General features: G+C 41.6%; 1 protein-coding gene across 3 annotated transcripts; it reads right to left on the reverse strand.

Moving 5' to 3' along the window:
* Positions 1-8,698: 8,698 nt before the first annotated feature.
* Positions 8,699-50,027, reverse strand: LOC133242470 (cancer/testis antigen family 47 member B1-like). Of its 3 annotated transcripts, none has more exons than XM_061408640.1 (3): positions 49,107-50,006; positions 10,309-10,450; positions 8,699-9,298 (listed from the first exon to the last, which is right to left on the reverse strand). In XM_061408640.1, the coding sequence occupies exons 1-3, from the start codon at positions 49,774-49,776 to the stop codon at positions 9,286-9,288; spliced, it is 825 nt and encodes a 274-aa protein (XP_061264624.1). In that variant the 5' UTR covers positions 49,777-50,006; the 3' UTR covers positions 8,699-9,285. The 3 variants fall into 3 exon arrangements, 2 of the variants coding, with proteins under 2 accessions (XP_061264624.1, XP_061264625.1); XM_061408641.1 differs by lacking the exons at positions 8,699-9,298; positions 10,309-10,450 and adding exons at positions 46,450-47,080; positions 48,102-48,243 and having other exon boundaries at positions 49,107-50,027; XR_009734867.1 differs by lacking the exons at positions 8,699-9,298; positions 49,107-50,006 and adding an exon at positions 11,297-11,384 and having other exon boundaries at positions 10,361-10,450.
* Between the last annotated feature and the right edge of the window lie 22,062 nt (positions 50,028-72,089).

The raw sequence follows: 72,089 nt of genomic DNA on the forward strand, positions 1-72,089 counted from the left end.
GGGGGACCCTAATGCCTGTGAATTGGGTAATAGTATACTTCTGGTACTAATTGTAAGTGATAGAACACTTATATGGAACACTCTTTACACATGCCCCATGTCAATCTGTTCCAGGCCTGGCAACAGTAAGCACCTCCCTATGAGACAGAACATTTCTTGGGGATTACTGTACTCCTCTGGTTAGTCCATTAGTGTTTGGGGTCTTGCCCCAATTTCACTGTGACCCTGTCTTTGATTGCCCAGAAATGTATTGCACGTCCTACATATCGTATTGTTGAAGGTCTTAAGACCTTGCTGAAATTAAAAATTCTACAGATGCCAAAAGCCATACTTCCAATCAGGCAGACAACAAGCTTACCACAGTGAAGAAAGTCTGGGGCCAGTGGAGAGCTGTCTTCCCCTCTCATTCCAGCATTGAGGTGGAGAACGCCATGTACCCAAAGTTTTAGTGCCTTCCACTCAGGAGCTTCTGCTTCAAAGGTTTTAGCCCAAAGCAAGGCTATATGCCCTCACCCCCACCCTGTGGCATAGTGGTAAAGACTGCCTTCCAGTGCAGGATTTGCAAGAGATGCAGGTTCAATTCCTGGGTCCAGAATGTCCTCTGGAGCAGGAAATGGCAACCCACTCCAGTATTCTTGCCTGGGAATTCCCCTGGACAGAGGAGGCTGGCGGGCTACAGCCCATGGGCTTGCAAAGAGTCTGACATGACTGAGCACACACACACACACACACACACACACACACACACACACACTTTCTTAACCCCATTCATCAAAAGTTACTAGGCTGGACAGCCCCCACATCCCTTGTGAACCAGTCACCCTCAACCACAGAGAAGAGAGAAGTTCAAAATGGGGAGTGGAAAAGGAGAGGAGTCAGGATGAGAGGGATGGTTAGCTATGAGGGATGGGGACAAGTAGCGCAGCAAGTTTTGACTCCTTCCTTCCTATCTTGCCTCACAGTCTACAACTTGTAGCATTTCCTGCATTAAGAACTTCAGGCAAAGGAATAAAGATGTAGAATCATTTGCCCTAAGAGTCAGTTGGTTAATAGGCTGGTTCTCCAAGGCACCTACCACCCTATTTTCACTTAGGTTTACTGGAAGTTGGTTAAAATTTCCTCTCTAAGTCCTTCCCCTTTATTCCATCCCAGAAACACATCAAATACTGTGAGCTCCCTTTGGATTCCTGTGCAGTGCCTACCTCATTTTCTTGGGAAGCCCAGAAGAGTGTTAGTATATCTTTCACTGTTTCTGCCTCTGATACCTTGGGGCTACTTTGCTTAAACAGAAATGCAGGACTAGTTGTAACTGTGCTTTTTCACTTCTGAGTGTAATGGTTGAGGAAAACCAATGGGTCCTTGGTTTTCCAGATGATGGTATAACATGGTACTGAATGGTTGTTGCTGAACGAAAAGACACCAGGATTCTTGACCTCTGGAGAAGAAGAATTCTATCCAGGGCCAGAAACGAGGCTTGATCGCTCAGAGCTTTTGTGTAACAAAGTTTTATTAAGTATAAAGGAAATAGAGAAAGCTTCTGACATAGACATCAAAAGGGGGCCGAAAGAGTACCCCTGCTAGTCTTCAGCTGGATGTTATATAGTCACTGCTGTTAAGTCACTTCAGTTGTGTCTGACTCTGTGCAATCCCATGGACTGCAGCCTACCAGGCTCCTCCATCCATGGGATTTTCCAGGCAAGAACACTGGAGTGGGTGGCCATTAGCAGTCTGTTAATCAAAGAAAGGAATGTCTTAAAACTCAGAATGGCACCAGGCCCCTCATTTATAAGATGCATTTTGGGATAATCTTGGCACCAGATGATTCATCCCGGGCCATGAAATGATTGACTTGAATCTTGCAGAAGGGCAGATTACCCTACAAATAGTTTTGTTTACATACATTAGGTGAACAACATCTGAGTGTAACATACTCATTTGTCAAGTAGGTTCTGAGCCATTAGGCGGAACCGACTTGAAGACAGAGTTTGGGGTAAATGCATAGTACATTAACATAGCTTAAGACAAACATTTCCATAAGAAAAATGCATTGGTTAACTCAAGGTTTGAGAATAGTTAACTTCAGGTGAAACCAGGTGTCATTATGGCAACACAGTATTTTTAGAGAAAACTCCTTTTAAATTTTTATAGGGAAGGAAAAAAATATCTCTAGTTTGTTTCCTCCTACTGTTTGAGAGAGAGAAATATGTCTGACAATTACAGCCTGTTTCCTCTGTTTGGAGACCTCTGGTCTTCCTGCCTGTTACCCTGTCAATACCACACAATCACGTGCTGGATTTTTGTACTTTCTCTATAAAACATCTGTATCTTTACCTTTTTGATAATGCTAGGTTCTTGACTAACTGAATTTTAGTTCCTTCGTATTTTCTTCATGAAATTTCATTTAGGTGGATGCCCTTTACCCAGGTAATTCTGGTAGATTAGCTGTTATACCTTCTCTCTTCTCAGTGTGAACTTCTATTAGGTCATTCTTATTCTGAGAACTCACCATTATTAATTTTTCTCACAGTGAACACCTCTGTTTTTAAACACAGTTTATTTTTTCATGCCCAGAGACACATTCTTCAAAGCATTCCGCTTGTTTGTAACTTGTTTGATCTTTGCATACGAAAACACATACAACAGAACCTGTTCTGTAGTCTGTCATGAGGAGGGCAATCAAATAGGATATTGACAATTCAGACCTGAAGGTTTTCAGAGAAATGAAATGTTCTTAAGAGGTGGTGCATGGCATAAAGGGCCTCCACTTAGGTGTGCCTGAGCAAGCTGATGGCTTCCAGGTGGGTATTTGCATGGGGAAGAGGTGGTATTGAAGTTTTGTATACAAACACCTAGGAAGCAAAGAGAGTGAGCAGTGGAGGGTAGTGCAGTAGAGGGGCAAGATGGTTCGTATTTCTACTCCAGTCTGGACTAGGGACTAGATCCAAGTACTATAGCAAGATGGGCTATTAGATTGAGACATTTTTGGAATTACAGGCCAGTATCACTGATGAACATAGATGCAAAAATTCTCAACAAAATTCTACCAAACAGAATTCAATAACACATTAACCAGGTCATACGCCATGATCAAGTTGAGTTTATTCCAGGGATGCAAGAATTCTTCAATATATGCAAACCAATGTGATACAGCCTATTAACAAATTGAAAGATAAAAACCATGTAATAGATGCAGAAAAAGCGTTTGATAAAATTCAGGTCCCATTTGTGATTAACACTCGAAAAAATGGGAATAGAAGGAAGCTACCTCAACATAGAAAAGTCCATATATGACAAGCCCACAGTAAACATTCTCAATGGGGAAAAACTGAAAGCATTCCCTCTAAGATCAGGAACAGGACAAGGGTGCTCACTCTCCTATCATGCAACATAGTTTTGGAGTCCTAGTTATGGCAATCAGAGAAGAAAATGAAATAAAAGTAATCTGGATGGGAAAAGAAGAATTAAAGCCTCACTGATTGCAGATGACATGATACTCTACACAGAGAACCCTAAAGATAGTATCAGAAAATTACTAGAGCTAATCAGTGAATTTAGCAAAGTAACGGGATACAAAATCAATACACAGAAATCACTTACATTCCTATATACTAACAATGAGAAATCAGAAAGAGAAATTAAGGAAACAATCCCATTCACCATCGCATGAAAAAGCATAAAATATCTAGGAATAAACCTACATAAGGAGACAAAAGAACTGTATAACTGTATAAACAGAAAGATACTGATGAAAGAAAGCAAAGATGATGTGAACAGATGGAGAGATATTCCATGTTCCTGGGTTGGAGGAATCAATATTGTGAAAATGACAATGTTACCAAATGCAATCTACAGATTGAATGCAATCCCTATGAAAATACCAATGGCTTTTCCCCACAGAACTAGAATTTTTTTCACAATTCATATGAAGAAACAAAAGACCCCAAATAACCAAAGGAGTCTTGAGAAAGAAGCATGGAGCTGGAGGAATCAGCCTTCCTGACTTCAGATTATACAACAAAGCTACAGTCATCAAAACAGTATGGTACTGGCGCAAACACATAGATACAGACAAATGGAGCAAAATAGAGAGCCCAGAAATAACCCCCACATTTATTGGGACCTTGTTTTTGACAAAGGAGGCAAGAATATACAATGGAGCAAAGATAGCCTCTTCAATAAGTGGTGCTGGGAAAACTGGATAGTTACATGTAAAAGAATGAAATTAGAGCATTTCCTAACACCATACACAAAGGTAAACTCAAAATATATTAAAGACCTAAATGTAAGACCTGCAAATATTAAATTCTTAGAGGAAAACATAGAACACTTGATGACAGAAATCAAAGCAAGATCGTACAGTAATGGAAATAAAAACAAAGGTAACAACTGGAACCTAGTTAAAGTTAAAAGTCTTTGCAGAGCAAAGGAAACTATAACTAAGGTGAAAAGTCAACCCTCAGAATGGGAGACAATAATAGCAAATGAAACAACTGACAAAGGATTAATTTCCAAATATACAAATAGCTCATACAATACCAGAAAAACAAATAATCCAATTAAAAAGTGGGAAAAAGACCTAAACAGGTATTTCTCCAAAGAAGACATATAGATGGCTAACAAACACATGAAAAGATGCTCAACATCATTATTTGGCTCACTCACTGAGTCGTGTTCGATTCTTTGTGACTCCATGGACTGCAGCATGCCAGGCTTCCCTGTCCAGCACCAATTCCAGGACTTGCTCAAACTCACGCTCATCAAGTTGTTGATGCCATCCAACCATCTCATCCTCTGTTGTCCCCTTCTCCTCAGCATCTTTTCTAAGGAGTCAGTTCTTTGCATCAGGTAGCCAAAGTATTGGAGCTTCAGCTTCAGCCTCAGCCCTTCCGATGAGTATTCAGGACTTGCTTCCTTTGGGATTGATTGGTTGGATCTCCTTGCAGTGCAAGGGCTCTCAATGAGAGTTCTCCAGCACCACAGTTCACAAGCATCAATTCCTCAGTGCTCAGCTTCTTTACGGGCCAACTCTCACATCCATATATGACTACTCGAAAAACCATGGCTTGGACTATAGGGACCTTTGTCAGCAAAGTAATGTCTCTGCTTTTTAATATGCTGTTTAGGTTTGTCATAGCTTTTCTTCCAAGGAGCAAGCGTCTTTTAATGTCATGTCTGCAGTCACCATCTGCAGTGATTTTGGAGCCCCCCAAAATAAAGTCTCTCACTGTTTCCATTCTTTCCCTATCTATTTGCCGTGAAGTGATGGGACTTGATGCCATGATCTTAGTTTTTTAAATGTTGAGTTATAGGCCAGCTTTTTTACTCTCTTTTTCATTTTCATCAAGAGGCTCTTTATTAGACAAATGAAAATCAAAAGTATAATGAGAACTTGCCTCACACCAGTCAGAATGCCCATCATTAAAAGTCTACAAACAATAAATGCTGGAGAGGGTGTGGAGAAAAGGAAACCCTCTTGCACTGTTGGTGGGACTGTAAATTGATACAGCCACTATGGAAGATGGTATGGAGATTCCTTAAAAAACCTAGCAATAAAACCACCATACAACCCAGCAATGCCACTCCTAGGCATATACCCTGAGGAAATAAAAGTTGAAAAAGACACACATACCCCAGTGTTCATTGTAGTACTGTTTACAATAGCTAGAACATGGAAGCAACATAGATGTCCATCAAAAGATGAAGAAATAAAGGAGCTGTGGTACATATGTAAAATGGAATACTACTCAGCCATAAAAGGGAATGCATTTAAGTCAGTTCTAAAGAGGTAGATGAACCTAGAGCCTATTATACACAGTGTAGTAAGTCAGAAGGAGACAGATAAATATTGTATAGTAAAATATATATATATATACATGGAAACTAGAAAGATGGTACCAATGAATTTATTTGCAGGGCAGCAATGGAGAGACAGACATAGAGAAGAGACTTATGGACATGGGAGGGTGGGAGGAGAGGGTGCGATGTATGGAGAGAGTAACATGGAAACTTAATTACCATAAGTAAAATAGATAGCCACTGGCAATTTGCTATATAACTTTGGGAACTCAAACAGGGGCTCTGTATCAACCTAGACGGGTGGGATGGGGAGGCAGATGGGAGGGAGTTTCAAGACGGAGAGGACAAATATATACCTATGGCTGGTTCATGTTGATGTCTGACAGAAAACAACAAAATTCTGTAAAGCATTTATACTTCAACTAAAAAATAAGTACCTGTTAAAAAACATTTTCAGAAGCATGATGCCCAGTATGCTCAGGAATAGGTGTAACATGGAGTAAAAAGGGAAAGGGGTGATAGAGCAGATATTTAATCTGGCCTGCCTGAAACATTTGTCCTATTTGCAAGGTTCAGAAAAAGAGTTCAGTTGGGGATCCACATGTCTAAAAATATTTGAAATGTTCAAATCAAATGATAAACCATTAAATAAGTTGTATCTCCTTCAATGACAAATGTACTTTCCTAATGAGCTGAAAGGCCAGGTTGGGATTTAGTATTCTCAGACTCCTCTAAGTTCTGCCCTGATGGTGTGGGAAGAGCTGCCCTCCTTCCCTTCCCCCACCCATGCCCTGGCTCCTAGGCCAGGCCGCATTCCCTTCTTGGCCTACAACCCCTCCTTGGGCCTGGGAGCACCCACCCCAGCAGTGAGTGCAGTCAGCCCTCCCCAGGACAGGTCTAAGAGGAGCACACGGGCCCTGGAAACAGGCTAGGGACTGTTCAGGACTGCCAGGTACCTGGAGCATGGGCTAGCAGGGACACAGCCCTTGTTCCCATGGGCTGGGCTCCTGGCCCTGGCGGGAGGGGTGTGGCTGGAAGAGGACCAAAGTGGCCCTCTAAAGCTTAGAGCTCAAGACAGAGATATCTCTGCCTGGGCCTGGAAGCAATACTGTTTTAACAACTAGCACCACAGAAATACTAACAAATCAGAACCAGGTTGAAGGGCCTCAAATTGTACTAGTTGACCTGCTGTTTTAGTTGAAATAATGGAGACAGGGAGTGCTTTGCCTTCTGTCACACCATGTGGTTCTAGCCATAAGAAATAATATAATACATTTTAAAATGTCAACACTCGTGACCAAAAAAAAAAAAGTTGTGTGGATCCTAAGTTTACTTCACTTTAATTGACATTAAATACCTACGAAGAGGAAAATTCATTGCCTAGGGCTTTGGGAAAGAAAGAAAGATAGAAAGATAAAACCCTTAAGGTCCCAGCCATTTAAAGGTTCAGTGCAGGGGTTGGTTTTGATGGAATAGGTGGATGTAGTGTGTGTATTTGCATGTGCACACAGTTAGAATAGAAGCCATGCCACCACAGAACATGACTGTATGTTATCAGTTATCTACAAGAAGGTCAGGAGCCGAGCCCGTGGGAACAAAGTTTGTTCCAGCTAGACCATGTTTCAGATACCTAAGAAGCCTGAAGTAAATGCAGAAATGAGCCTGTCTAGTCTCAAACCCCCAGGCCCTTCCCCTTCTCTGATCCTCCACTCTGGTCATCTACAACTTTATCTTTTTATTACCTTAAACAGAGTTCAAAGATTAAGGCCACTTTCTCCCTTTTCTCATTTTTACTTATTGTGACATATTTCCGATCTGCACAAAATTATGAAGAATACTAGTATAAACACTATTTCAGTTTAAGAAATGTAAATTAGAGATACAGTTGAAGCCCACTATGTATCCCTCCCCAATAGGATTGCTGTCTTTCTCTTTCCCCAAGAGGTAACCACCATCCTAAATGTGGTTTATCTTTCCATTGCATGCCTTTCTGTATGCTTGCATATACATACATCCTCACAGGCAACTTTGTATGTATCTACTATCCATTCCTGCTGAGTGAAGCTTCTCTTAGACTTCATATACCCGGTATCATGTCTGTGACTTTCTGGAACCAGTTCTGTCCCTGGATATTTTTCTGGTGCCATCCCCTATCCACAGCCTCTGTCTGTCTCAGCCCCTGTGAATCCTAATTTCCTCGCCAGTCCAGCCCCTACCGTCCTGTTCAATTTACCTCCAGCAGCCCCAAGGCAGTGAACGAAGACTGGTCACCATAGGTGGGTCTCAACTTCTCCCCCTGTGGCTGTCAACCAGCGCTTCTCAAACCTTGGCTGCATCAGAATCCCCTGGAGGGCTTCTTAAAACAGACTACTGAGCCCCACTCCCAGTTTCTGATTCACAGGTCTTGAGTGGAGCCTAAGAGTTCGTGGGTGATGCTAATAATGCTATTTTAAGGACCAAACTTTGAGAACCAGTGCTCCAAATCAGCATCTGGGCTCAGGCTCAGCAGCACCATCTGGCCTCCAGGCAAGCTGGGCCATCCCTCAGGTTTCCTTGAAAAGCACCCAGCAGTACTATGAAATACACATATAACACAAGTCCTGTGTACTTTTAAATGTTCTAGTAGCCACATCTAAAAAGTAAAAAGAGGGCATCCCTGGTGGTCTAGTGGTTAAGAATCCACCTTGCAGTGCAGGGGACACAGGTTCAATCCCTGGTACAGGAAGATCCCACATGCTGAGGGGCAACTAAGCCCATGTGCCCAGCTCTGAAGCCCGTTTGCCCTAGAGCTCATGCTCCACAAGAGAAGCCACCTCAGTGAGAACCTGTGCACCGTAAGAGGAGAAAGCCCACGTGTAGCAATAAATAAATTTTTGAAAAAGTAAAAAGGAACTGGAGAAAATAATTTTAATGCTATATTTAATAGTAGATTATCATTTCAATGGGTAGTTATTAATGAGACTTTACACCATCTTTTACATTTGTAGCACATTTCAACTAAGATTAGCCACATTTTCAATGCTCAGCAGCCACACATGGCTAGTGACTAGTACAGTAAACAAGTGCAGATCTAAAGCCTTGACCTCTATTTCTGTCTTACAGAACTGTTTTAAATACAAATTTTTGGGGGGGCTGCAATAAAAGAATTTACAACAGGCTTATCAAATGGTGGAATGTGATGATGCCTTCCAATGATGTAAAACGGCTTCTCATTTTTAAAGAGATTTAAATCAGGATTATTTATATACATAAATCTATCTACATTTCAGTTTACTACTTTAAAACTTAGTTTTAACTAGAACAAATGCTGTCAAATATATCTGTGGAAGATAAAACCCAATTAGATATTGGATTTTTTACTAGATATTATTAGACAGTTGCTTTTTGGGGGATGGATTTTGGAAGGAAATCAATGTAAATAATATTCCCATGGGCTTCTGAAAAATCTAAAAATAGCAAACAATGGATCCTTTCTTCTTTGTCTTCTTTCTAGTCTTCCAAACTGCAGGAAGAAATGAGAGAAAATGAACGATTATACAGCATCAGTCAGCACCAGAAACTTTCTAGATCTAAGAAAACAGTCTGCTGCATCTGAGGGTTGTATCTCAACAAGGAGAGAAGAAAAACCCATTTTACTCTTGTAACGTTCACCCTGGATATTGGGTGCATATACAACCCGATGGCTTCAATCATGTGATCCTACCAATCTTGTCTCCCTCTTGCCCAACACCATAAATGCTTTTTTTTGCCCCCTTCTTTTGAGAGGCTAGTCTGGGACTAAAATCACCCTTTCTACCTTAAAAGCCTGTGCTCACTCCACAGATGATACTCCCTTACCCTCCCAGACCCTCGGTTTCCATGTCTACCATATGAGAAAGAGGCTGTTATTATGAAACACATCACTGTGCAAACGAGGGAGAAAGTGTTAATCATTAAAAGACAATACATATACCTTCACTACCAACTCAGTGATAAACATCAGTCATCCTATGACTGTTTCTTTTGACTGTCATATAAAATACCCAAATCTACAACTGAACAAATATTTCACTATTAATCACTAAATGTGGTCCTACTTGAAATTCTGAACTGTTTGCTATTCGTAAGTAGTTACGCTCTAAAAGGGGTCTTCTCTTAATGCAGGCGACTGCACTTCTGTGGTCAAGAAATGAAGGCCAAACTAGTGCACAGCCCAGTTGCTGCTGCTTTTAGTCATTGTTTTCTAAAGAAATACTGGTCTTAGGTACTGACACATTTACAACTTGTTGGTAGTCTTACAGATAGAGGACAAAAGACCTCATAAGAACAAATGAGAAGCCATGAAGTGTATTTCACTTCAAGCTCTTTATATTAGTGGGAACAGGAATGTTCTATAAACATTAGGTAAATTTGAGTTGTTGAACTAATTTCAAACCAACGTTTTCTTAATTTACTCCGAGAATTAAAAAGCAAAAACAAAATTGGTAAATGCCTGGGAACAGCTGGGTTATTTTCAAAGCTATACACAGATACCTGGGCTTTCTGGGCCTGTCCTTTGCTGGGTCCAGATCCTTTTCTGGTTCTTCTTGTTTTCTGTTATACTTCTTTTCTTTCCCCTCACTTTTGGTGCCCTGCGCCTCTTCTTTGGAGTTCTCATCCTGGCATTCAGCTGTTTCTTTAGAGAGGAATAATAGACTTTGGGACCAGACATTCACAGAAAAAACATCCCAACACCTAAGGAATGGCAAGATATCCAGTACTCTACCCTTAGGAGAAGCAGGAGGACAGAAGCAACTAAGCAAAGAGTAACTGGGGGCCTTCCTTCTGGCGGATGCAACACTTCCATGGCCCTCATTTGCTGCTGCTTGATCATTTTCACAATGACATTATTTCTTTTTTTCTGGTACATCTGTCACCCTGTGCTACTGATTACTTGTGCTCAAGGATCAGAATCCTTTGGGTCTGATGCATTCTGGATGTTTTGGCCAGAACTTTTTCGCCAAAATATGCTTCACCTCAATAACAAATTCTATGGGGAAGCTCCTGAGTTCCTCAATCCCCTAAATATTTCATTTTGACCAAGTGCTCCTGTATAAGTTCATAATGTTTTGGGATCAACTTTCCAAGAATCTTGACATTTTTAAAAGCTATGAACCAAATATGAGGTCTGCCATTTGCTTGTTCTCTTCCATGTCCTCTCAAGCTCCCTCTCGAACACCTGCCTCCACTGACCTTCACCTGTGGGCTCATAACTGGCACTGTTCATCTTAGACCTTTACCAGGGTTGGTAGAGGGCAGCTTATTTTCCCCCCAAACCAAAGAAGTCGTTATGAGGTTGGGCTTCTACTGGGCCCCTCTGGCCTTCGATTAAAGGAGGCCCTGACTCCCGGCCTCCCCTCCTGAGGCACGCCGCCCCGTCTGAGCCTGCCCCCTCCTCGGGATCCCTGGTCCCCAGATCCGGCCTGCAGATGCCAGTGTCTCCATCCCTCCCAACTCCCCCCCCCGCCCCTCGAATGCTCACTCTCAGGGGCGACAGGCTCCTGTGGCATATCCCGCAAGCTGGGCTCCTCAGACTCCTTGGTGGCCGTCTCCCATAAAGAGGCCTCCTCAGGTGCCTTAGCCTCCTGGGCTTCCTCCGCCTGCTGCGCCTCCTGGGCTTCCTCAGCCTGCTCCACCTCCTGATCCGGGGCTTCCTCAGCCGGCCCCTCCCCCGATTCCTCCAATGGTACCTGGACCTCGGATAACCCGGCCACGGCGGCTGAGCTGTGGTCAGACAAGCGCGGCCTGGTCTGGTACCAGACCAACACGCGGTCGTCATTTGGCGGAAGTATGACGTGGTTGTCGGACAAACGGTTCATCATCGAGTGCATCAGATTTAGGACCGTTAGGCTGAAGCCGCTCATGGGGAAGTGGCGCGAGACCACCATGCGGTTCACGCCCTGCGCCTGCTCCTCCACCTCCCTCTCCTCAGCCGGCCTGATGTCGGAGTCTCCCTCAGCGTTCCCGCCCTCCAGGGCCGCCTCCCTCGGGCCTCCTGAAGCCCCCACAGCTGCACCTGCCTCAGCCTCAGGCATGGAGTCACCCCTGCGAGGCTCAGAGTTGCGGTCCACACCGTCACGGGCTCCGGCCTGGGCCCCCACTGCACCTGTTGGGCCTTCCTGCCCGCCATGGGTCAGATCTCCATCCCCCGTGGTAGACATGGTAGCCGGCAGTTGCCTCAGCCGGGCGGGTGACGATGGCAATGGCGCAGGTGGTGGCACCCGAAGTGGCTGCCCTGAGAGGAGGCTGAGGGAAGTGAGATGGACCGAGGCAGTCACGGAAGGGACCACAGAGGAGGCCCCACGACCGGGAGGGTAGGCGGCCAATGGCGGAAGCGTCCGACGGAAGTCGGGCCTCAGGCAGTGGAGCCAGGCCACAGTCGAGGGGCGGGGCCGGAACAGTTAACGGTGGCATGTGACCCCTCGTCACGAGCTTTGGGCTCATTTGCTGACAAACAAGGATTGACGTGCTCTGTGTCCAATGAACGGCCAAGGCCCTTGGTTGTCAAATGGCTCACAATTGCCTACTTGTTCTTTGACGCGTTAGGGTTCTGACATGTCTGGAGGTCTTCTAGGGTCGTGTCCCTTATGTAATTGTGCAGGAAAGTATTTATGAAGGCATCCTGGGCCATGTGAACTGAGAGAAATTTCCCACCTGGGAATTTCCACCTGGTAATGGCTCATGTGAATAGAGACAGGGTCATAAAACTGTTGTATATCTCAGATGTTAGCAGTACTAAAAACCTCCGAAGAAGAGAAAGAGAATTTGGACAATTTAACTTAGTGAAAAACAGTTGGAAAAGAGTAGACAAATTGAAATTAATGCAGTCAGAACTGAATGTTGAGAAGTGTTGGAGAAGTTAGGAGCTAGAAGGTGTATAATGAACCCAGACAAATTCACTTAACGCTTTGAAAACTGAATAATAAAAGAGAGTTTTCTTTACAGGATCAGGTCATCTCCTAAGTGCTAAGCATGACAGATGTTAAAAGGGCCACCTTCCTAGGATGTTTCAGAGGCAACAGTCCCAGACTTTTTATTGATCTCAAGATCCACTTAGTCCAGACCCCAAGTGTAATTTTGCAAATTATACAGAAATTAACTGCTTTTACAGTCATTCTGTAAAAAAAGTTTTGTAGCACTAAAAATGTTTTTTGAAAAAGACATAGCCAATTACATCTGGATGTTACATTTAGGAAAAATACTAATAAGTCTCATAATTATAAAGAGGGATTTTTTTCCCTTTCATTCAGTTCAGTTCCAACCGAATTTCAGTGTTTGCATTTTTCTTCTTTCTCACCTCGGGAATGGAGCATGGTGTTGCTATAAATCATTGGTTTAAATTTGGAAGGCAATGTCAGTAATCTCTAATCCAAAATTCTCAGTATAAAGACAGCAAAAAAGAGGCAGAATCCCAATCTGAGGTCTGAGTTGGTTTAACATTTGCTGCCCTAAGTGATCTTGAAACAGTTACTTATCATTTCTAGGCCTCAGTTTTATCATCTGTATAGGTGGCATTCAATGAAAATATGAGTGAGGTAGATGGAAGAAAATGGAATTATATTTAGGATACTGAGCATTTGTTGAAAATGTGTTTTTAGTTTGATTTTGCCTTGTAAGTTGGTGAATGTTTCTAAGTATGTAGTTTTTTTTTTATGTTGTAAAATCTAATAATATTTTCTTTTTTCTTGGTTTAAACATCATAAATTTGTACATCTTTTCTCATCCAGAAATGAATTTTATACTTTCTTCTTTTTGGCTATCTTCTGAGTGTTTACATTTAACTCCTTAATTTGGGATCAATAATGACTCACAGTGTTAAATTAAAATCTCAGTTGATTTTTAAACAGCTCACCTATAATACCATTTGTTATACATGAATTCCCCTCTGTAAGGTTTTGTGGGCTTCCGGGGTGGCCCTAGTGGTAAAGAACCTGCCTGCCAATGCAGGAGATGTAAAAGACCCGGATTTGATGCCTGGGCTGGGAAGATTCTGTGGAGGAGGGCATGGCAATCCATTCCAGTATTCTTTCCTGGAGAATTCTAACGACAGAGGAACCTGGGGGGGCTATAGTCCATAGGGTCACACAGAGTCGGACACAACTGAAGCAACTTAGCATGCACACACATAAGGATGTGTGGCCAAGTCCCCTTTAGCATTTCCTATAAAGACAGAAGAGATGCAAGAGAAACACACATTCTCTTAGCGTTTCAGGGCTGGAAAGGCCTTTAGATACGGAATCTAAGACCATTCTTTTTTTAAGTAATTAACCTCCAATTGAAATAAATAAATTTAATAAAGAAATCTACACACAACAAAAAAAATAATTTTAAAAAAATAAAAAAAATAATAAATACGGAAACTAAAATTTAGAGCTGCTAACTGGCATCCCCAAAGTCATGCCAGTTAGTAGAAGAGCCAGGACTAGGACCAATCTCCTGATCTTTAATCTGGAATTGAAACATACCTCACACATGAGCTTTGGCCATCTTCTTTCCTACTGGACTTGTCTTAGACCAGTGTGATAGAACATGAACATCAGACATGGTCACTCTGAGACCATATTGAAAGGAGACAAGACAGGACCAAAAAGAAGATCATACATGACTAAACATCCCCCTCTCTTGGCTAAAATGAATGTCTACAACTTCTTGACCAATTAGGTCTTTATTCTGGGTCTAGTCTCCTCTCCCTAAAGGGAAGATTTACTCAAATACCAAGCTGAGAATTGCCTCAGCTACCTAAAGACATCTAATCTGGACAAAAACCCTGTTTTCTTGAAGGAAAAACTTCCCCAAATAACTCATCCAAACCCCAGGCTCTGTAACAGGTTCTTTCTGATACTTGGGAAGGCATCACATGGTTCCCCCATGATGTGTGTTCTCCCTTACTGCAATGAATAGTAAACTGAACTCACTCAACTACAGGCATGGTTTTGTGATCTTTGGCTGGAGGACACTGACGGTGTAAAACATTTCCATCTTTACACTGTAATACATGAACTCAAACAAGTGAGTCAAAAGGCATTGAAAGTTTTTTCTCAGAAAAGGCTTCTCAGAGGAGGGAGGTTTTGGACCCAAAAGATGGGCAACAGGCCCAAACTAAGGACAATAAAGACAGGATGATGTCTCTGTGTGGCCCTTGTTAAAATAGGCTTGTAAACGCCAGTGAGTCCCTGGCTGTAAAAAAGCCTGTGGCCTTCCCTGTGGCTCAGACAGTAAAGTGTCTGTCTGCAGTGTGGGAGACCCAGATTCGATTCCTGGGTTGGTAAGATTCCCTGGAGAAGGGAATGGCAACCCACTCCAGTACTCTAGCCTAGAAAATCCCATGGACAGAGGAGCCTAGTAGGCTACAGCCCATGGGTTTGCAAAGAGTTGGACATGACTTCACTTTCACTTTCATTTTCACTTTAGGAATAGGAAGGTCCGTCTAGTCAAAGCTATGGTTTTCCAGTAGTTATGTATAGATGTGAGTGTTGGGCCATAAGGAAAGCTGAGCACCAAAGAATTGATGCTTTTGATCCTTGGGATTGGAGAAGACTCTTGAGAGTCCCTTGAACTGCAAGGAGATCAAACCTGTCAATCCTAAAGGAAATCAGTCCTGAATATTCATTGGAAGGACTGATGTTGAAGCTGAAACTCCAATACTTTTGCCACTTGATGTGAAGAATTGACTTATTTGAAAAGACTGGGGAAGATGCTGGGAAAGGTTGAAGGCAGGAGAAGATGGGGATGACAGAGGATGAGATGGTTGGATGGCATCACTGACTCAATAGACATGAGTTTGAGTAAACTCCAGGAGTTGGTGATGGACAGGGAAGCTTGGTGTGCTGCAGTCCATGGGGACACAAAAAATCGGATATAAGTGAAAAACTGAACTGAACTGAGGGGTAGGAAGAGGAGGCAGATGTTGTTTCTGGCCAGAGGGCAGACCTGGGTGATGCGATGGAGGTCCTTGGGTGAGGAAGGTGCTTAATTAGGGCACTCCCATTTCCTATCCCATGCTGTGACAGGACTGCCTCCATTCTTCTTTAACAGAGAAACACATACTCCCAGGTAGACGGGGTTTTTTTTCCCCTATAAGAAGTTGCAAACCCATTGACTGTAGCCCACCAGGCTCCTCTGTCGATGGGATTTTCGAGGCAAGACTGCTGGAGTGGGTTGCCATTCTCTTCTGCAGGGGATCTTCCCGACCCAGGGATCGAACCCAGGTCTCCAATTTTTTTACCATCTGAGCCACCAGGGAAGTTGCCCCACCCATGAAACCAGAGTATTAATGCTTTCTTTGTTTCCTCCTATCTCTGTACATTCTTTCTTCAGAAGTTTGAACAAGACCATGACTATTCACTTTAGAGGAGATAGCATGTTACCAAAGAAAGCAAACAAAACAAGAGAAATCATACAAGTGTCTTTCCAGGTCAGGAACAACTAGTCTGTCCACTTGAAGCTATAGGACAAACACTCCAGCCCCTAGTCATTTAAGCATTCACTGAGCACATGTAAGCACCTACTATATACCTGGAATTATATTCGGACATGGGGACTCAGTTATCTGAGACCCATGGCTTGTTCTGGTTTATGATCTACAGGGTTAGACAGACATTGGGCAATGACGACTCACTCTGTCAAGTGCTGTAATAAGGATGAGCACAAGTGTTAAGGAAGCATGGGAGAGTGGATGATTAGCTATGGCCAGTAGATGAAGGGGGTGGGCTGGTGCCTGGGACAGTGTGGAAGAGGGGGCATTTCAGGGGATCCTGAAGCTAGGAGTTCAAGTGGCAGTAAAAAGGCAGGGGCAAGGAGGTTCCTGTAGGTAAAGGAAGCAGCATGAAGAGTGGCAGAGATGTGGTGGTGTGTACCTAGCCGGGGAGCAAAATGGCAGGAGTGTAGAGCAGAGTGGCAGATGGGCCTTTAAAGTAGATGGGGCCGTGAAAGCTCTAGTAAAGACTTTGCCCTTTGCTCTGAAAAGGAGGTTGGCCTTCAAAGCAAAAAACCGATGAGATGATGGTAGAGTTAACAGAAGAGTTGGTGCATTTAGGAATGAGTTGAGTCAAGAAAAGTTCTGCTAAGGCCCTCCAAGGTCTTTCTGGCAAGTTTTAGGATCCCACGCTTTTCTTCTTTATAAAAATAATACATATTCTTTTTACAACAGATTAATAAAACACATAAGATTAAAGAGGGTATCAAAACTTCACACATATCTTGCCCATACAAATGAAGAAGATAATAATAGAAATATAAGCAAAAGACATGGGTAGATAAATCATAGATAAATACGAATGATTTTTAAACATATGGACAAATGGCTTTTGAACATATGGACTTATGCTCAAACAATTCAAATTAAAATTATATTGAGGTAATGATGATGATTAGCATTTATTAAACACTTATAGGTTGGGCACTATTTTAAACACGTACATTATGTTATTTACTCCTTGGAACAGCCTTATGATGTGAGTACTGTTGTTATCCATCTTTTGCAAATAAGGAAACCAAACACAGAGATCTTTAGCAACATTCTCAAGGGTACACAGACAATAAGGAACAGAGCCTGGATTAAGAAGTTAAAAATTGCCCTTAATCTCACTATCTAGAAAGGATCACTCTGCTATTTAGCAAATAGTTCAGTTTCATTTTTCTGAGTTGGCAAAAGACTCTGATTGTTAATTCTTCTCTTTGATTAGAGAATCCCAGTCTCCAACCCTTAAATAATAGGAAGTTGGCTGTTGATTGCAGACAGATATTCTTGATCATGTTACGTTTTCTGTCCCTTTGTTGTTAAAAGCTGTGTGGCTTAGGGTAAACTTTCCCATGGTCCTTAGTTTCATCTTAACAAAGAGAATAATTACCACCCCACAGGGTTTTTGTGAATATTTAACATGATAATATACAATGAGCATTATCAGAATTAAGGGTTCTTAGTGAGGTTTGTCTGGGTTTTTTCAACTTCTAAGCATGCCCTTTTTATTCAGAGGAAGCAGAATTTTAATTTGGTCCTCTTGTCCACACTCAATCAGTAAATGCTTGCCTTCAGTACAGAAGAAATGCCCCCTCCCCCACTTTTATGTTCTTATTAATTTTCATGGGAATCTTCTGCCCAAATTGTCCTATGGCTGCCTCTTCCTTGGAATTCAGATTAGTTTTTTTTTTTTTTTTTGATTTTCTAAAAGTTATTTATTTTACTTGGAGGCTAATTACTTTACAATATTGTATTATTTTTGCCATACATTGACATGAATCTACCATGGGTGTGGAATTCAGGTTTTAGTCAAAGAACACTTACAGGGGATCATCGCTGACTACAACTTGTCACACAGTGGCACCCTAAAACACTCTTATATTCCCACTGTTTCTCTTTCCTTCATAGCTTTGAACTTTTCCCATTTAATACATTTTATCTTTGTTTTTATTACTCCTGCCTTAACTCCCCAGCCTCCCCGAGCACCACCAAGAGTTAAGTGCCACAAAAGCAGAGCTTATTGTCTGTTTTCTTCACTATGTCCCCCAAACACCTAGAATGATATCTGGAACAGAGTAAATACTGAGACATTTATTTATTTATTTTAAAGATTTATTTATGAATGCCTGCACTGGGTCTTCATTGCTGCACAGGTATTTCTACAGTTGCAGCAAGCAGGGTCTAGTCTCTAGTTGCAGGGTGCAGGCTTCTCACTGTGGAGGCTTCTCTTGTTGTGGAGCATGGCTCTAGGCATGTGGGCTCAGCAGTGACTCAGTAGACGGACTCTAGAACACAGGTTTCCTGGACCAGTAATTGAACCCACATCCCCTGCATTGGCAAGCGGATTCTTTACCCCTGAGCCACCAAGGAGGCCCCTTAAACATTTGTTAAATGACTATAAACAACTTGCTTCCTCTGTATTGGTTAATTGTACAAGTTACCGAGTCAAATGCTACTATGTGTAGGATCACATTTATGAATTTGGAGAGCCCCCATTGGGGGAGATTAAAGTTGAGACTTGAATGTCAGTAAACTTTGGGTAATTTCTCTATATACCAGTACATCTCATATTGCTGGAAGGATGGTAAAAATTCTGCCTGCAATGCCGAAGACCCAGGTTCAATCGCTGGCTTGGGAAGATCCCTTGGAGGAGGAAATGGCAACCCACTCCAGTGTTCTTGCTGGGAGAATGCCATGGACCGAGGAGCCTGGTGGGCTACAGTCCACGAGGTTGCAAAGAGTCAGACATGACTGAGTGACTAACACACACACGTAAGTATCTTTAGATTGAGGGGGACAAGTTCATAGGAAAAAAAAAAGTCTTTTAATTTGGTCATTAAAATATATATATAAGATGGCAGAGAATTGCATCAGTGTAAATGTTTGTTTGCTTTGTGGTTAGCTCATTCTAAATTTCAACGTTTGGAGGTCAGAGAGTTAACACATTAAATTGCTGTGTCTTTACATAGTGTAAGTTAAAAATCCTCTAAAATTTTCTTCCCCTACTTTGCCACAGGGTCTGAAATTGCCTATCTTAGCATCTTTTCATAGAACCTTTCAGAGACAAGTACATTGTATGTTAACTTGGAATTGCATCCTTACTGAAAATACTATTATTTTTCTATCATTAGCTAGGTATTATATTAGGCAGGGTCTTGAGGAATTGGGACAGGAACCTTGAGAGCAGATGAGTAGGAGAATGAAGGAAAGATCTGGGGGCATGGGGTGTTCCCAGGGAAAGGAGGCCTATCTGGGGAGTGACAGTGACCCTGATTCTAGGTGCTTGGGGATGATGGTGGAATTGAGGAGGACAGCATGGGCCACTGCTTGACAGGATGTCACTGAAAAAAGAGGTAAAGGATCTAGGAATGCAAGTCTTGTTCCAATTTTATAGCTTTGCCTCAGGTCAACTTGTCTCTGGAGGTATTTGGTACTTTAAGACAGAAAGAAGAAGAAGATTCTTTGAGGTTCCATACAGTGAGGGTCTTGAGATGGGATGTAGGGAGGCTGCTTGTGAAGTATGCTATTGTAGCATACTGGAGAAGCAGTCTGCTAATGCCATCCTGAATGGGTGTCTAAGTGACCTTAACTAATTGTAGAACGAGGCCTTCCCCCCAAACTCCCTTTGTCTGATTAAGTATCTTTCACCCACTTTCTTACCCCAATTCTAGAGATTAGGCACATTTAAAGTCACACATAAGACTATAGGTATGAGCACTAATAGAAACTTCCTTGGGTCCCAGGTAATCTCTGCTGAGTTTAAGAAACAAAACAATAGAAACGGAGTTGGAGGTCTGCACATCCTTTCCTCAAATGGTAACTGGTGTCATGAGTTTGGTGTTTCATTCCCATGTACTTTGCCTACATTGTTGGGAAATGAAAGAGGTTGTTAAATATACACTTATATCCCGAAGTACATAGCATTTTTGGCATGTTTTAAAACTTTATATAAATGGCATCACCGGATCTATGTTCTTCTGTCATTAGTTTTGTCTTACACTTTTCTCTACAACCTCCAGGAAATCATTATCCTCAGAGGGGTGTGTGACTCAAGCTCCAAGGAGTTCTAGTCTCCTCTCCAGAGGAGCCCTTGGGTCCTAGTCACTTTACCTGCAACACTTGGAGCCAGTGAATTAAGGTTGGTCTTAGATGGAGGTGAGCCTCTCCCTCTGTTTTCTTAGCCGAAGTGGAGGGCTGGGCTCACTTGCACCATGTGACCTCCTAGACCATTACGCTGGGAGCCGCACTTTGAAAACCACTACTCTAGAGCAAGAGACAGAGAATGAGATGGTTGGGTGGCATCACTGACTCGATGGACATAAGTTTGAGCAAGCTCTGGGAGTTGGTGATGGACAAGGAGGCCTGGCGTGGTGCAGTTCACGGGGTTGCAAAGAGTCAGACCCGACTGAGCGACTGAACTGACTGACTGGCTCTAGAGCAGGCATCCCCAACCTCCGGGATCTAGTGCCTCATGATCTGAGGTGGAGCTGATGTAATAACAATAGAAATAAAGTGCACAATGAATGTAATGCACCTGAATCATCCCCAAACCATCCCCCTCCTCCCTGGTCCGTGGAAAAATTGTCTTCCTTGAAACTTATCTCTGGTGCCAAAAACGTGGGGGACCACAGCTCTAGAGCATCTTTTGCCCCTTGATATTTTAGCCTTCTTTCAACAAAATAATCTGATGCAAGTTTACCAAAAGGTGAACAGGTAGCATTCCTAGAACGTAGAGTGCTACAAAAACTGCTCTGCTAAGTACAAAATGAAGACAAGACGTTATGGACACCCCAGTGATGAATCACTTGTCTCCAAATTTCTTTTGATTTAAACATCAGTGCAAAGATCCTTAAAGAAGCTGACAGTTACTGAAGGTGGCTTACTGGAACCCTTAACCATGCACATGGATAGGTTAAAAGTGCATTGTGTACTAGTGAGTACAAGAGACTACATTTCTACAGCACAATGATGAAGGCACAAGTCAAGTAAGCTAATTTGAAAACTACTTCAATTGGTTTCTCAGGAAGGCTTTCTAAACCACTCTTAGTTTGCAATAAGGATTCTGATATTTTACAGCTGTCGGTGTATACCTACGACAAAAGTACTTCACAAGAACCAAACTATGGATGTTCAAGGATGCAGTAAATTATGTATCTGGCAGAAAAGTGGAGACCATTAAAATTCTAAGAAGAAAGCACTGGTTTTGAAACTTTTTAAACCTGCTTATTAGGTACCTAGAAACTTTTTTTTTAAAAGAATGTATAAGCAGTGCAGCGTATGTTTAAGCTATTCTCTAATGATCTTTAATGCCCTTGGCTCACTGCAGCTTGCATTCAACAAAGTCGTGTTTATTTTAGGGTTCTTCCTCTTCTTCTGGTTAATCATTTTCTTCCTCTTGCTTTGCTTCTTCTCTCTTGATTCTTTGCCTGTCTCATCGTCATCATTCTGTGTGTCTTGTCCTGTTGAGTAAAATACTGATCTTGTACACTCATGAAAGAAAAACTGCAACTGATCTTCCGGAATTTTACCTGTACCAACCCCACTTAGTATTCTAAATTTAGGAGTTTCCAGAGTACAAAAGTAGCTGAAGTATGAGTCCTTGAAAGTTGTTTTGTACCCTATTCTGGAAGTTCAGTTTCCTTTGCTATCCTGTTCCTTAATGCATTCTGAGTGACATTCTTCTTCCAATGTATTCAGCACCCAATGCAGCCTATAACTTGTGGTCCGTGAGAACAGAAGGATCAAAATCATCCAGGTATGACTTTATTAGATATGTTTCAGTCAACACCTCATTTGAGAAATAGTCACTGGATTCAGAGAAGTTCAACTGTGACATTCGTAGGCTCATCGACTTTCTGAATCATATTTCTGAGCAATTCTTGATTCTTCAAAACTTTCATGCCAAGATAAAGAATTCTTTCAGGGTGGCTTTTACCGTCAGACTTTTCCTCAAGTTTTCTTTTTGATTTCCTGAACAACTGCCTCCGCAATACCTGGTTTCCATTTATTTTCGTCATCTGTAAGCTCATAAGATGATTTTGTATCTCCTATCGTACAGGTTGATAGAGGCATACTTTCTCTCAGTATCATGAATTACTTTATGATGTTTAGATTTTGTTTTTGCCTAGTCTAACTGGAAGTTTCTGGGGCATTAAGTTGCTTAACGATATTAATCAAGTCCTGAAAACAGCTTACACGTGCTACAAGTGAAGCAGCACATCTTTCTTGGGAAGCCTGAGGAATTTGCCTCCCCTCAACAGTTTTTTCTTCCTTCCTGTTCTCAACAGCATGGTGCCCCTGAATTGTGGAACATTGCAGTCTCCTTGCCACAGAATCTGTGACAGAAAACAGTCTCCTGTGCACAGCTTAAAGGTCTTTTGCTTTCCCACCTCAGGGCCTTTATCTTCCTCTGGTGAACTACAAGGCCAAGTTGCTCAAGTGTCCTCTATCATCTCATTAAGATACACAGGCCAGGAGGGTGTGGGTGGGGAAAGATGGTGGGCAGCCCAAGGCACCGTAGTCTGTCTTTCTGGCCCCTTGAGGTGGGATCCTTCCACTGACTTTCAAGAGCTGCCTCCTCCAAATCAAAGTAAATGTTGAAAGTCTTCAACCCTCCCTTGGACACGACTGCCATCTTCCCCTCCTCCCTTCCATCCTTCACAGCACAGGCTCTGGTTGGGCCAGTAGAGCTGGTTTTATGTCACATTCATCCAACATAAAACCTCAATAGCTCTGGCTGGGAAGTGGGGGCAGAGGTGAGAGCCAACAGCGAAGGTGGCCTCAGTGGTGCTGCTGGGGTAAGGGGGCTGCTGAGCCAGGTTGGGTGTGGGGCCAGAGGGCTGCTGGGATGAGGGTGTTGCGGGACCAGGGGACTGCTGGTGTGAGTGGGCTGCAGGGCTGGGGCCTGCTAGGGAGGGTGCTGGGCTTTTTCCTAGGCGATTGCCCCCCTCCTGGGTGACCAGAATTAGGCAAGGATGGCCGAGGAACAGAGCCCTTTCCCGGGATGGAAAGTCTGGTGGCCTCCACACAGAGCAGGACCTCACTGTCAGGCTAGGACCTCACTGTCAGGCTAGGAGATTCCCTCCGTGTCACCTGGGCTTGAGCTGGCATTGAAATCTGACCTAGGCCAGGGCACGTTGAACAAGAGCAGCCAGGCTCAGGGAAGGTTGGCCCCTGCTGTTCCCTCCAGGATGTTTGGTCCTGGAGGCCTCTAAGCCTAAGAGAATTTGCTGCAAAACGGTGATTGAAAGGCCATCTCTTCCTTGTCCCTCCCCCTGCCCCCCCACACTTGGCTTTTTTTGAAGATGGACTCATTGGTCCTCTCTCTAAGCAGACCCCAGGAAGAAGGCCTGGTTTAGGAGTACGAGCATGCAATATGCAAGTGAATCCAGACAGGGAGCTTTTAACATACGATAGGTGTAAGTTCCACCAAGGGGCGGCATTTATTCCCACTATTACAAACTGCAATCAGACTTTTCCTTTGTATACCACTCTTTGGTCGTAGGTTAAGAGTAGTGTGATTTTGTGCCAAATGGCCTGGAGGTCAATGCTCAGACATTCCCAAAAATGTCTAGAAGGGCCCTTAGACATCCTGGAATCCAGCAGTTTTCCAAACTTCGGTGCACATAGGAAGCACCTAGAGGGCTTGTGGGACCACAGATTGCTGAGCCCCATCCCAGTGGTGAGGGTTCTGGATCTGGGGAGACCTGAGAGTTTGCATTGCCAAGGACTTCTTGTGTGAGGTTCATGCTGCTGGTCTGGCCACTGCACTTGGAGAACCAGGGGTGTAATCCAACGTTTTCATTTCATAGATGGATCAGCTGAGGCAGAACCCCAGCTGGGTTCCAGATTTGGCATTAACGCTTACCAGGTGTTATGACTGTGCAATCGGATTTAGCTGTTCTGGGCCTGCATTTTCTCATCTACAAAATTAGGTAAGAGCCTCGGTCATTCCTACCCCGGATTCAGCTTGCAGGTGGCTGCTATTGGGTAGTTACTCAGGCTTTTAGTAACAGCCCTCTGGTTTGGTGTGGTGCTGTCACGTGGTTCTCAGGTCCGTGAGCTTCCACAGCTTCCCTCTGGTTCCTGGGTCGGGTTTAGGCCCTGCCTTTCCTGTGTGGAGCACTGAGAGACAAAGATGCTATCAGGTGGAGGGTAGGACATAAAGCTTTGTTCTTTTTGCTGTGGTTTTCTCATTTTGCAGGTGCCTCTTCTGTTTGCTTACATTTCTAAGAATATTGGTTTTCTTTTCTGATGTAGAAAATTTCCCAATGTTTTCCTTTTCTGTTTCCTTCATATTCTTTGAATTTAAAAATTCTTTACCATCTGATCATAAGGCTATTCAAGGATATATTTTCTTATTTTCCTTGTGATTTTTTATGTTGTATACCCTTATCCCTCTGGAGTTATTTTGACATGTGTTATGAAGTTTGGATCCTGGATGACTTTCCTTTTTTGTAAATGGCTAAACTCTGTCATCATTTGTTGAGTAATCCCTTTCCTCTCTTTGGATGTCTGGCTGTGCATTCTTAGCACTCTAAGAATGTAGAATAGGTGGGAGTGAGATTTTTGTCCAAGCCCACTTTTTTCAGATGGGAAAGTTGAGGCCCAGAGCAGCTAACTGGATTTCCTAAGGTCATGTTAGTGAATGGAGAAGCTCTGGCTTCTTTTGTGTGTGTGTTTGTTTATTTTTGGCCATACTTAGGCTTCATTGCTTTGCTCAGTCTTTTGCTAGTTGGGGTGAGCAGTGGCTTTTCTTGCTGCAGAGCATGGTCTCTGGAGTGCAGGTTCAGTTGTTGTGGCCCATGGGCTTCATTGCCCCTTGACATATGGAACCTTTTCGGAGTAGGAATGGAACCCGTGGACCCTGCAGTGGCAGGAGGATTCTTAACCACTGAGCTGCCAGGAAAGTCCAGATCTCTGTGACTTCTAATCTGAGTTTGAGATATATAGGTCTGCTTGTCTGTCTAGCTCCAGGGACATTTGACAGGGGCAGGTTAACTAACCGGCCACAAAGTAATGAGCATGACCTAGGGTCTCTGAAAGGTATAGACCAGCCTTCTTCAGCCATCCCAGAGAAATCAGTAAAAAAAAAAAAACCAAAAACTGCACACCTGTGTTCAAAGTGCCCTGGTGGTTCAGTGGTAAAGAATCTGCCTGCAGTGCAGGAGATGTGGGCACTGTGTAGGAGATTCAGGTTCCATTCCTGGGTTGGGAAAATCCCCTGGAAGTGAAAATGGCAACCCACTCCAGCCTTCTTGCCTGGAGAATCCCATGGACAGAGGGGCCTGGTGGGCTACAGTCCATGAGGTCAGAAAGAGTTGGACACAACTGGGCACACACGCATTCAGTTACCTTTTCTGTGTTGGTGGTGGTTGTGAGAATATTTAAGATCCGCTCTTCTAGCAACTTTGAAGGATACAACATAGTATTGTTAACTATAGTCACCATACTGAATATTAGATCCACTGAACTTGTTCATCTTATAGTTGGAAGTTTGTATCCTTTGAACAGCATCTCCTCGTTTCCTGTCCCTGCTGCCCCTGGCAACCACCATTCTACTCTCTGTTTCTGTGAGTTTGGCTCGTTTTTATATCCCACATATAAGTGAGATCATACAGTATCTGTCTTTCTCTGACTTATTTCACTTAGCATAATGCCTTCATGGTTTATCCATGTTGCCATGACATTCAGATTTCCTCTTTTTTATGACTGAATAAAGTTTCATAAATGTATATATGTACATACATTTACACCCAGGTTTTGTTTATCCATTCGTGCACAGGCACTTTGATTGTTTCCATGTCTTGGCTATTGTAATAATGTTGCAATGAACAAGGGGCTGCAGATATTTCTTTCGGGTAGTTATTAAATTCTCTTTGACTATATGTCCAGAAGTGGGATTTCTGGGTCATATGGTTTTAGTTTTAATATTTTGGAGGAAACCTTATGCATTTTTACATAGTGCCTGTTCCAAGTTACATTCCCACCAACAGTGTACAAGGGTTCCCTTTCCTTTAATATCCTTGCCAACACTTGTTTTGTCTTTTTGATAATAGTCATTTGAACAGTATTGAATGAGTTCCTATATTAACCGTTTCTCAGATAGATGATTTGAAGAAATTTTCTCCCACTCCATAGTTTGGCTTTTCGTTTTGTTGTTTCCTTGGCTGTTCATGAGCTTTTTTATTTGATGTAGTCTCACTTGTCTATTTTTGCATTTGCTGCCTGTACTTTTAGCGTCATACCCCAACAGTTTTTTTGCCAAAACGTAGGTCAAGGAGCTTGTCATTGGAAAGCTGTGTTTTCTTCCAGGAGTTTCATGGTTTCAGGTCTTAAATTTAAGTCTTTAACCCATTTCAAGTGAATTGTTGTGAGTGCTATAAGATAGGAGTCCAATTTTATTCTTCTCATGGGGATAACTTGTTTTACCCAGTACCATTTATTGAAGAGTCTTTTCCCGCTATAATATTCTTGGCTCCATTGTGAAATGTTAGTTGACCGATTAGGCATGGGCTTATTTCTGAGCTCTTGATTCTGTTCCATTGTTCCATGCTGTTTCAAATACTATACTTTGTAATATAGTTTGAGATCAGAAAGTGTGATCTCTCCAGCTTTGTTGTTCATTCTCAGGATTCTTTGGGTATTTGGAGTCTTTTGTGGTTCCACACAAATTGTAGATTGCTTTTTCTATTCTGTGAAAAGATATCATTGGAATTTTGATAGCCAATTACACATTCAGTGCAATTCCTTTGGGTAGTATGGACATTTTAACAATATTATTTTTATACAGGAAATGGGGATATCTTTCCCTTTATGTCTTCTTCAATTTCTGTCCTCAGTGTCTTATTGTTTTGGTGTATAGATCTTCTTACCTCCTTGGTTAAATGTATTTCTAAGTATTTTACTGTGTTTGCTGTATTGTAAATTAGATTATTTTCATTATTTCTTTTTAAGATACTTTGTCCTTAGTGTATAGAAATGCAACAGATTTTTGTATGTTGATAATAGGTCTTGAAAATTTACCAAATTCATTGATGAATTCTAAAATTTTTTAATGCAGTCTTTAGGTTTTCTGTATACAAGTTCATGTCATCTGCAAACAGACAATTTAATTTCGTCCTTTCTGATTTTGATGTCTTTTATTTTTCTTGCCTACTTTCTCTGAGACTTGAGTACAATCCTGAATAGAAGTGGTGAAAGTGGGCACCCTTATCTTGTTTCTGTTCTTAGAGGAAAAGCTTTCAATTTTTCTGCATTGAGGATGATGTTAGCTGTGGGCTTATTGCAGGTGGCCTTTATTATGTTGAAGTATGTGCCTTCCAACCTTATTTGCTGAGATTTTTTTTTTATCATGAAAGGATGTTGAATTTTGTCGAATTCTTTTTTTTTTGCCACTTGTTGAGATGATCATATGATTTTATCTTTCATTCTATTAATGTGACATTTACTGATTTGTATAATTTGAACCTTCCTTGCATCCCAGGGGTAAATCCCTCCTGATCGTGTGCTATGGAATTCAATTTGATAGTGTTTTGTTGAGAAATTTTGCATCTACCTTTATTAGGAATATTGGTTCATAATTTCTTATAATATCCTTATCTGGTTTTGGTGTCAGAGTAATGCTGGTCTCATACAATAAGTCTGGGAGTGTTCCCACCTCTTTGAATTTTTGGTAGTTGAGAAGGATTGGCATTCATTCTTTAAATGTTTGGTAAAATTCACCAGGGAAGCCATCTTGTCTTGGAATTTTATGTGCTGGGAGTTTTTTGATTACCAATTCAGTCTCCTTATTTGTTGCTATTCTGTTCAGATTTTCAGTATCTTCATGATTCAGTCTTGGTACGTTGTATGATTCCATTAATTTATCCATTTCTTCTAGGTTATCCAATATGTTGGTATGTAATTGTTCATAGTTATCCCTTAAAATCCTTTGCATTTGTGTGTTATCATTCATAATGGTTCCATTTCATTTATAATTTTGCATCTTCTATTTTCATGACTAATTCTAACTATCAGTTTTTCAATTTTGATTGTCTTTTCAAAAAACCAACATTTAGTTTCATTGATCTTTTTTCTGTTTTCATGTTCTCTATTTCATTTATTTACAAATCTTTATTTGTATGTTTCTCTTAACTTTGAGCTTATTTTTTTTGTAGTTCCTTGTGGTGTATTGTGTGTTTGAGATCTTTTTCTAAAATTAGTGTAGGCACTTATTACTATAAACTTTCTTTTTAAAAATGCTTTTGCTGCATAAGTTATGATATGTTTCTATTTTTATTTTTTTAAATACTTTGTTTTTATTTCCCTTTGATTTCTTTGACCCATTAGGTGTTGAGGAGTGCACTGTTTAGTTTTCATGTATTTGTGAATTTTCCAATCTTCTTCCTGTTTTTGATTCCTAGTTTTATAACATTTCAATCCCAAAAGATACTTGATAAAATTTCAATTTTCTTACATTTGTTGAGACTTGTTTTGTCTATTTGGGATAACTATTACCATTAACACTTGTTGTTTTAACTTGCCTAGGTCCTGACTGTCTACATATGGCTTTCCCATCTTGTTTTGAATCCTCACCATTGCCTATGAGATTTCTGCTTTCAGGAAAGGGCTGTGATGCTGGATACATTGTTGCAGATTTACTTATAAACCAGTTATCCTTGGACAATGTACTTTAGAAGAGAGGATGCAAAAATGTCTTCTTGGAGTTATTAAGAGTTTGTTTTCCTTGACAAATAAAAAAATGTGTCTCTAATGTAAAAGTCCCGATGATTTAGTCCAAAGATTGTGGACTGTGCGCTTCATTAAATGTCTCAGTTTTTCATTGCTACTCCATGCTTTGTAAAGACTAGTTTCCCAATCAGTGCACTACCCATTAAATCACCTTCCCCGTGTCCCTGGGGGACCCTAATGCCTGTGAATTGGGTAATAGTACACTACTTGTACTAATTGTAAGTGATAGAACACTTATATGGAACACTCTTTACACATGCCCCATGTCAATCTGTTCCAGGCCTGGCAACAGTAAGCACTTCCGTATGAGACAGAACATTTCTTGTGGATTATTTACTCCTCTGGTTAGTCCATTAGTGTTTGTCATCTTGCCCCAATTTCACTGTGACCCGGTCTTCAATTGACCAGAAATTTATTGCTCGTCCTACATATCCTATTGTTGAAGCTCTTAAGACCTTGCTGAAATTAAAAATTCCACAGATGCCAAAAGCCAGATTTCCAATCAGGCAAAAAAGAAGCTTACCACAGTGAAGAATGTCTGGGGCCAGTGGAGAGCTGTCTTACCCTCTCACTCCAGCATATGGGTGGAGAACTCCATGTACCCAAACTTTTAGTGCCTTCCACTCAGGAGCGTCTGTTTCAAAGGTTTTAGCCCAAAGCAAGTCTATATGCCCTCACCCCCACCCTGGGGCATAGTGGTAAAGACTTTGCCTGCCAGTGCAGGATTTCCAAGAGATGCAGGTTCAATTCCTGAGTCCAGAATGTCCTCTGGAGAAGGAAATGGCAACCCACTCCAGTATTCTTGCCTGGGAACTCCCATGGACAGAAGAGGCTGGCGGGCTACATACAGCCCATGGGGTTGCAAAGAGTCTGACATGACTGAGAACACACACTCTCACACTTTCCTGCCCCCCTTCCTAGAGGCACACATACCTCAAAAGTTACTAGACTGGACAGCCCCCACATCCCCAGTGAACCAGTCACCCTCAACCACAGAGAAGAGGGAAGTTCAAAATGGGGAGTGGAAGAGGAGAGGAGTCAGGATGAGAGGGATGGTTAGCTATGAGGGATGGGGACAAGTAGCCCAGCAAGTTTTGTCTCCTTCCTCCCTATCTTGCCTCACAGTCTTTTGTAGCATTGCTTCAATTAAGAACTTCAGGCAAAGGAATAAAGATGTAGAATCATTTGCCATAAGAGTCAGTTGGTTAATAGGCTGGCTCTTCAAGGCACTGACCACCCTAAATTTTCACCTAGGTTCACTGGAAGTTGGTTAAAATTTCCTGTCTAAGTCCTTCTCCTTAATTCCATCCCCCAAACACATCAAATACTGTGAGCTCCCTTTGGATTCCTGTGCAGTGCCTACCTCATTTTCTTGGGCAACCCAGAAGAGTCTTAGTATAACTTTCAGTGTGTCTGCCTCTGATACCTTGGGACTACTTTGCTTAAACAGAAATGCAGGACTAGACAAAACTGTGCTTTTTCAGTTCTAAGTGTAATGGTTGAGGAAAACCAATGGGTCCTTGGTTTTCCTGATGATGGTATAATGTGATACTGAAAGGTTGTTCCTGAACGAAAACGCACCGGTATTCTTGGCCTCCGGTGGAGAAGAATTCAATCTGGAGCCAGAGACGAGGCTTGATCACTCAGAGCTTTTGTGTGATAAAGTTTTATTAAAGTATAAAGGAGATAGAGAAAGCTTCTGACATAGGCATCAGAAGGGGGCAGAAAGAGTACCCCCCTGCTTGTCTTCAGCTGGATGTTATATAGTCACTGCTGTTAAGTCACTTCAGTTGTGTCCGACTCTGAGCACCCCCATAGATGGCAGCCCACCAGGCTCCGCCATCCCTGGGATTCTCCAGGCAAGAACATTGGAGTGGGTTGACATTTCCTTCTCCAATGCATGAAAGTGAAAAAGTGAAAGTGAACTTACTCAGTTATGTCCGACTCTTCGTGACCCCATGGACTGCAGCCTACCATGCTCCTCCGTCCATGGGATTTTTCAGGCAGGAGTACTGGAGTGGGTGTCCATTAGCAGTCTGTTAATCAAAGAAAGGAATGTCTTAAAACTCAAAGTGGCACCAGGCCCCTCATCCATAAGATGCATTTTGTGATAATCTTGGCACCAGATGATTTATCCCAGGCTATGAAACGATTGACTTGAATCTTGCAGAAGGGCAGATTACCCTACAAATAGTTTTGTTTACATAGTTTAGGGGAACAACATCTGAGTGTAACATACAGGTTTGTTAAGTAGGTTCTGAGCAATTAGGCAGAATCGACTTGAAGACAGAGTCTGGGGTAAATGCTTAGTATATTAACAAAGCTTAAGACAAATATTTCCATAAGAAAAATGCATTGGTTAACTCAAGGTTTGAGAATAGTTAACTTCAGATGAAACCAGGTGTCATTATGGCAACACAGTATTTTAAGAGAAAACTCCTTTTAAATTTTTATAGGGAAGGAAGAAAATATTGGTAGTTTGTTTCCTCCTGCTGTTTGAGAGAGAGAAAAGTGTCTGACACTTGCAGCCTGTTTCCTCTGTTTGGAGACCCCTGGCCTTCCTGCCTGTTACCCTGTCAATACCACACAATCACGTGTGGGATTTTCGTACTTTCTCTATAAAACATCTGTATCTTTACCTTTTTGATAGTGCTAGGTTCTTGACTAACTGGATTTTATTTCCTTTGTATTTTCTTCACGAAATTTCATTTAGGTGGATGCCCTTTACCCAGGTAATTCTGGTAGATTAGCTGTTATACCTTCTCTCTTCTCAGAGTGAACTTCTATTAGGTCATTCTTATTCTGAGAACTCACCATTATTAATTTTTCTCACAGTTAACACCTCTGTTTTTAAGCACAAGTTATTTTTTCATGCCCAGAGACACATTCTTTAAAGCATTCATCTTGTTTGAAACTTGTTTGATCTTTGCATATGAAAACAATTAGAACAGAACCTGTTCTGTAGTCTGTCATGGGGAGGGCAATCAAACAGGATATTGACAATTCAGACCTGAAGGTTTTCAGAGAAATGAAATGTTCTTAAGAGTTGGTGCAGGGCATAAAGGGCCTCCACTTAGGTGTGCCTGAGCAAGCTGATGGCTTCCAGGTGGGTATTTGTATGGGGAAGAGGTGGTATTGAAGTTTTGTATATAAACACCTAGGAATCAAAGAGAGGGAGCAGTGGAGCATAGTGCAGTGGAGGGGGCAAGATGGTTCGTATTTCTACTCCAGTCTGGACTAGGGACTAGATCCAAGTACTATAGCAAGATGGGCTATTAGAATGAGGCATTTTTGGAATTACAGGCCAGTATCACTGATGAACATGGATGCAAAAATTCTCAACAAAATTCTACCAAACAGAATTCAATAACACATTAACCAGGTCATACACCATGATCAAGTTGAGTTTATTCCAGGGATGAAAGAATTCTTCAATATATGCAAACCAGTGTGATACAGCCTATTAACAAATTGAAAGAAAAAAACCATATAATAGATGCAGAAAAAGCGTTTGACAAAATTCAGGACGTACTTGTGATTAACACTCGAAAAAATGGGCATAGAAGGAAGCTACCTCAACATAGAAAAGTCCATATATGACAAGCCCACAGCAAACGTTCTCAATGGGGAAAAACTGAAAGCATTCCCTCTAAGATCAGGAACAAGACAAGGGTGCTCACTCTCCTATCATGCAACATAGTTTTGAAGTCCTGGTTATGCCAATCAGAGAAGAAAAAGAAATAAAAGTAATCTGGATGGGAAAAGAAGAAGTAAAGCCTCACTGATTGCAGATGACATGATACTACACACATACAACCCTAAAGATAGTATCAGAAAATTACTAGAGATAATCAGTGAATTTTGCAAAGTCACGGGATACAAAATCACTTACATTCCTGTATACTAACAATGAGAAATCAGAAAGAGAAATTAAGGAATCATTTCCATTCACCATTGCAACAAAAAGCATAAAATATCTAGGAATAAACCTACATAAGGAGACAAAAGAACTGTATAACAGAAAATTTTAAGACACTGATGAAAGAAAGCAAAGATGACATGAACAGATGGAGAGATATTCCAGGTTCCTGGGTTGGAGGAATCAATATTGTGAAAATGACTATGGTACAAAATGCAATCTACAGATTGAATGCAATCCCTATAACAATACCAATGGCTATTTCAACAGAACTCGAATTTTTTCACAATTCATATGAAGACACAAAAGACCCCAAATAGCCAAAGCAGTCTTGAAAAAGAAGCATGGAGCTGGAGGAATCAGCCGTCCTGACTTCAGATTATACAACAAAGCTACAGTCATGAAAACAGTATGGTACTGGCACAAAAACATAGATACAGACAAATGGAACAAAATAGAGAGCCCAGAAATAACCCCTGCACTTATGGGTACCTTCTTTTTGACAAAGGAGGCAAGAATATACAATGGAGCAAAGATAGCCTCTTCAATAAGTGGTGCTGGGAAAACTGGATAGTTACATGTAAAAGAATAGAATTAGAGCATTTCCTAACACCATACACAAAGGTAAACTGAAAGTGGATTAAAGACCTAAATGTAAGACCAGCAATTATAAAACTCTTAGAGGAAAACATAGGTAGAACAATGGATGACAGAAATCAAAGCAGGGTCCTACAGCAATGGAAATAAAAACAAAGGTAAACAACTGAAAACTAATTAAACTTAAAACTTTTTGCACAGCAAAGAAAACTATAACCAAGGTGAAAAGTCAACCCTCAGAATGGGAGACAATAATAGCAAATGAAACAACTGACAAAGGAGCAATTTCCAAATATACAAGTAGCTCATACAATTCAATACCAGAAAAACAAATAATCCAATTAAAAAGTGGGGAAAAGACCTAAACAGGCATTTCTCCAAAGAAGACATATTCATAGCTAACAAACACATGAAAAGATGCTCAACATCACTCATTATTTGGCTCACTCACTGAGTCGTGTTCGATTGCTTGCGACCCCGTGGACTGCAGCATGCCAGGCTTCCCTGTCCAGCACCAATTCCCAGCACTTGCTCAAATTCACGCTCATCAAGTTGGTGATGCCATCCAACCATCTCATCCTCTGTTGTCCCCTTCTCCTCAGGGTCTTTTCTAAGGACTCAGTTCTTTGCATCAGGTAGCCAAAGTATTGGAGCTTCAGCTTCAGCCTCAGCCCTTCCAATGAGTATTCAGGACTTACTTGCTTTGGGATTGATTGATTGGATCTCCTTGCAGTTCAAGGGCTCTCAATGAGAGTTCTCCAGCACCACAGTTCAAAAGCATCAATTCTTCAGTGCTCAGCTTCTTCTTCTTCTTTTTTTAAATTTTATTTTATTTTTAAACTTTACAATATTGTATTGGTTCTGCCATATATGGAAATGAATCCGCCACAGGCATACACGTGTTCCCCATCCTGAACCCTCGTCCCCCCTCCCTCCCCATACCATCCCTCTGGGTCGTCGCAGATCACCAGCCCCAAGCATCCAGTATTGTGCATCGAACCTGGACTGGTGACTCATTTCATATATGATATTATACATATTTCAATGCCATTCTCCCAAATCACCTCACCCTCTCCCTCTCCCACAGAGTCCAAAAGACTGTTCTATACATCAGTGTCTCTTTTGCTGTCTCATATACAGGGTTATTGTTACCATATTTCTAAATTTCATATATATGCGTTAGTATACTGTATTGGTGTTTTTCTTTCTGGCTTACTTCACTCTGTATAATAGGCTCCAGTTTCATCCACCTCATTAGAACTGATTCAAATGTTTTCTTTTTAATGGCTGAGTAATACTCCATTGTGTATATGTACTACTGCTTTCTTATCCATTCATCTGCTGATGGACATCTAGGTTGCTTCCATGTTCTGGCTATTATAAACAGTGCTGTGATGAACATTGGGGTACACGTGTCTCTTTCAATTCTGGTTTCCTCAGTGTGTATGCCCAGCAGTGGGATTGCTGGGTCATAAGGCAGTTCTATTTCCAGTTTTTTAAGGAATCTCCACACTGTTCTCCGTAGGGGCTGTACTAGTTTGCATTCCCACCAACAGTGTAAGAGGGTTCCCTTTTCTCCACACCCTCTCCAGCATTTATTGCTTGTAGACTTTTGGATCGCAGCCATTCTGACTGGCGTGAAATGGTACCTCATAGTGGTTTTGATTTGCATTTCTCTAATAATGAGTGATGTTCAGCATCTTTTCATGTGTTTGTTAGCCATCTGTATGTCTTCTTTGGGGAAATGTCTATTTAGTTTTTTGGACCATTTTTTGATTGGGTCATTTATTTTTCTGGACTTGAGCTGTAGGAGTTGCTTGTATATTTTTGAGATTAGGTGTTTGTCAGTTGCTTCATTTGCTATTATTTTCTCCCATTCTGAAGGCTGCCTTTTCACCTTGCTTATAGTTTCCTTTGTTGTGCAGAAGCTTTTAAGTTTAATTAGGTCCCATTTCATTATTTTTGCTTTTATTTCCAATATTCTGGGAGGTGGGTCATAGAGGATCCTGCTGTGATTTATGTCAGAGAGTGTTTTGCCTATGTTCTCCTCTAGGAGTTTTATAGTTTCTGGTCTTACATTTAGATCTTTAATCCATTTTGAATTTATTTTTGTGTATGGTGTTAGAAAGTGTTCTAGTTTCATTCTTTTACAAGTGGTTGACCAGTTTTCCCAGCACCACTTGTTAAAGAGATTGTCTTTAATCCATTGTATATTCTTGCCTCCTTTGTCAAAGATAAGGTGTCCATATGTGCGTGGATTTATCTCTGGGCTTTCTGTTTTGTTCCATTGATCTATATTTCTGTCTTTGTGCCAGTACCATACTGTCTTGATGTCTGTGGCTTTGTAGTAGAGCCTGAAGTCAGGCAGGTTGATTCCTCCAGTTCCATTCTTCTTTCTCAAGATAGCTTTGGCTATTCGAGGTTTTTTGTATTTCCATACAAATTGTGAAATTATTTGTTCTAGTTCTGTGAAGAATACCATTGGTAGCTTGATAGGGATTGCATTGAATCTATAAATTGCTTTGGGTAGTATACTCATTTTCACTATATTGATTCTTCCAATGCATGAACATGGTATATTTCTCCATCTATTAGTGTCCTCTTTGATTTCTTTCACCAGTGTTTTATAGTTTTCTATGTATAGGTCTTTAGTTTCTTTAGGTAGATATATTCCTAAGTATTTTATTCTTTCCATTGCAATGATGAATGGAATTGTTTCCTTAATTTCTCTTTCTGTTTTCTCATTATTAGTGTATAGGAATGCAAGGGATTTCTGTGTGTTGATTTTATATCCTGCAACTTTACTATAATCATTGATTAGTTCCAGTAATTTTCTGGTGGAGTCTTTAGGGTTTTCTATGTAGAGGATCATGTCATCTGCAAATAGTGAGAGTTTTACTTTTTCTTTTCCAATTTGGATTCCTTTTATTTCTTTTTCTGCTCTGATTGCTGTGGCCAAAACTTCCAAAACTATGTTGAATAGTAATGGTGAAAGTGGGCACCCTTGTCTTGTTCCTGACTTTAGAGGAAATGCTTTCAATTTTTCACCATTGAGGATAATGTTTGCTGTGGGTTTGTCATATATAGCTTTTATTATGTTGAGGTATGTTCCTTCTATTCCTGCTTTCTGGAGAGTTTTTATCATAAATGGATGTTGAATTTTGTCAAAGGCTTTCTCTGCATCTATTGAGATAATCATATGGTTTTTATTTTTCAATTTGTGAATGTGGTGTATTACATTGATTGATTTGCGGATATTGAGGAATCCTTGCATCCCTGGGATAAAGCCCACTTGGTCATGGTGTATGATCTTTTTACTGTGTTGTTGGATTCCGATTGCTAGAATTTTGTTAAGGATTTTTGCATCTATGTTCATCAGTGATATTGGCCTGTAGTTTTCTTTTTTTGTGGGATCTTTGTCAGGTTTTGGTATTAGGGTGATGGTGGCCTCATAGAATGAGTTTGGAAGGTTACCTTCCTCTGCAATTTTCTGGAAGAGTTTGAGTAGGATAGGTGTTAGCTCTTCTCTAAATTTTTGGTAGAATTCAGCTGTGAAGCCGTCTGGTCCTGGGCTTTTGTTTGCTGAAAGATTTTTGATTACAGTTTCAACTTCTGTGTTTGTGATGGGTCTGTTAAGATTTTCTATTTCTTCCTGGTTCAGTTTTGGAAATTTGTACTTTTCTAAGAATTTGTCCATTTCTTCCACGTTGTCCATTTTATTGGCATATAATTGCCGATAGTAGTCTCTTATGATCCTTTGTATTTCTGTGTTGTCTGTTGTGATCTTTCCATTTTCATTTCTAATTTTATTGATTTGATTTTTCTCCCTTTGTTTATTGATGAGTCTGGCTAATGGTTTGTCAATTTTATTTATCCTTTCAAAGAACCAGCTTTTGGCTTTGTTGATTTTTGCTATGGTCTCTTTTGTTTCTTTTGCATTTATTTCTGCCCTAATTTTTAAGAGTTCTTTCCTTCTGCTAACCCTGGGGTTCTTCATTTCTTCCTTTTCTAGTTGCTTTAGGTGTAGAGTTAGGTTATTTATTTGACTTTTTTCTTGTTTCTTGAGGTATGCCTGTATTGCAGTGAACTTTCCACTTAGGACTGCTTTTACAGTGTCCCATAGGTTTTGGGTTGTTGTGTTTTCATTTTCATTCGTTTCTATGCAAATTTTTTTTTCTTCTGTGATTTGTTGGTTATTCAGCAGCGTGTTGTTCAGCCTCCATATGTTGGAATTTTTAATAGTTGTTCTTCTGTAATTGAGACCTAATCTTACTGCAATATGGTCAGAAACGATGCTTGGAATGATTTCAATTTTTTGAATTTACCAAGGCTAGATTTATGGCCCAGGATGTGATCTATCCTGGAGAAGGTTCCATGTGCACTTGAGAAAAAGGTGAAATTCATTGTTTTGGGATGAAATGTCCTATAGATATCAATTAGGTCTAACTGGTCTATTGTATCGTTTAAAGTTTGTGTTTCCTTGTTAATTTTCTGTTTAGTTGATCTATCCATAGGTGTGAGTGGGGTATTAAAGTCTCCCACTATTATTGTGTTATTGTTAATTTCTCCTTTCATACTTGTTAGCATTTGCCTTCCATATTGTGGTGCTCCCGTGTTGGGTGCATATATATTTATAATTGTTATATCTTCTTGGATTGATCCTTTGATCATTATGTAGTGACCGTCTTTGTCTCTCTTCACAGCCTTTGTTTTAAAGTCTATTTTGTCTGATATGAGTATTGCTACTCCTGCTTTCTTTTGGTCCCTATTTGCATGGGAAATCTTTTTCCAGCCCTTCACTTTCAGTCTGTATGTGTCCCCTGTTTTGAGGTGGGTCTCTTGTAGACACCATATATAGGGGTATTGTTTTTGTATCCATTCAGCCAGTCTTTGTCTTTTGGTTAGGGCATTCAATCCATTTACGTTTAAGGTAATTATTGATAAGTATGATCCCATTGCCATTTACTTTATTGTTTTGGGTTCGAATTTATACACCATTTTTGTGTTTCCTGTCTAGAGAATATCCTTTAGTATTTGTTGGAGAGCTGGTTTGGTGGTGCTGAATTCTCTCAGCTTTTGCTTGTCTGTAAAGCTTTTGATTTCTCCTTCATATTTGAATGAGATCCTTGCTGGGTACAATAATCTGGGCTGTAGGTTATTTTCTTTCATCGCTTTAAGTATGTCTTGCCATTCTCTCCTGGCTTGGAGAGTTTCTATTGAAAGATCAGCTGTTATCCTTATGGGAATTCCCTTGTGTGTTATTTGTTGTTTTTCCCTTGCTGCTTTTAATATTTGTTCTTTGTGTTTGATCTTTGTTAATTTGATTAATATGTGTCTCGGGGTGTTTTGCCTTGGGTTTATCCTGTTTGGGACTCTCTGGGTTTCTTGGACTTGAGTGATTATTTCTTTCCCTATTCTAGGGAAGTTTTCAACTATTATCTCCTCAAGTATTTTCTCATGGTCTTTCTTTTTGTCTTCTTCTTCTGGGACCCCTATGATTCGAATGTTGTAGCATTTAATATTGTCCTGGAGGTCTCTGAGATTGTCTTCATTTATTTTAATTCGTTTTTCTTTTTTCCTCTCTGATTCATTTATGTCTACCATTCTATCTTCTAATTCACTAATCCTATCTTCTGCCTCTGTTATTCTACTATTTGTTGCCTCCATAGTTTTTTTGATTTCATTTATTGAATTATTCATTATATATTGACTCTTTTTTATTTCTTCTAGGTCCTTGTTAAACCTTTCTTGCATCTTCTCAATCCTTGTCTCCAGGCTATTTATCTGTGATTGCATTTTGATTTCAAGATTTTGCATCAATTTCGCTATCATTATTCGGAATTCTTTATCAGGTAGATTCCCTATCTCTTCCTCTTTTGTTTGGTTTGGTGGGCATTTATCCTGTTCATTTACCTGCTGGATATTCCTCTGTCTCTTCATCTTGTTTAAATTGCTGAGTTTGGGGGCTCCTTTCTGTATTCTGGCAGTTTGTGGTTTTCTTTATTGTGGCGTTTCCTCGCTGTGTGTGGGGTTGTACAGGTGGCTTCTCAAGGTTTCTTGGTTAGGGAAGCTTCTGTCGGTGTTCTGGTGGGTGGAACTGTATTTCTTCTCTCTGGAGTGCAATGAAGTGTCCAGTAATGAGGTATGAGATGTCTATGGTTTCGGGGTTTACTTTGGGCAGCCTGTATCTTGGAGCTCAGGGCTGTGTTCCTGTGTTGCTGGAGAATTTCCTTGGTATGTCTTGCCCTGGAACTTGTTGGCCCTTGTGTGGTGCTTGGTTTCAGTGTAGGAATGGAGGCATTTGATGAGCTCCTGTCTATTAATGTTCCCTGGAGTCAGGAGTTCCCTGGAGTTAGGGGTTGGACTTAAGCCTCCTGCTTCTAGTTATCGGTCTTATTTTTACAGTAGTTTCAAAACTTCTCCTTCTATACGGCACCATTGATAAAACATCTAGGTTAAAGATGAAAAGTTTCTCCACCGTGAAGGCCACCAGAGAGGTTCACAGCGTTACATGGAGAAGAGAAGAGGGAGGAGGGAGTTAGAGCTGACCCGAATGAGATGAGGTGCAATCATTAGAGGAGAGAGCAGGCTAGCCAGTAATCACTTCCTTATGTGCACTCCACAACTGGACCGCTCAGGATGTTCAAGGAATTATACAGAGAAGAGAAGAGTAGAAGGAGGAAGGAGACAGAGGTGGCCAGGAGGATAAAAGTGGGAATGAAAAGGAGGGAGACAGATCCAGCCAGTAATCAGTTCCCTAAGTGTTCTCCACCGTCTGGAACACACAGAAATTCACAGAGTTGCATAGAGTAGAGAGGGATTAGGGAGGAGACACAGGTGACCTGGTGGAGAAAAAGGAGAGTCCAAAGAGGGAGAGAGCAGTCAAGCCAGTAATCTCGCTCCCTAGTGAAAAATGGGTACTGAAGATTGGGTTCTTAAAGGTACAAGATTGGTAACAAATACATAAAAGCAAAAATTAAAAATCTAGAGTAGAGTTTGGAATTTCAAAAATACAATGTTAGAGAAAAGAAGAAGGAAAAGAAATAGAGTGAAAAAAAAAAACAAAGTCACAAAAATTATAAAAAAATATAGGTACAAAATTGATAACAAATACCAAAAAGCAAAAGTTAAAAATATAGAGTACAGTCTGGAATTTCAAAAACAGAATGTTAAAAAAAAGAAGAAAAAGAGAGAGAGAGAAAAAAACAAACAAACAAAAACAAACCAAGTCGCAAAAATTATAAAGAAAATATAGGTTCAAAATTGATAACAAATACCAAAAAGCAAAAGTTAAAAATCTAGAGTCTGGAATTTCCAAAATACAATGTTAAAGAAAAAAGAAGAAGAAAAAGAAAGAGAGAAAAAACAAACAAACCAAGTCGCAAAAATTATAAAGAAAATATAGGTACAAAATTGATAACAAATACCAAAAAGCATAAATTAAAAATCTAGAGTAGAGTTTGGAATTTCAGATATACAATGTTATATAAAAGAAGAAGAGAAAGAAAGAGAGAAAATAAAAGTCACAAAAATTATAAAAAAACATATATATATAGGTATAAAATTGATAACAAATACCAAAAAGCTAAAATTAAAAGTCTAGAGTAGAGTTTGGAATTTCAAAAATACAATGCTAAAGAAAAGAAGAAAAAAAAAACAAGGTCACAAAAATTATAAAAAATATATATATGAAGTTTGCTTTTAAAAAAAATAGGGTCTTTTTTTTCTTTTTTTTTTTTGCAAAGTAATAGTAGGTTATAAAAGTGAAAATTAAAGGAATAATAGAGGACTTAAAATTCTTTTTAAAAATTAAAAAAAAAGGAAAGAATGATCATAAAAATAGTAAAAATATATCTAGGACTTTCTCTGGTTTTGTTTTGGGTATTGTGGTGTCAGTTCATTTTCGGCTAGTTCCTTGGTCCGACTTATATTTCTCAAGATCTATATGCCCCTTCCTATGTATTCAGTTCTAACCACAGGGTTTTAATCTATTTCCTGTAGCTTCCAAGGCGGTTCCCTCTGTTATAGCTTCTTCTGTTTGCTGGTCTCTTCAGTGTCTGGTTTCTGCCCTGACACAAAGGGGACGGTGGGGGACACTTTTTTTTTTTTTTTTTAGGCTCACTTGTTCAGTTGCGCTGGGGGAGGGAGGGACGCTGCAAACAAATAACACTGGCGTGTGCTCGCAGTGCCTCAGCCACACTGAGCCTGCCTCTGCTGTCGGCACGTGTAGCCTCCATGCCCACACTGCTCAGGCTCTAGGTTGCTCTGCCAGGAACCATCCGTGGCTGGCCCTGGGCTGCTTGCAGCTCCCAGGTCTAAGCTGCTCAGGTTCAGGCACTTGGGTAGTTCTCAGAGGTGCAGACTCAGTTGGGCCAGCGTTTTGTGCCCTTCCCAGGTCCAAGCAGCTCAGGTGATGTGGTGTTTGGCGAGCGCGATTGCTGTGACTTATCGTCTCCGTGCTGCTCGGTTATCTAGGTGTACAACTGGCATACCTTCTTAGGCGGATGTTGACCGTCCAGACCCCCAGGAAGTTTTAGTTAGCAAAAAAGCGTGCTTACAGTTTTGTAGATAATGTCTCTCTGGGGCTGCGATTCCCCCTTTTGGCTCTGGCTGCCTGTCACCAGAAGGGGACGGTCTGCAGCTGGCTATCTCTGTACAGTCCTTTGTTCTGTGCGCGGGCCTGGCGATGTCTTAGGTTACGGCTGGCTTTTCGCGTGGTAGATATCTCACAGTCTGGATTGCTAGCCCAAATTATTTTGCTGAGATAGCGCTCGGGGTATTCAGGCCAGATGCTTATTCTAAACGATGCACCTGGCGCCGTGCCTCCCTGCCCAGCCCCCGCTTGCTAATGGCGGATGCAGGTGTCTGCACTGCTTCTCCGCTGAGGGAATTACCGTAGGGTTCGTAATCTGTGGGTTTTAATTGTTTGTTTATTTTTCCTCCCTGTTATGTTGCCCTCTGTGCTTCCAAGGCTTGGCACAGATTTGGCAGTGAGAAGGTTTCCTCGTGTTTGGAAACTTCTGTCTTTTTAAGACTCCCTTCCCAGGACAGAGCTCTGTCCCTCCCTCTTTTGTCTCTTTTTTTGTCTTATATATTTTTTCCTACCTTTTTCGAAGACATGGGTTGCTTTTCTGGGTGCCTAATGTCCTCTGCCCGCATGCAGAAGATGTTTTGTGGAATTTACTTAGTGTTTAAATGTTCTTTTGTTGAATTTGTGGGGGAGAAAGTGTTGTCCCCGTCCTACTCCTCCGCCATCTTAGCTCCTCCCCCCAGTGCTCAGTTTCCTTATGGGCCAACTCTAACATCCATACATGACTATTGGAAGAACCATGGCTTGGACTATACGGACCTTTGTCGGCAAAGTAATGTCTCTGCTATTTAATATGCTGTCTAAGTTTGTCATAGCTTTTCTTCCAAGGAGCAAGCGTCTTTTAATATCATGGCTGCAGTCATCATCTGCAGTGATTTTGGAGCCCCTCAAAATAAAGTTTCTCACTGTTTCCATTATTTCCCTATCTATTTACTGTGAAGTGATGGGACTTGATGCCACGATCTTAGTTTTTTCAATGTTGAGTTTTAGGCCAGCTTTTTTAGTCTCCTATTTCATTTTCATCAAGAGGCTCTTTATTAGACAAATGAAGATCAAAACTATAATGAGATCTTGCCTCACACCAGTCAGAATGCCCATCATTAAAAAGTCAACAAACAGTAATTGATGGAGAGGGTGTTGAGAAAAGGGAACCCTCTTGCAATGTTGGTGCGAATGTAAATTGATACAGCCACTATGGAAGATGGTATGGAGATTCCTTAAAAAAACTAGCAATAAAACCACCATATGACCCAGCAATCCCACTCCTAGGCATATACCCTGAGGAAATAAAAATTGAAAAAGACACACGTACCCCAATGTTCCTTGCAGTACTCTTTACAATGGCTAGAACATGGAAGCAACCTAGATGTCCATCAAAAGATGAAGAAATAAAGGAGCCGTGGTACATATATACAATGGAATATTACTCAGCCCTAAAAAGGAATGTATTTAAGTCAGTTCTAAAGAGGTAGATGAACCTAGAGCTTATTATACAGAGTGTAGTACGTCAGGAGTAAGATAAATATTGTATACTAACACATATATATGGAAACTAGAAAGATGGTACCAATGAATTTATTTGCAGGGCAGCAGTGGAGAGAAAGACATAGAGAACAGACTTATGGACATGGGAGGGTGGGAGGAGAGGGTGAGATGTATGGAGAGAGTAACATGGAAACTTAATTGCTATAAGTAAAATAGATAGCCACTGGCAATTTGCTATATAACTTGGGGAACTCAAACAGGGGCTCTGTATCAACCTTGAGGGGTGGGATGGGGAGGGAGGTTCAAGAGGGAGGGGACAAATGTATACCTATGGCTGGTTCATGTTGATGTCTGACAGAAAACAACAAAATAGTGTAAAGCATTTATACTTCAATTAAAAAATAAGTACATTTTAAAAAACATTTTCAGAAGCATGACGCCCAGTATGCTCAGGAATAGGTGTAACATGGAGTAAAAAGGGAAAGGGGTGATAGAGCAGATATTTAATCTGGCTTGCCTGAAACATTTGTCCTATTTGCAAGGTTCAGAAAAAGATTTCAGTTGGGGATCCACATGTCTAAAAATGTTTGAAATGTTCAAATCAAATGATAAACCATTAAATAACTTGTATCCCCTTCCACGACAAATGTACCTTCCTAAAGAGCTGAAAGGCCAGGTTGGGATTTAGTATTCTCAGACTCCTCTAAGTTCTGCCCTGATGGCGTGGGAAGAGCTGCCCTCCTTCCCTTCCCCCACCCATTCCCTGGCTCCTAGGCCAGGCCGCATCCCCTTCTGGGCCTACAACCCCTCCTTGGGCCTGGGAGCACCCACCCCAGCAGTGAGTGCAGTCAGCCCTCCCCAGGACAGGTCTAAGAGGAGCACACGGGCCCTGGAAGCAGGCTAGGGACTGTTCAGGGCTGCCAGGTACCTGGAGCATGGGCTAGCAGGGACAAAGCCCTTGTTCCCATGGGCTGGGCTCCTGGCCCTGGCGGGAGGGGTGTGGCTGGAAGAGGACCAAAGTGGCCCTCTAGAGCATAGAGCTCAAGACAGAGATATCTCTGCCTGGGCCTGGAAGCAATACTGTTTTAACAACTAGCACTGCAGAAATACTAACAAATCAGAACTAGGTAGAAGGGCCTCAAATTGTACTAGTTGACCTGCCCTTTCAGTTGAAATAATGGAGACAGGGAGTGCTTTGCCTTCTGTCTCACCATGTGGTTCTAGCCATAAGGAATAATATAACACATTTTAAAATGTCAACACTCGTGACCAAAAAAAATGTTGTGTGGATCCTAAGTTTACTTCGCTTTAATTGACATTAAATACCTACGAAGAGGAAAATTCATTGCCTAGGGCTTTGGGAAAGAAAGATAGATAAAACCCTTAAGGTCCCAGCCATTTAAAGGTTCAGTGCAGGGGTTGGTTTTGATGGAATAGGTGGATGTAGTGTGTGTATTTGCATGTGCACACAGTTAGAATAGAAGACATGCCACCACAGAACATGACAGTATGTTATCAGTTACCTACAAGGTCAGGAGCCAAGCCGGTGGGAACAAAGTATATTCCAGCTAGACCATGTTTCAGATACCTAGGAAGCCTGAAGTAATTGCAGAAATGAGCCCGTCTAGTCTCAAACCCCCAGGCCCTTCCCCTTCTCTGATCCTCTACTCTGGTCATCTACAACTTTATCTTTTTATTACCTTAAACAGAGTTCAAATATTAACTACATTTTCTTCCTTTTCTCTTTTTATTTTTACTTATTGTGACATATTTCCGATCTGCACAAAATTATGAAGAATACTACTACAAACACTATTTACCCACCACTCAGTTTAAGAAATGTAAATTAGAGATAGAGTTGAAGCCCACTATGTATCCCTCCCCAATAGGATCGCTGTCCTTGTCTTTCCCCAAGAGGCAACCACCATCCTAAATGTGGTTTATCTTTCCATTGCATGCCTTTCTGTATGCTTGCATATACATACATCCTCACAGGCAACTCTGTATGTATCTACTATCCATTCCTGCTGAGTGAAGCTTCTCTTAGACTTCATATACCCAGTATCATGTCCGTGACTTTCTGGAAACAGCTCTGTCCCTTGGATATTTTTCTGGTGCCATCCCCTATCCACAGCCTCTCTCAGTCTCAGCGCCTGTGAATCCTAATTTCCTTGCCAGTCCAGCCCCTACTGTCCTGTTCAATTTACCTCCAGCAGCCCCAAGGCAGTGAATGAAGGCTGGTCACCATAGGTAGGTCTCAACTTCTCCCCCTGTGGCTGTCAACCAGTGCTTCTCAAACCTTGGCTGCATCAGAATCCCCTGGAGGGCTTGTTAAAACAGAGACTATTGGGCCCCACTCCCAGTTTCTGATTCACAGGTCTTGAGTGGAGCCTAAGAGTTCGTGGGTGATGCTAATAATGCTATTTTAAGGGCCAAACTTTGAGAACCAGTGCTCCAAATCAGCATCTGGGCTCAGGCTCAGCAGCACCATCTGGCCTCCAGGCAAGCTGGGCCATCCCTCAGGTTTCCTTCAAAAGCACCCAGCAGTACTATGAAATACACATATAACACCAGTCTTGAGTAATTTTAAATGTTCTTGTAGCCACATCTAAAATGTAAAAAGAGGGCATCCATGGTGGTCTAGTGGTTAAGAATCCACCTTGCAGTGCAGGGGACACAGGTTCAATCCCTGGTACAGGAAGATCCCACATGCTGAGGGGCAACTAAGCCCATGTGCCCAGCTCTGAAGCCCGTTTGCCCTACAGCTCATGCTCCACAAGAGAAGCCATCTCAGTGAGAACCTGTGCACTAGAGAAAGCACACGTGTAGCACTAAATACATTTTTGAAAAAGTAAAAAGAAACTGGAGAAAATAATTTTAATGCTATAGTTAATACTAGATTATCATTTCAATGTGCAATTAGTTATTAAAGAGACTTTACACCATTTTTTACATTTGTAGCACATTTCAACTCAGATTAGCCACATTTTCAATGCTCAGTAGCCACACATGGCTAGTGACTAGTACAGTAAACAAGTTCAGATCTAAAGCCTTGACCTCTATTTCTGTCTTTACAAAACTGTTTTCAATAGAAAATTTTTTTTGGGCTGCAATAAAAGAATTTACAACAGGCTTATCAAATGTTGGAATGTGATGATGCCTTCCAATGATGTAAAACGGCTTCTCATTTTTAAAGAGATTTAAATCAGGATTATTTATATACATAAATCTATCTACATTTCAGTTTACTACTTTAAAACTTAGTTTTAACTAGAACAAATGCTGTCAAATATATCTATGAAAGATAAAACCCAATTAGAGATTGGATTTTTTATTAGATATTATTATTAGACAGTTGCTGTTTGGGGGATGGATTTGGGAAGGAAATCAATGTTAACAATATTCCCATGGGCTTCTGAAAAATCTAAAAATAGCGAACAATGGATCCTTTCCTCTTTCTCTGTCTTCTTTCTAGTCTTCCAAACTGCAGGAAGAAATGAGAGAAAATGAATGATTATACAGCATCAGTCAGCACCAGAAACTTTCTAAATCTAAGAAAACAGTCAGCCTTATGTATATCTGCTGCATCGAGGGTTGTATCTCAACAAGGAGAGAAGAAAAACCCATTTTACTCTTGTAACCTTCACCCTGGATACCGGGTGCATGTATAACCCGATAGCTTCAATCATGTGATCCTACCAACCTTGTCTCCCTCTTGCCCAACACCATAAATGCTTTTCTTTTCCCCCTTCCTTTGAGAGGCTAGTCTGGGACTAAAATCACCCTTTCTACCTTAAAAGCCTGTGCTCACTCCACAGATGATACTCCCTTACCCTCCCATACCCTCGGTTTCCATATCTACCATATGAGAAAGAGGCTGTTATTATGAAACACATCACTATGAAAACCAGTGAGAAAATGTTTAATAATTAAAGACAAGATATATACCTTCACTACCAACTCAGTGATAAACAACAGTCATCCTATGACTGTTTCTTTTGACTGTCATGTAAATACACAAATCTACAACTGAAGAAATATTTCACTATTAATCACTAAATGGTCCTACTTGAAATTCTGAACTGCTTGCTATTCGTAAGTAGTTACATTCTAAAAGGTGTGTTCTCTTAGTGCAGGAGACTGCACTTCTGTGGTCAAGAAATGAAGGCCAAACTAGTGCACAGCCCAGTTGCTGCTGCTTGTAGTTGCTGTTTTCTAAAGAAATACTGGTCTTAGGTACTGACACATTTACAAATTGTTGGTAGTCTTACAGATAGAGGACAAAAGACCTCATAAGAACACATGAGAAGCCACGAAGTATATTTCACTTCATGCTCTTTATATTACTGGGTGCAGGAATGTTCTATAAACATTAGGTAAATTTGAGTTGTTGAACTAATTTCAAAGAAACATTTTCTTAATTTACTCTTAGAATTAAAAAGCAAAAACAAAATTGGTAAATGCCTGGGAATAGCTGGGTTATTTTCAAAGCTATACACAGATACCTGGGCTTTCTGGGCCTGTCCTTTGCTGGGTTCAGATCCTTTTCTGGTTCTTCTTGTTTTCTGTTATACTTCTTTTCTTTCCCCTCACTTCTGGTGCCCTGCACCTCTTCTTTGGAGTTCTCATCCTGGCATTCAGCTGTTTCTTTAGAGAAGAATAATAGACTTTGGGACCAGACATTCATGCAAAAAAAAATCCCAACTCATAAGGAATGGCAAGATATCCAGTACTCTACCCTTAGGAGAAGGAGGAGGAAAGAAGCAACTAAGAAAAGAGTAACTGGGGGCCTTCCTTCTGGAGGATACAACACTTCCATGGCCCTCATTTGGCTGCTGCTTGCTCATTTTCACAATGACATTATTCTTCTTTTCTAGTAAATCTGTCACCCTGTGCTACTGATTACTTGTGGTCCAGGATCAGAATCCTCTTGGTCTGATGCATTCTGGATGTTTTGGTCAGAACTTTCTCACCAAAATATGCTTCACCTCAATAACAAATTCTATGGGGAAGCTCCTGAGTTCCTCATTCCCCTGAATATTTCATTTTGACCAAGTGCTCCTTGTTCAAATGGTATGAGTTCATAATGTTTTGGGATCAACTTTCCAAAAATCTTGACATTTTTAAAAGCTATGAACCAAATATGAGGTCTGTCATTTGCTTGTTCTCTTCCATGTCCTCTCAAGCTCCCTCTCAAACACCTGCCTCCACTGACCTTCACCTGTGGGCTCATAACTGGCACTGATCATCTCAGACCTCTTACCAGGGTTGGTAGAGGGCAGCTTATTTTCCCCCCAAACCAAAGAAGTCGTTATGGAGTTGGGCTTCTACTGGGCCCCTCTGGCCTTCGATTCAAGGAGGCCCTGACTCCCGGCCTCCCCTTCTGAGGTACCCACCACTCCCCACCGTCTGAGCCTTCCCCCTCCTCAGGATCCCTGGTCCCCAGACCCGGCCTGCAGCTGCCAGTGTCTCCGTCCACCCCAACTCCCCCCCGCCCCTCGAATGCTCACTCTCAGGGGCGGCCGGCTCCTGTGGCCTCTCCCACAAGCTGTGCTCCTCAGACTCCTTGGTGGCCGTCTCCCATAAACAGGCCTCGTCGGCCTCCTGCACCTCCCCAGCCTCCGCCGCCTCCTGGGCTTCCTCCACCTGTTCTGCCCACTGAGCCGGGGCTTCCTCCGCCGGTCCCTCCGCTGGTCCATCTGAGGGCACCTGGACCTCAGAGAACCGAGCCACAGTGGCTGAGCTGAGGTTGGACAAGCGTGGCCGGTTCTGGTGCCGGACCAACACGTCGTCGTCCTCTGGCGGGACTAGGATGTGGTTTTTGTACATAAAGTTCAGCATCGGGTACCTCTGAGTCAGGACCGTTAAGCGGTAGCGGGTCATGGAGAAGTGTCGCGAGTGTACCATGCGGTTCACGCCCTGCGCCTGCTCCTCTTCCTCCCCCTCCTCGGCCGGCTGGATGTCCGAGTCTTCCTCAGAGTTCCCACCCTCCAGGGCCACCTCCCTCGGGCCTCCTGAGGCCCCGACGACTCCACCCGCCTCAGCCTCAGGCATGGAGTCACCCCTGCGAGGCTCGGAGTTGCGGTCCACACCGTCACGGGCTCTGGCCTGGGCCCCTGCCGCACTTGCAGGGCCTTCCTGCCCGCCAGGGGCCAGATCTCCATCCCCCGTGGTAGACATGGCGGTCGGCAGTTACCTCAGCCGGGCACGCGACGATGGCAATGGCGCAGGTGGTGGCACCCGAAGTGGCTGCCCTGAGAGGAGGCTGAGGGAAGTGAGATGGACCAAGGCAGTCACGGAAGGGACCACAGAGGAGGCCCCACGTCCGGAAGGGTAGGCGGCCAATGGCGGAAGCGTCCGACGGAAGTCGGGCCTCAGGCAGTGGAGCCAGGCCACAGTCGAGGGGCGGGGCCGGAACAGTTAACGGTGGCACGTGACCCCTCGTCACGAGCTTTGGGCTCATTTGCTGACAAACAAGGATTGACGTGCTCTGTGTCCAATGAACGGCGAAGGCCCTTGGTTGTCAAATTGCTCACAATTGCCTACTTGTTCTTTGACGCGTTACGGTTCTGACATGTCTGGAGGTCTTCTAGGCTCGTGTCCTTTATGTAATTGTGCAGGAAAGTATTTATGAAGGCATCCTGGGCCATGTGAACTGAGAGAAATTTCCCACCTGGGAATTTCCACCTGGTAATGGCTCATGTGAATAGAGACAGGGTCATAAAAATGTTGTATATCTCAGATGTTAGCAGTACTAAAAACCTCCGAAGAAGAGAAAGAGAATTTGGACAATTTAACTTCGTGAAAAATAGTTGGAAAAGAGTAGACAAATTGAAATGAATGCAGTCAGAACTGAATGTTGAGAAGTGTTGGAGAAGTTAGGAGCTAGAAGGTGTATAATGAACCCAGACAAATTCACTTAAAGCTTTGAAGACTGAATAAAAAAAGAGAGGTTTCTTTAAAGGATCAGGTCATCTCCTAAGTGCTAAGCATGACAGACTTTAAAAGGGCCACCTTCCTAGGATGTTTCAGAGACAACAGTCCCAGACTTTTTATTGATCTCAAGATCCACTTAGTCCAGACCCCAAGTGTAATTTTGCAAATTATACAGAAATTAACTGCTTTTACAGTCAATCTGTAAAAAAAGTTTTGTAGCACTAAAAATATTTTTTGAAAAAGATATAGCCAGTTACATCTGGATGTTACATTTAGGAAAAATACTAATAAGTCTCATAACTGTAAAGAGGGATTTTTTTCCCTTTCATTCAGTTCAGTTCCAAACGAATTTCAGTGTTTGTATTTTTCCTCTGTCTCACCTCGGTAATGGAGCATGGTGTTGCTGTAAATCATTGGTTTAAATTTGGAAGGCAATGCCAATAATCTCTAATCCAAAATTCTCATTATAAAGACAGCAAAAAAGAGGCAGAATCCCAATCTGAGGTCTTAGTTGGTTTAACATTTGCTGCCCTAAGTGATCTTGGAACAGTTATCATTTCTAGGCCTCAGTTTTATCATCTGTATAGGTGGCATTCAATGAAAATATGAGTGAGGTAGATGGAAGAAGATGGAACTATATTTAGGATACTGAGCTTTTGTTGAAAATGTGTTTTTAGTTTGATTTTGCCTTGTAAGTTGGTGAATGTTTCTAAGTATGTAGTTTTTCTTTTTTATGTTGTAAATTCTAATATTTTCTTTTTTCTTGGTTTTAACATTATAAATTTGTACATCTTTTCTCATCCAGAAATGAATTTTATACTTTCTTCTTTTTTGAGATCTTCTGAATGTTTACATTGAACTCCTTAATTTTGGATCAATAATGACTCACAGTGTTAAATTAAAATCTCAGTTGATTTTTAAACCGCTCACCTATAACACCATTTGTTATGCATGAATTCCCCCCTGTAAGGATGTGTGGGCTTCCAGGGTGGCCCTAGTGGTAAAGAACCTGCCTGCCAATGTAGGAGATGTAAGAGACCCGGATTTAATCCCTTGGTTGGGAAGATTCCCTGGAGGAGGGCATGGCAATCCCTTCCAGTATTCTTGCCTGGAGAATTCTAAGGACAGAGGAACCTGGGGGGCTATAGTCCATAGGGACACACAGAGTCGGACACAACTGAAGCAACTTAGCATGCACACACATAAGGATGTGTGGCCAAGTCCCCTTTAGCATTTTCTATAAAGACAGAAGAGATGCAAGGGAAACATGCGTTCTCTTAGGGTTTCACGGCTGGAAAGGCCTTTAGATAAGGAATCTAAGACCATTCTTTTTTAAAGTAGTTGACTCCAATTAAAATAAATAAATTTAATAAAAAAATCTACAAACAAAAATAAGAAAAAATGTAATTTTTAAAGATTAAAAAAAAATAAATGGGGAAACTAAGGTTTAGAGCAGCTAACTGGCATCCCCAAAGTCATGCCATTTAGTAGAAGAGCCCGGACTAGGACCAATCTCCTGATCTTTAACCTGCAATTGAAACATACTTCACACATCAGCTTTGGCCATCTTCGTTCCTATTGGACCTGTCATAGAAGAGTGTGATAGAACATCAACCTCAGACATGGTCACTCTGAGACCATATTGAAAGGAGACAGTTCAGTTCGGTCCCTCAGTCGTGTCCGACTCTTTGTGACCCCATGAATAGCAGCATGCCAGGCCTCCCTGTCCATCACCAACTCCCGGAGTTCACTCAGACTCACGTCCATCAAGTCAGTGATGACATCCAGCCATCTCATCCTCTGTCTTCCCCTTCTTTCCTGCCCCAATCCCTCCCAGCATCAGAGTCTTTTCCAAAGAGTCAACACTTCACATGAGGTGGCCAAAGTACTGGAGTTTCAGCTTTAGCATCATTCCTTCCAAAGAAATCACAGGGCTGATCTCCTTCAGAATGGACTGGTTGGATCTCCTTGCAGTCCAAGGGACTCTCAAGAGTCTTCTCCAACACCACAGTTCAAAAGCATCAATTCTTCAGCGCTCAGCCTTCTTCACAGTCCACCTCTCACATCCATACATGACCACTGGAAAAACCATAGCCTTGACTAGATGGACCTTTGTTGGCAAAGTAATGTCTCTGCTTTTGAATATGGTATCTATGTTGGACATAACTTTCCTTCCAAGGAGTAAACGTCTTTTAATTTCATGGCTGCCGTCAAAATCTGCAGTGATTTTGGAGCCCCCAAAAATAAAGTCTGACACTGTTTCCACTATTTCCCCATCTATTTCCCATGAAGTGATGGGACCGGATGCCATGATCTTCGTTTTCTGAATGTAAAAAGGTCATATATGACTAAACATCCCCCTCTCTTGGCTAAAATGAATGTCTACAACTTCTTGACCAATTACATCTTTATTCTGGGTCTAGTCTCCTCTCCCTACAGGTAAGATTTACTCAAATACCAATCAGAGAATTGCCTCAGCTACCTAAAGACATCTAATCTGGAGCAAACCCCTGTTTCCTTGAAGGAAAAACTTCCCCAAATAACTTAACCAAATCCCAGCCTCTGTAACAGGTTCTTTCTGATACTTGGGAAGACATCACATGGTTCCTCCATGATGTGTGTTCTCCCTTACTGCAATGAATAGTAAACTGAACTCACTCAACTAAGGCATGTTTTTGTGATCTTTGGCTGGAGGACACTGACGGTGTAAAATAATTCCATCTTTACACTGTAATGCATGAACTCAAACAAGTGAGTCAAAAGGCATTGAAAGTTTTTTCTCAGAAAAGGCTTCTCAGAGGAGGGAGGTGTTGGACCCAAAAGATGGGCAACAGGCCCAAACTAAGGACAACGAAGACAGGATGTTGTCTCTGTGTGGCCTTTGTTAAAATGGGCTTGTAAACCCCAGTGGGTCCCTGGCTGTAAAAAAGCCTGTGATCTTCCCTTGTGGCTCAGATGGTAAAGTGTCTGTCTGCAGTGCGGGAGACCTGTATTCGATCCCTGAGTTGGGAAGATTCCCTGGAGAAGGGAATGGCCACCAACTCCACTACTTTTGCCTAGAAAATCCCATGGACAGAGGAGCCTAGTAGGCTACAGCCCATGGGGTTGCAGAGAGTCGGACGTGACTTCACTTTCACTTTCATTTTCACTTTAGGAATAGGAAGGTCCGTCTAATCAAAGCTATGGTTTTTCAGTAGTCATGTATAGATGTGAGAGTTGGACCATAAGGAAAGCTGAGCACCAAAGAATTGATGCTTTTGAACCTTGGGATTGGAGAAGACTCTTGAGATTCCCTTGGACTGCCAGGAGATCAAACCAGTCAATCCTAAAGGAAATCAGTCCTGACTATTCATTGGAAGGACTGATGTTGAAGCTGAAAATCCAATATTTTGGCCACTTGATGGGAAGAACTGACTCATTTGAAAAGACTGGGGAAGATGCTGGGAAAAATTGAAGGCAGGAGGAGACGGGGACGACAGAGGATGAGATGGTTGGACGGCATCACTGACTCAATAGACATTGGTTTGAGTAAACTCCAGGAGTTGGTGATTGACAGGGAAGGCTGGTGTGCTGCAGTCCATGGGGTGGCAAAAAGTTGGACATAAGTGAACGACTGAACTGAACTGAGGGGTAGGAAAAGGAGGCAGATGTGGTTTCTGGCCGGAGGGCAGACCTGGGTGATGTGATGGAGGTCCTGGGGTGAGGAAGGTGCTCAATTAGGGCACTCCCATTTCCTATCCCTTGCTGTGACAGGACTGCCTCCATTCTTCTTTAGCAGAGAAGCACATACTCCCAGGTAGACGGGGTTTTTTCCTCCCCTATCAGAAGTTGCGACCCCATTGACTGTAGCCCATCAGGCTCCTCTGTTGATGGGATTTTCGAGGCAAGACCGCTGGAGCGGGTTACCCTTTCTTTCTGCAGGGGATCTTTCCGACCCAGGGATCGAATCCGGGTCTCCTAATTTTTACCATCTGAGCCACCAGGGAAGTTGCCCCACCCATGAAACCAGAGTATTAATGCTTTCTTTGTTTCCTCCTATCTCTGTACATTCTTTTTTCAGAACTTTTAACAAGACCATGACTATTCACTTAAGAGGAGATAGCATGTTACCAAAGAAAGCAAACAAAACAAGAGAAATCATACAAGTGTCTTTCCAGGTCAGGAACAACTAGTCTGTCCACTTGAAGCTATAGGACAAACACTCCAGCCCCTAGTCATTTAAGCATTCACTGAGCGCGTGTAAGCACCTACTATATACCTGGAATTATGTTCAGACTTGGGGACTCAGGTATCTAAGACCCATGGCTTGTTCTGGTTTACGTTCTAAAGGGTTAGACAGACACTTGGGCAATGACAACTCACTCTGTCCAGTGCTGTAATAAGGATGAGCACAAGTGTTAAGGAAGCATGGGAGAGTGGATGATTAGCTATGGCCAGTAGATGAAGGGGGTGGGCTGGTGCCTGGGACAGTGCAGAAGAGGGGCCATTTCAGGGGGTCCTGAAGCTAGGAGTTCAAGTGGCAGTAAAAAGGCAGGGGCAAGGAGGTTCCTGTAGGTAAAGGAAGCAGCATGAAGAGTGGCAGAGATGTGTTGGTGTGTACCTAGCCGGGGAGCAAAATGGCAGGAGTGTAGAGCAGAGTGGCAGATGGGCCTTTAAAGTAGATAGGGCTGTGAAAGCTCTAGTAAAGACTTTGCCCTTTGCTCTGAAAAGGAGGTTGGCCTCCAAAGCAAAAAACCATTGAGATGATGGTAGAGCTAGTAGAAGAGTTTTGGTGCATGTAGGAATGAGTTGAGTCAAGAAAAGTTCTGCTAAGGTCCTCCAAGGTCTTTCTGGCAAGTTTTAGGATCCCACGCTTTTCTTCTTTATAAAAATAATACATATTCTTTGTACAACAGTTTAATAAACCATATAAGACTAAAGAGGGAAGCAAAAATTCACACATATTTTGCCCGTACAAATGAAGAAGATAATAATAGAAATATAAGCAAAAGATATGGGTAGATAAATCATAGATAAATACGAATGATTTTTAAACATATGGACAAATGGCTTTTGAACATATGGACTTATGCTCAAACAATTCAAATTAAAATTATATTGAGGTAATGATAATGATTAGCATTTATTAAGTACTTATAGGTTGGCACTATTTTAAACATGTACATTATGTTATTTACTCCTTGCAACAGCCTTATGATGTGAGTACTGTTATTATCCATCTTTTGCAAATAAGGAAACCAAAACACAGAGATGTTTAGCAACATTCTCAAGGATACACAGCCAGTAAGGAATAGAGCCTGAATTGAGAAGATAAAAATCACCCTTAATCTCACTATCTAGAAATGATCATTCTGTTATTTAGCAAGGAGTTCAGTTTCATTTTTCTGAGTTGGCAAGGAACTCTGATAGTTAATTCTTCTCTTTGATTAGAGAATCCCAGTCTCCAACCCTTAAATAATAGGAAGTTGGCTGTGGATTGCAGACAGATATTCTTGATCATGTTACGTTTTCTGTCCCTTTGTTGTTAAAAGCTGTGTGGCTTAGGGTAAACTTTCCTATGGTCCTTAGTTTCATCTTAACAAAGAGAATAATTACCACCCCACAGGGTTTTTGTGAATATTTAACATGATAATATACAATGAGCATTATCAGAATTAAGGGTTATTAGTGAGGTTTCTCTTGGAGAAGACAATGGCACCTCACTCCAGTACTCTTGCCTGTTAAATCCCATGGATGGAGGAGCCTAGTAGGCTCCAGTCCATGGGGTCGTTTAGAGTCAGCCACGACTGAGCCACTTCACTTTCACTTTTCACTTTCATGCATTGGAGAAGGAAATGGCAACCCGCTCCAGTGTTCTTGCCTGGAGAATCCCAGGGACGGTGGAGCTTGACGAGCTGCCGTCTATGGGGTCGCACAGAGTCGGACACGACCGAAGCCACTTAGCGTCAGCAGCAGCAGCAGCAGTGAGGTTTGTCTGGGTTTTCTCATCTTCTAAGCATATCCTTTTCATTTAAAGGAAGCAGAATTTTAATTTGGTCCTCTTGTCCACACTCAATCAGTAAATGCTTGCCTTCTGTACAGAAGAAATGCCCCCTCCCCCACTTTTATATTCTTAGTAATTTTTATGGGAATCTTCCTCCCAAATTGTCCTATAGTGGCCTCCTCCTTAGAATTCAGGTTTGTTTATTTTTTTAATTTTTAAAAATTCATTTATTTTACTTGGAGGCTAATTACGTTACAATATTGTATTGGTTTTGCCATACATTGACATGAATCCACCATGGGTGTCGAATTCAGGTTTTAGTCAAAGAACACTCACAGGGGATCATCGCTGAGTACAACTTGTCACCCAGTGCCACCCTCAAACACTGTTATATTACCACCGTTTTTATTTCCTTCATAGCTTTGAACTTTTCCCATTTAATACATTTTATCTTTGTTTTTATCACTCCTGTCCTAACTCCCCAGCCTCCCCAAGCACCACCAAGAGTTCAGTGCTGCAAAAGCAGAGCTTATTGTCTGTTTTCTTCACTATGTCCCCCAAACACCTAGAATGATATCTGGAACAGAGTAAATACTGAGACATTTATTTATTTATTTTAAAGATTTATTTATGTATGCCTGCACTGGGTCTTCATTGCTGCACAGGTATTTCTACAGTTGCAGCAAGCAGGGTCTAGTCTCTAGTTGCAGGGTGCAGGCTTCTCACTGTGGAGGCTTCTCTTGTTGTGGAGCATGGCTCTAGGCATGTGGGCTCAGTAGTGACTCAGAAGACGGACTCTAGAACACAGGTTTCCTGGACCAGTAATTGAACCCACATCCCCTGCATTGGCAAGCGGATTCTTTACCCCTGAGCCACCAAGGAGGCCCCTTAAACATTTGTTGAATGGCTATAAACAACTTGCTTCCTCTATATTGGTTAATTGTACAAGTTACCAAGTCAAATGCTACTCTGTGTAGGATCACATTTATGAATTTGGAGAGCCCCCATTGGGGGAGATTAAAGTTGAGACTTGAATGTCAGTAAACTTTGGGTAATTTCTCTATATTCTATATATTCTATATTCTATGAAGAAAGCACTGGTTTTAAAACCTTTTAAAAGCTGCTTATTTAACTACCTAGAAACCTTTTTTTTTAAAAATAAGGTATAAGCAGTGCAGCGTATGTTTAAGCTATTCTCTAATGATCTTTAACGCCCTTGGCTCACTGCAGCTTGCATTCAACAACGTTGTGTTTATTGTAGGGTTCTTCTTCCTCTTCTGGTTAATCATTTTCTTCCTCTTGCTTTGCTTCTTCTCTCTTGATTCTTCCCCTGTGTCATCGTCATCATTCCGTGTGTTTTGCCCTGTGAAGTAAAATACTGATCTTGTACACTCATGAAAGAAGAACTGCAATTGATCTTCAGGAATTTTACCTGTACCAACCCCACTTAATATTGTAAATTTTGGAATTTCCAGAGTACAAAAGTAGCTGAAGTATGAGTCCTTGAAAGTTGTTTTGTACCCTATTCTGGAAGTTCCATTTTCTTTGCTATCCTGTTCCTTAATGCATTCTGAGTGACATTCTTCTTCCAATGTATTTAGCACCCAATGCAGCCTATAACTTGTGGTCTGTGAGAACAGAAGGATCAAAATCATCCAGGTATGACTTTATTAGATATGTTTCAGTCAACACCTCATTTGAGAAATAGTCACTGGATTCAGCGACGTTCAACTGTGAAATTTGTAGGTTCTCCAGCATCTGAAAACTTGCGGACAAGTATTTCAGGTGCTCTAAAATAGGCTCATGGACTTTCTGAATCATATTTCTGAGAATTCTGCATTCTTCAAAACTTTCATGCCAAGATAAAGAATTCTTTCAGGGTGCCTTTGACCGTCAGACATTTCCTCAAGCTTTCTTTTTGATTTCCTCAACAACTGCCTCTGCAATACCTGGTTTCCATTTATTTTCATCATCTGTAAGCTCATAAGATGATTTTGTATCTCCTATCATACAGGTTGATAGAGGCATACTTTCTCTCAGTATCATGAATTACTTTATGATGTTTAGATTTTGTTTTTGCCTGTTCTAACTGGAAGTTTCTGGGGCATTAAGTTGCTTAACGATATTAATCAAGTCCTGAAAACAGCTTACACGTGCTACAAGTGAAGCAGCACATCTTTCTTGGGAAGCCTGAGGAATTTGCCTCCCCTCAACAGTTTTTTCTTCCTTCCTGTTCTCAACAACATGGTGCCCCTGAATTGTGGAACATTCCAGTCCGTGCCGCAGACCATGTGACAGAAAACAGTCTCCTGTGCACAGCTTAAGGGTCTTTTGCTTTCCCACCTCAGAGCCTTTATGTTCCTCTGGTGAACTATGAGGCCAAGTTGCTCAAGTGTCCTCTATCATCTCATTAAGATACACAGGCCAGGAGGGTGTGGGTGGGGAAAGATGGTGGGCAGCCCAAGGCACCGTAGTCTGTCTTTCTGGCCCCTTGAGGTGGGATCCCTCCACTGACTTTCAAGAGCTGCCTCCTCCAAATCAAAGTAAATGTTAAAAGTCTTCAACCCTCCCTTGGACACGACTGCCATCTTCCCCTCCTCCCTTCCATCCTTCACAGTACAGGCTCTGGTTGGGCCAGTAGAGCTGGCTTTATGTCACTTTCATCCAACATAAAACCTCCTGAAAAGCTCTGGCTGGGAAGTAGAGGCAGAGGTGAGAGCCAAGTGCAAAGTTGGCCTCAGTGGTGCTGCTGGGGTGAGGGGGCTGCTCGGCCAGGTTGGGTGTGGGGCCGGGGGTGCTGGGGTGAGCAGGCTGCAGGGCCAGGGGGCTGCTGGGCCAGGTAGGTGTGGGGCCAGGGGGCTGCTGGTTTGAGGTGGCTGCGGGTCCGCGCGACTGCTGGGTTGAGGGGACTTTGATGCTAGGGCCTGCTAGGGAGGGTGCTGGGCTTTGGCCTAGGTGATAGCCGCCCCTGGTGGGTGACCAGGATTAGGCAAGGATGGCCGACGTACAGAGCCCCTTCCCGGGATGGAAAGTCTGGTGGCCTCAACACAGGGCAGGACCTCACTGTCAGGCTAGGACCTCACTGTCAGGCTAGGAGATTCCCTCCGTGTCACCTGGGCTTGAGCTGGCCTTGAAATCTGACCAAGGCCAGGGCACATCAAACGGGAGCAGCCAGGCTCCGGGAAGGTTGGCCCCTGCTGTTCCCTCCAGCACATTTGGTCCTGGGGGCCTCTAAGCCTAAGAGAATTTGCTGCAAAAAGGTGATTGACAGGCCATCTCTTCCTTGCCCCTCTCTCTGCGCCCCCTCCACTTGGCTTTTTTTGAAGAGGGGCTCATTGGTCCTCACTCTAAGCAGACCCCAGGAAGAAGGCCTGGTTGAGGGGTACCAGCATGCCATATGCAAGTGAATCCAGCCAGGGAGCTTGTACTCTTGCCTGGAAAATCCCATGGATGGAGGAGCCTGGTAGGCTGCAGTCCATGGGGTCGCTAAGAGTCGGGCACGACTGAGCGACTTCACTTTCAGTTTTCACTTTCATGCATTGGGGAAGGAAATGGCAACCCACTTCACTATTCTGCCTGGAGTCGACTGAACTGACTTAGCAGGTATAAATTACCAAGGGGGAGGGGGAGGGGCATTTATTCCCACTATTACAAACTGCAATTAGACTTTTCCTTTGTATACCACTCTTTGGTCCTAGGTTAAGAGTAGTGTGATTTTGTGCCAAATGGCCTGGAGATCAATGCTCAGACATTCCTGAAAATGTCTAGAAGGGCCCTTAGACATCCTGGAATCCAGCAGTTTTCCAAACTTCGGTGCACATAGGAAGCACCCTAAGGGCTTGTGGGACCAACAGATTGCTGGACCCCATCCCAGTGGTGAGGATTCTGGATCTGGGGAGACCTGAGAGTTTGCATTGCCAAGGACTTCTTGTGTGAGGTTCACGCTGTTGATCTGGCCACTGCACTTGGAGAACCAGGGGTCTAATCCAACGTCTTCATTTCATAGATGGATCAGCTGAGGCAGCACTCCAGCTGGGTTCCAGAATTGGCATTAACGCTTACCAGGTATTATGACTTTGCAATCTCATTTAGCTGTTCTGGGCCTGCATTTTCTCATCTACAAAATTAGGTAGGAGCCTCGGTCATTCCTACCCCGGGTTCAGTTTGCATGTGGCTGCTATTGGGTAGTTACTCAGGCTTTTAGTAACAGCCCTCTGGTTTGGTGTGGCGCTGTCACATGGTTCTCAGGTCCATGAGCTTCCACAGCTTCCCTCTGGTTCCTGGGTCGGGTTTAGGCCCTGGCTTTCCTGTGTGGAGCACTGAGAGACGAAGATGCTATCAGGTGGAGGGTAGGACATAAAGCTTTGTTCTTTTTGCTGTGGTTTTCTCATTTTGCAGGTGCCTCTTCTGTTTGCTTACATTTCTAAGAATATTGGTTTTCTTTTCTGATGTAGAAAGTTTCCCAATGTTTTCCTTTTCTGTTTCCTTCATATTCTTTGAATTAAAAAATTCTTTACCACCTGTTCATAAGGCTATTCAAGGATATATTTTCTTATTTTCCTTGTGATTTTTATGTTGTATACCCTTATCCGTCTGGAGTTATTTTGACATGTGTTACAAATTTTGGATCTTGGTTGACTTTCCTTTTTGGTAAATGGCTAAACTCTGGCATCATTTGTTGAGTAATCCCTTTCCTCTCTTTGGATGTCTGGCTGTGCATTCTTAGCACTCTAAGAATGTAGAATAGGTGGGAGTGAGATGTTTGTGCAAGGCCATTTTTTTCAGATGGGGAAGTTGAGGCCCAGAGCAGCTAACTGGATTTCCTAAGGTCATGTGAGTGAATGGAGAAGCTCTGACTTCTTTTGTGTGTGTGTGTTTTTTTTGGCCGTGCTGAGGCTTCATTGCTGTGCTCGGGCTTTCTCTAGTTGGGTGAGCAGTGGCTTTTCTTGCTGCAGAGCATGGGCTCTGGAGTGCAGGTTCAGTCGTTGTGGCCCATGGGCTTCGTTGCTCCTTGACATGTGGAACCTTTTTGGACTAGGAATGGAACCCGTGGACCCTGCAGTGGCAGGAGGATTCTTAACCTCTGAGCCACCAGGAAAGTCCAGATGTCTGTGACTTCTAATCTGAGTTTGAGATATATAGGTCTGCTTGTCTGTCTAGCTCCAGGGACATTTGACAGGGGCAGGTTAACTAACTGGCCACAAAGTAAATGAGCATGACCTACGGTCTCTGAAAGGTAGAGACCAGCCTTCCTCAGCCATCCCAGAGAAACCAGTAAATATTTACTGCACACCTGTGTTCAAACTGCCCTGGTGGTTCAGTGGTAAAGAATCTGCCTGCAGTGCAGGAGATGGGGGCGCTGTGTAGGACATTCAGGTGCAATTCCTGGGTTGGGAAAATCCCCTGGAAGTGAAAATGGCAACCCACTCCAGCCTTCTTGCCTGGAGAATCCCATGGACAGAGGGGCCTGGTGGGCTACAGTCCATGAGGTCAGAAAGAGTTGGACACGACTGGGCACACACGCATTCAGTTACCTTTTCTGTGTTGGTGGTGGTTGTGAGAATATTTAAGATCTGCTCTCTTAGCAGCTTTGAAGAAGGATACAACATAGTACTGTTAACTATAGTCACCATACTGAATGTTAGATCCCCTGAACTTGTTCATCTTATAGTTGGAAGTTTGTATCCCTTGAACAACATCTCCTCGTTTCCCGTCCCTGCAGCCCCTGGCAGCCACCATTCTACTCTCTGTTTCTGTGAGTTTGGCTCGATTTTCAATCCCACATATAAGTGAGATCATACAGTATCTGTCTTTCTCTGACTTATTTCACTTAGCATAATGCCTTCATGGTTTATCCATGTTTTCTTGACATTCAGGATTTCTTCCTTTTTATGACCAAATAATTTTTCATTGTGTATATATGTATATACGTTTACACACATGTTTTGTTTATCCATTCGTGCACAGGCACTTTGATTGTTTCCATGTCTTGGCTCTTGTGAATAATGTTGCAATGAACAAGGGGCTTCAGACATTTCTTTCAGGTAGTTATTAAATTCTCTTTGGCTATATGTCCAGAAGTGGGATTTCTGGATCATATGGTTTTAGTTTTAATATTTTGGAGGAAACCTTATGCACTTTTACATAGTGCCTGTTCCAAGTTACATTCCCACCAACAGTGTACAAGGGTTCCCTTTCCTTTAATATCCTTGCCAACACTTGTTTTGTCTTTTTGATAATAGTCATTTGAACAGTATTTTATGAGTTCCTATATTAACCGTTTCTCAGATGATTTGAAGAAATTTTCTCCCACTCCATAGATTGGCTTTTCATTTTGTTGTTTCCTTGGCTGTGCATGAGCTTTTTTATTTGATGTAGTCTCACTTGTCTATTTCTGCATTTGCTGCCTGTACTTTTAGCGTCATACCCCAACAGTTTTTTTTTTTTTTTTGCCAAAACCTAGGTCAAGGAGCTTGTCATAGGAAAGCTGTGTTTTATTCCAAGAGTTTCATGGTTTCAGGTCTTAAATTTAAGTCTTTAACCCATTTCAAGTGAATTGTTGTGAGTGCTATAAGATAGGAGTCCAATTTTATTCTTATCATGGGGATAACTTGTTTTACCCAGTACCATTTATTGAAGAGTCTTTTCCTGCTAAATATTCTTGGCTCCCTTGTGAAATATTAGTTGACTGATTATGCATGGGCTTATTTCTGAGCTCTTGATTCTGTTCCATTGTTCCATGCTGTTTCAAATACTATACTTTGTAATATAGTTTGAGATCAGACAGTGTGATCTCTCCAGCTTTGTTCATTCTCAGGATTGTTTGGGTGTTTGGAGTCTTTTGTGGTTCCACACAAATTGTAGATTGCTTTTTATATTCTGTGAAAAGATGTCATTGGAATTTTGATAGGAATTGCATTGAATGTGTAATTGGCTTTGGGTAGTATGGACTTTTTAACAATATTATTTTCATACAGGAAATGGGGATATCTTTCCCTTTCTGTCTTCTTCAATTTCTGTCCTCAGTGTCTTATTGTTTTGGTGTATAGATCTTTTGACCTCCTTGGTTAAATGTATTTCTAGGTATTTTACTGTGTTTGGTGTATTGTAAATGAGATTATTTTCATTATTTCTTTTTCAGATACTTTGTCCTTAGTGTATAGAAATGCAACTGACTTTTGTATGTTGATCGTAGGTCTTGCAAATTTACCAAATTCACTGAGTTTAAAATTTTTTAATGCAGTCTTTAGGTTTTCTGTATATAAGATCATGTCATCTGCAAACAGACAATTTAACTTCGTCCTTTCTGATTTTGATGTCTTTTATTTTTCTTGCCTACTTTCTCTGAGACTTGAGTACAATCCTGAATACGAGTGGTGAAAGTGGGCACCCTTATCTTGTTTCTGTTCTTAGAGGAAAAGGTTTCAGTTTTTCTGCATTAAGGATGATGTTAGCTGTGGGCTTATTGCAGGTGGCCTTTATTATGTTGAAGTATGTGCCTTCCAACCTAATTTGCTGAGATTTTTTTTTTTTTTATTGTGAAAGGATGTTGAGTTTTGTCAAATTCTTTTTTTTTTTGCCACTTGTTGAGATGATCATATGATTTTATCTTTCATTCTATTAATGTGACATTTTGTGATATTTATAATTTGAACCTTCCTTGCATCCCAGGGGTAAATCCCTCCTGATCGTGTGCTATGGAATTCAATTTGATAGTGTTTTGTTGAGAAATTTTGCATCTACCTTTATTAGGAATATTGGTTCATAATTTCTTATAATATCCTCATCTGGTTTTGGTGTCAGAGTAATGCTGGTCTCATACAATAAGTCTGGGAGTGTTCCCACCTCTTTGAATTTTTGGTCATTGAGAAGTATTGGCATTTATTCTTTAAATGTTTGGTAAAATTCACCCAGGAAGCCATCTGGCCTTGGAATTTTATGTGTTGGGAGTTTTTTGATTACCAATTCAGTCTCCTTATTTCTTACTGTTCTGTTCAGATTTTCAGTATCTTCATGATTCAGTCTTGTTAGGTTGTATGATTCCAGTAATTTATCCATTTCTTGTAGGTTATCCGTTTTTTTTGTGTAATTGTTCATGCTGTTGCTCAGTCGCTTCAGTCGTGTCCGACTATGTGCGACCCCATAGATGGCAGCCCACCAGGTCCTCCATCCATGGGATTTTCCAGGCAAGACTCCTGGAGTGGGGTGCCATCGCCTTCTCTGGTAATTGTTCATAGTTATCCCTTAAAATCCTTTGTATTTGTGTGGTATCATTTATAATGGTTCCTTCTCATTTATAATTTTGCATCTTCTCTTACTTTTCATGACTAGTTCTAACTATTAGTTTTTCAACTTTGATTATCTTTTCAAAGAACCAACTTTTAGTTTCATTGATCTTTTTTCTGTTTTCATGTTCTCTATTTCATTTATTTACAAATCTTTATTTCCATGTTTCTCTTAACTTTGGGCTCATTTTTTTTCTAGTTCATTGAGGTATAATGTGTGGTTGTTTGAGCTCTTTTTCTAAAATTAATGTAGGCACTTATTACTATAAACTTTCTTCTTTAAAATGTTTTTGATGCATAAATTATATGTTGTTTCTATTTTTATTTGTTTCAATACATTGTTTTTATTTCCCTTTGATTTCTTTGACCCATTAGTTGTTGAGGAGTGCACTATTTAGTTTTCCTGTATTTGTGAATTTTCCAATCTTCTTCCTATTTTTGATTCCTAGTTTTATAACATTTCAATGCAAAAAGATTCTTGATAAAATTTCAGTTGTCTTAAGTTTGATGAGACTTGTTTTGTCTATTTGGGATAACTATTACCATTTAACAGTTGTTGTCTTAACTTGCCTAGGTCTTGACTGTCTACATATGGCTTTCCCATCTTGTTTTGAATCCTCACCATTGCCTATGAGATTTGTGCTTTCAGGAAAGGGCTGTGATGCTGGATACATTGTTGCAGATTTACTTATAAATTGGTTATCCTGGGACAATGAGCTTTAGAAGACAGGATGCAAAAATGTTTTCTTGGAGTTATTAAGAGGTTATTTTCCTTGACAAGGGAAAAGTGTCTCTAATGTAAAAGTCCCGATGATTTAGTCCAAAGATTATGGACTGTGTGCTTCATTAAATGTCTCAGTTGTTCATTGCTACTCCATGCTTTGTAAAGACTAGTTTCCCAATCAGTCCACTACCGCTTAAATCACCTTCCCTGTGTCCCTGGGGGACCCTAATGCCTGTGAATTGGGTAATAGTACACTTCTTGTGCTAATTATAAGTGATAGAGCACTTATATGGAACACTCTTTACACATGCCCCATGTCAATCTGTTCCAGGCCTGGCAACAGTAAGCACCTCCCTATGAGACAGAATATTTCTTGGGGATTACTGTACTCCTCTGGTTAGTCCATTAGTGTTTGTCATCTTGCCCCAATTTCACACACACACATACACACACACACACTTTCCTAACCCCATTCATCAAAAGTTACTAGGCTGGACAGCCCCCACATCCCCCGTGAACCAGTCACTGTCAACCACAGAGAAGAGAGAAGTTCAAAATGGGGACTGGAAAAGGAGAGGAGTCAGGATGAGAGGGATGGTTAGCTATGAGGGATGAGGACAAGTAGCCCAGCAAGTTTTGACTCCTTCCTTCCTATCTTACCTCACAGTCTACAATTTGTAGCATTGCCTCCATTAAGAACTTCAGTAAAAGGAATAAAGATGTAGAATCATTTGCCATAAGAGTCAGTTGGTTAATCGGCTGGCTCTCCAAGGCACCTACCACCCTATTTTCCCTTAGGTTTACTGGAAGTTGGTTAAAATTTCCTCTCTAAGTCTTTCCCCTTTAATTCCATCCCCCAAACACATCAAACACTGTGATCTCCCTTTGGATTCCTGTGCAGTGCCTACCTCATTTTCTTGGGAAGCCCAGAAGAGTCTTAGTATATCTTTCACTGTTTCTGCCTCTGATACCTTGGGGCTACTTTGCTTAAACATAAATGCAGGACTAGACATAACTGTGCTTTTTCAGTTCTGAGTGTAATGGTTGAGGAAAACCAATGGGTCCTTGGTTTTCCGGGTGATGGTACAATGTGATACAGAAAGGTTGTTGCTGAACGAAAAGACACGGGGATTCTTGGCCTCCAGAGGAGAAGAATTCAATCCAGGGCCAGAGACGAGGCTTGATCGCTCCGAGCTTTTGTCTAACAAAGTTTTATTAAAGTATAAAGGAGATAGAGAAAGCTTCTGACATAGGCATCAGAAGGGGGCAGAAAGACTACCCCCTGCTAGTCTTCAGCTGGATGTTATATAGTCCCTGCTGTTAAGTCACTTCATTTGTGTCTGACTCTGTGCAACGCCATGGACTGCAGCCTACCAGACTCCTCTATCCATGGGATTTTCCAGGGAAGAATACTGTAGTGGGTGGCCATTAGCAGTCTATTAATCAAAGAAAGGAATATCTTAAAACTCAGAATGGCACCAGGCCTCTCATTCATAAGATGTATTTTGGGATGATCTTGGCACCAGATGATTCATCCCAGGCCATGAAACGATTGACTTGAATCTTGCAAAAGGGCAGATTACCCTACAAATAGTTTCGTTTACATAGATTAGGCCAACAACATCTGAGTGTAACATACTGGTTTGTCAGTAGGTTCTGAGCCATTAGGCGGAACCGACTTGAAGACAGAGTCTGGGGTAAATGCATAGTACATTAACATAGCTTAAGACAAACATTTCCATAAGACAAATACATTGGTTAACTCAAGGTTTGAGAATAGTTAACTTCAGGTGAAACCAGGTGTCATTATGGCAACACAGAATTTCAAGAGAACCTCCTTTTAAATTTGTATAGGGAAGGAAAAAAATATCACCAGTTTGTTTCCTCCTGCTGTTTGAGAGAGAGAAATATGTCTGACACTTGCAGCCTGTTGCCTCTGTTTGGAGACCCCCGGTCTTCCTGTTTGTTACTCTGTCAATACCACACAATCACGTGCTGGATTTTTGTACTTTCTCTATAAAACATCTGTATCTTTACCTTTTTGATAATGCTAGGTTCTTGACTAACTGGATTTTATTTCCTTTGTATTTTCTTCACGAAATTTCATTTAGGTGGATGCCCTTTACCCAGGTAATTCTGGTAGATTAGCTGTTATACCTTCTCTCTTCTCAGAGTGAACTTCTATTAGGTCATTCTTATTCTGAGAACTCACCATTATTAATTTTTCTCACAGTTAACACCTCTGTTTTTAAGCACAAGTTATTTTTTCATGCCCAGAGACACATTCTTTAAAGCATTCATCTTGTTTGTAACTTGTTTGATCTTTGCATATGAAAACAATTACAACAGAACCTGTTCTGTAGTCTGTCATGGGGAAGGCAATCAAATAGGATATTGACAATTCAGACCTGAAGGTTTTCAGAGAAATGAAATGTTCTTAAGAGGTGGTGCATGGCATAAAGGGCCTCCACTTAGGTGTGCCTGAGCAAGCTGATGGCTTCCAGGTGGGTATTTGTATGGGGAAGAGGTGGTATTGAATTTTTGTATATAAACACCTAGGAAGCAAAGAGAGTGAGCAGTAGGAGGGTAGTGCAGTAGAGGGGGCAAGATGGTTTGTATTTCTACTCCAGTCTGGACTAGGGACTAGATCCAAGTACTATAGCAAGATGGGCTATTAGAATGAGGCATTTTTGGAATTTCAGGCCAGTATCACTGATGAGCATAGATGCAAAAATTCTCAACAAAATTCTACCAAACAGAATTCAATAACACATTAACCAGGTCATACACCATGATCAAGTTGAGTTTATTCCAGGGATGCAAGAATTCTTCAATATATGCAAACCAATGTGATATAGCATATTAACAAATTGAAAAATAAAAGCCATATAATAGATGCAGAAAAAGTGTTTGACAAAATTCAGGACCCATTTGTGATTAACACTGCAAAAAATGAGCATAGAAGGAAGCTACCTCAACATAGAAAAGTCCATATATGACAAGCCCACAGTAAACATTCTCAATGGGGAAAAACTGAAAGCATTCCCTCTAAGATCAGGAACAAGACAAGGGTGCTCACTCTCCTATCATGCAACATAGTTTTGAAGTCCTAGTTATGGCAATCAGAGAAGAAAAAGAAATAAAAGTAATCTGGATGGGAAAAGAAGAAGTGAAGCATCACTGACTGCAGATGACATGATACTCTACACAGAGAACCCTAAAGATAGTATCAGAAAATTACTAGAGCTAATCAGTGAATTTAGCAAAGTAACGGGATACAAAATCAATACACAGAAATCACTTACATTCCTATATACTAACAATGAGAAATCAGAAAGAGAAATTAAGGAAACAATCCCATTCACCATCACATCAAAAAGCATAAAATATCTAGGAATAAACCTACATAAGGAGACAAAAGAACTGTATAACTGTATAAACAGAAAGACACTGATGAAAGAAAGCAAAGATGGCATGAACAGATGGAGAGATATTCCATGTTCCTGGGTTGGAGGAATCAATATTGTGAAAATGACAATGTTACCAAATGCAATCTACAGATTGAATGCAATCCCTATGAAAATACCAATGGCTTTTCCCCACAGAACTAGAATTTTTTTCACAATTCATATGAAGAAACAAAAGACCCCAAATAGCCAAAGGAGTCTTGAGAAAGAAGCATGGAGCTGGAGGAATCAGCCTTCCTGACTTCAGATTATACAACAAAGCTACAGTCATCAAAACAGTATGGTACTGGTGCAAACACATAGATACAGACAAGTGGAGCAAAATAGAGAGCCCAGAAATAACCCCCACACTTATTGGGACCTTCTTTTTGACAAAGGAGGCAAGAATATACAATGGAGCAAAGATAGCCTCTTCAATAAGTGGTGCTGGGAAAACTGGATAGTTACATGTAAAAGAATGAAATTAGAGCATTTCCTAACACCATACACAAAGGTAAACTCAAAATATATTAAAGACCTAAATGTAAGACCTGCAACTATAAAACTCTTAGAGGAAAACATAGAACACTCGATGATAGAAATCAAAGCAAGATCCTACAGTAATGGAAATAAAAACAAAGGTAACAACTTGAACCTAGTTAAAGTTAAAAGCTTTTGCACAGCAAAGGAAACTATAACTAAGGTTAAAAGTCAACCCTCAGAATGGGAGACAATAATAGCAAATGAAACAACTGACAAAGGATTAATTTCCAAATATACAAATAGCTCATACAATACCAGAAAAACAAATAATCCAATTAAAAAGTGGGAAAAAGACCTAAACAGGCATTTCTCCAAAGAAGACATATAGATGGCTAACAAACACATGAAAAGATGCTCAATATCACTCATTATTCGGCTCACTCATTGAGTCGTGTTCGATTCTTTGTGACTCTGTGGACTGCAGCACGCCAGGCTTCCCTGTCCAGCACCAATTCCAGGACTTGCTCAAACTCACGCTCATCAAGTTGTTGATGCCATCCAACCATCTCATCCTCTGTTGTCCCCTTCTCCTCAGCGTCTTTTCTAAGGACTCAGTTCTTTGCATCAGGTAGCCAAAGTATTGGAGCTTCAGCTTCAGCCTCAGCCCTTCCGATGAGTATTCAGGACTTACTTGCTTTGGGATTGATTGATTGGATCTCTTTGCAGTGCAAGGGCTCTCAATGAGAGTTCTCCAACACCACAGTTCAAAATCATCAATTCTTCAGTGGTCAGCTTCTTTATGGGCCAACTCTCACATCCATATATGACTACTGGAAAAACCATGGCTTGGAGTATAGGGACCTTTGTCAGCAAAGTAATGCCCCTGCTTTTTAAAATGCTGTTTAGGTTTGTCATAGCTTTTCTTCCATGGAGCAAGCGTGTTTTAATATCATGGCTGCAGTCACCATCTGAGGTGATTTTGGAGCCCCCCAAAATAAAGTCTCTCACTGTTTCCATTCTTTCCCTATCTATTTGCCGTGAAGTGATGGGACTTGATGCCATGATCTTACTTTTCTCAATGTTGAGTTTTAGGCCACCTTTTTTAGTCTCCTGTTTCATTTTCATCAAGAGGCTCTTTATTAGACAAATGAAAATCAAAACTATAATGAGATCTTGCCTCACACCAGTCAGAATGCCCATCATTAAAAGCCTACAAACAATAAATGTTGGAGAGGGTGTGGAAAAAAGGAAACTCTCTTGCACTGTTGGTGGGAATGTAAATTGATACAGCCACTATGGAAGACGGTATAGAGATACCTTAAAAAACCTAGCAATAAAACCACCATACAACCCAGCAATGCCACTCCTAGGCATATACCCTGAGGAAATAAAAATTGAAAAAGACACACGTACTCCAATGTTCATTGTAGTACTCTTTACAATTTCTAGAACATGGAAGCAATCTAGATGTCCATCAAAAGATGAAGAAATAAAGGAGCTGTGGTACATATGTACAGTGGAATACTACTCAGCCGTACAAAGGAATGCATTTATGTCAGTTCTAAAGAGGTAGATGAACCTAGAGCCTATTATACACAGTGTAGTAAGTCAGAAGGAGAGAGATAAACATTGTATACTAACATATATATATGGAAACTAGAAAGATGGTACCAATGAATTTATTTGCAGCGCAGCAATGGAGAGACAGACATAAAGAACAGACTTATGGACATGGGAGGGTGGGAGGAGAGGGTGCGATGTATGGAGAGAGTAACATGGAAACTTAATTACCATAAGTAAAATAGATACCCACTGGCAATTTGCTATATAACTTTGGGAACTCAAACAGGGGCTCTGTATCAACTTAGAGGGGTGGGATGGGGAGGGAGTTTCAAGAGGGTGGGGACAAATGTATACCTAAGACTGGTTCATGTTGATGTCTGACAGAAAACAACAAAATTCTGTAAAGCATTTATACTTCAATTAAAAAATAAGTACATTTTAAAAAACATTTTCAGAAGCATGACACCCAGTATGCTCAGGAATAGGTGTAACATCGAGTGAAAGGGAACGGGATGATAGAGCAGGTGTTTAATCTGGCCTGTCTGAAACATTTGTCCTATTTGCAAGGTTCAGAAAAAGAGTTCAGTTGGGGATCCCCATGTCTAAAAATATTTGAAATGTTCAAATCAAATGATAAACCATTAAATAAGTTGTATCTCCTTCCATGACAAATATACCTTGCTAATGAGTCGAAAGGCCAGGTTGGGATTTAGTATTCTCAGACTCCTCTAAGTTCTGCCCTGATGGTGTCGGAAGAGCTGCCCTCCTTCCCTTCCCCCATCCATTCCCTGGCTCCAAGGCCAGGCCGCATCCCCTTCTGGGCCTACAACCCCTCCTTGGACCTGGGAGCACCCACCCCAGCAGTGAGTGCAGTCAGCCCTCCCCAGGACAGGTCTAAGAGGAGCACACGGGCCCTGGAAGCAGGCTAGGGACTGTTCAGGACTGCCAGGTATCTGGAGCATGGGCTAGCAGGGACACAGCCCTTGTTCCCATGGGCTGGGCTCCTGGCCCTGGCGGGAGGGGTGTGGCTGGAAGAGGACCAAAGTGGCCCTCTAAAGCGTAGAGCTCAAGAC

This window comes from Bos javanicus, chromosome X, assembly GCF_032452875.1.
Source record: "Bos javanicus breed banteng chromosome X, ARS-OSU_banteng_1.0, whole genome shotgun sequence".
In the NCBI taxonomy this organism is placed as follows: domain Eukaryota; kingdom Metazoa; phylum Chordata; class Mammalia; order Artiodactyla; family Bovidae; genus Bos; species Bos javanicus.

Bases quoted from the DNA above. Each gene is read 5' to 3' on its own strand.
- LOC133242470 (XM_061408640.1), bottom strand. From the start codon at position 49,776: ATGTCTACCACGGGGGATGGAGATCTGGCCCCTGGCGGGCAGGAAGGC. The intron at 10,451-49,106 runs GTGAGCATTCGA...TCCTCTCTAAAG, and splicing joins GGAGCCGGCCGCCCCTGAGA to AAACAGCTGAATGCCAGGAT.